We start from the raw sequence: 72,089 nt of genomic DNA, 5'->3' as shown, positions 1-72,089 counted from the left end.
TAGAAATAGGTTTTGGAATGAAGTAGTGTTAGTGAATGCTCAGGTGGACAGAGGCTACTCATAGAAATATAATTATACAGCACACCCGTGCCACGCCATACTATACACGTCTTTAACCTTATGCAAAAGGTTAAGTTGCAGTAAAATGAATGGTGTGTGTGCCACGCCAAACACAAGAACACTCCCCCATTGAAACTAATGGAGTTTGAGCTTATGCATTTTCCCCCATATGCCAGGGGTGGGGTGGGATCTGGAATGGATGCCTGCATATGGGGAGGGCCCACTGTACTACAGATACTATGTGTTATTTCTCCCTGTCTAGTACTGCAGCTATATAACAAAATTGTTCAACAGAACCAAGTCTGTATGGCAATTGACAGTTGACAATTTATTGTACTTATTTTATTTATTTTTAGTTGCTTAACACCAGCTTTCATAAATAAATATTATATTTACATTAATTGTATTTGTATTGCTTTTATTTTTTGAATTAATTTTTTTTTTAAAAAAATCAGATTCTATTATTTGAAAAATATAGAAGAGCAGAGGGAAAGGATTGTTTGGTCTATTTTAGGACCATTATGCAAAGCAATGTGTGTCAGTGGGGATCACACATGGGATCTAGGAGGCTTGGAGAAATCCATTATACTATTCATTAGAAAACATACAAATCTCACTGGGATCCTGTATGCCATCACTACCATGTTTTAAATTCCTCCTGTAATAAGGAGGCCTAGGAAAAAATGTCCTTTAAAAAAGAGTGCCCAGAGTCTCAAGAATGTGTGACTTACAACTGTTCTCAGTTTGTAGGGATGAATAAGGTCTTCCTCCTGAATGCACCATGATGAGAGGCCCACTAGAACTGTCTATGACTAGAGGCCTGCTTGCACAGCCATTCTGTAGGTTTCCTGGGTGCAGTGAATCAAATGCATGAGCCAGAACTTGGTCTGTCTTTCACTGCCCATCAGTGACTATTTACTAGGCCTAGTTCAGATATCATGGCTGTGCTATGGTTTTGTTACACTGTTTGCTTTTTTTCTGGATCCTATTGCCTTCTGTCCTACTACCACAACTGCCTCATGCTTCATTTGGTAGTTTTTAAAACATTTTTAAAACTAACCCACACTGGAGCTCTGCTATAGTGATCAGTGGGAAAAGTTTTGAAAAGAAAGAAAAACAAAAGGAATTGTGGAGTGGGGGAGGTGATAAGTTTGCTTGGAAATAGCAAGGGAGAGGAGGGCCAGGGGAAAAGGAGAGGTCACTGACACCACATGACTGCCAGTAATATTGACGTCCAACCAGTGACATTTTGCATCTGGGCACTTATGCTTTTTGGCAGCTCATTGACAGGTTTTCCCTGTCAATGAAAAGGGGTGTCCTAACTGCACTTGGAGGACATAGCAGCTATGGGTCAAAATAAAACAAACAAACAGCTTCATTTATATACCACTTCATACTGAATTAGCAGTATCTAAGCGATTTACAACTGTAAGTTAATTGCCCTCAACAAGCTGGGTACTCATTTAGCAACCTTGAAAGGATGCAAACCTGAGTCAATTTTGAGCCCTGGCTAGTATTGAACTGGTAACCTTATGGCTTTGTGTGAGTGGCTGCAGTACAGGCATTTAACCATTGCGCCACCACAGTCAGTGTTGGTGTGGTGTAATAAATATCACCAAAGCTGTTTTTTCCCCCCAGGTGTAATTGTAGCTTAAAAGCTGCATGTAGTAATCTCCTCTGTGAGCCCTGAATGGTCAATTCACCTCCAACTTGCGTGGGTACAGAGATGAATGCTTAGCAACATTCAGGCAGAGTGGGTGTGAAGAGGATGAATTAGAGACTAGAGAAGGGACAGAGAGTACTGAAAGCTGACTCTGAAGCACCTCAGAATACAGGATTTATGTCTCTGGGGATCTTGAGCTGTAGATTAGCTGCTTTCCCCCTAACCTCTCTGCTTGTATATATTACTAATAAGTCAAGCAATTACAATACAATAAGTGTTTAATGTTCTTTCCTCAACAAAAAATTCAGCCCAAGAGAACTTTTTCTCACCAACTGAAGACCATATAACAGTATTCTAAATCTTCACAATTAGATTTATCTCTTTAGCACTGTAGCTTCTCTGGGACTGTAGAGATCACTATAGTTTTGTGATTATACAGACTGGTAACTGGATCCAAAAGTTTCTCAACTTGGATATATATAACAAGAGAATATCTTTCTGAAATGATGATTTATATTTATTGCTTGCTCTAATACTAAACTCAGTGCCCATGTGCAGACAGAGTTGGAACCAAAACAGGGCTCCTGAAAAACAAAATAAACAAGCCCCAAACAGCAAAGTTAGGTTCATGGCTGGCTGAAGTCCTCCACTGACCATTTTCAAAAAAATATTTATGGTCACAGGGCCTCACCTGCAAGTTATGGTTTTTGTAGCAATTTTTCTATTCACTTGTGTCACAGTTCACATGTTGCACAATAAAAATGGCAATGTAGACATTGTCACTTTCCTTTGAACAAATGGAATTTCTGTAATGCAATAATAATTCACTGCATTTCTCTTTTCAGTATTCTGAATTTGTTCTTACCTTGAAAAACAGTTGAGTTTTCTTAGGAGTAGCTTCATTTTCATCTTCTGTATTTGTGCTTTGGGTTCTAAAGGAAAACAGACATTGTCTCCACATTGACAAGTGATAAAAGGGCATGTTTCTGAATACGGTTCCACACTCAGGTTTCTTTGAAAAATGGATCCAACTTTAAAGAAATCCACTTCAAATCTGGACACTGAAGTAACTGGAAGCACAAGATTAACTTTCCTTTGCAGCAAGGGAACAAGTATGTGGATCTCATCTCTGGAAGGTGGATCTTTCTTGCACTGTTTATTCCTGGGATGGGAAACAGGATGATCTGTTCTCTGTGTAGCAGTTCCTTTTTTAGTCCATGAAGCATTAATTCTTTGCTCCAGCTTTGTACCTAAGTCTTGGCTACATGTCTTGAAGTGTTGATCAAGATTGTAAAAAAAGTTTGTGCTCTAACTATAGGATTGCTGATGAAGCATCTAGAAAGATCTTTAAACTCCAGCTAGCTCTTGCAATCAAAGTAGTGTCAAGATACACTGTATAATTAACTGGGGTTTACATATAGCCCAGGACAGACAGGATTAGACAGAGGATGACACAGTTCTTTTTAGACCAGTGGTATTTGTCAATTGATTGGACAGATGGTGTTTAGCTAATCCTTCCAATTTAAATGAATATTCCATTTTAGCAGTAGAAGCAATCACTTTCACAGACTTCAGATGGATTGTTAGGAGGTCTTTGATCTTAGTTTGAATAACAAAGAACACATCTATCACTTTAAATAAGAACTGATTAACTGGTTGCATTCAACTTTCACATTTGTATTGCATATATTCATCATTTGTTGATGAATATAGAGCAGAATACAAAGTAAAAACTAGAGGTTAAATTGTTGTCACAGATTCATTCATTAAACCCTCTTAATGATATGGCCACTTCAGTCTGCCAGCAATACTTGCATAATTATATTTGTGACAAATTGTTGCCCTTTGGTTTCACTCTGTGCTTGCTTGGTGCAATTCAATTACTGCCGAGAGTCATTCACAGATTTCATGTTTCACACAGTAAAATCCCTGTTAATTCAGCTCTGGGGAATGAATTATTACATTTTGTGCATTATTATATATTGTACTGCATGAGAGCTAGCGAGGTGTTATGCAGGAAGACAACCAAATTAAGGGAGGAAAAGAGAGTACAACTAAATGTGACGCCACATTTAGCAGAAATTTGTGTGGGTGTGGGTGAGGTGTTATGCAGGAAGACAACCAAACTAAGGGGGGAAAAGAGGGTCCAACTAAATGTGACACCACATATACTGTGAATTTGTATCTCTTTAAAATGCTTTAATAGATGGTGGCAGTGAGGTGAAGCTCAGTGGGAGAAGAAAGGAGGGACCCCAGAATTTGTTAAAATTTCAATTTCAATTTTTTTTAATTTTTTAATTTTTTGAAGAAAGTATTATTTTAAAATTTTCTTTAAAAACATTACCTGTTAACCAAATCTTCACTATGTATATGTAAATACACTTAGATTATGCATATGATATTGCAATTTGAAGGTATAATTTTAATTTTACTAGTTGCTTATGTAACAATTATTAACATTACATTTAGCAGTATATGGGAATTATGCTTTACAAGTAACATTAGTGTAAAAAAGCATTACTAAGGATTTTATATGGTGGGAAATGGGAGGAGGTCACTGGGGGGATGACACCATAAATCCTGCACTAGGTGTCAGCAACCCTAGGGATGACACTGCTTTCCAGTAGGTTCATGATAATGCAAACTGCTGCATCCTGTCTTATCTCATGTGCACTTTCTCATTAATTAATTTTGCCATCTTAACTACACTGTAATGTTGCTTGATCACACATGACTGTTTTAGTTTTGAATTGTTGGAGGCCTTAAATCTGGGGGGGCTTTCTTGGATCAGGCCATAGTACAGGGCAAAGCTCCCAATTCTAATCCCAGTTCTAATCAGATGGGCAAAAAGCTAAATAAATACACTTTAAAAATGGCTTTTATGAATGGTGTCATATGTAGTTTAGCCCTATGTCTTTCCATTCAAATTGTTCAACTGGATCCCTGCTCTCTCATAAAAGCTACAGAATATCATCTTCCTGAACTTGGATGGGCATTGCATTTCAAAGGCAGGAGAGATCCTAAAAAGTACAACTTTCCCATAATTATCTCCTGCAAACAAAACATAATTCAACCAATCAAATGGTTAGACCAGTCTTCTTCAGCCCAATATCCTTGGAACTAGACACCATTTTCTATCATTCTCAGATTGCTGTCAGCACATCTGGAGGATATCAAATGGAGTAAAGCTACAGTAGACTGACACAAGTCAATTGACTAATACCACATAGGAGGGATTAATTTATTATAAGTATACATTTTTCTCTCCTTCTACCACCAATGTGTATGTGCCTGGCATGGATGCACATACAGAGGAGACCATGCATACAGGTTGAATTCTGAGTGCAGGGCAGCTCTACTATTAGGGAATCAGAGGCAATTGTCTCAAGCAGCAGGTTAGTGTGTTACAAAAGGATGAAACTATGGCGAGATACAAACCGCCGCTTTGCGGCGCTTCCCCGCCGCCACCGTTTGCTCCGCGCGGTAGCCGCAGCAGCCAAACCGCGCGGCTCCCGCGCGGAGCAAAAAAGAAGCTCCATTTCGGAGCTTCTTCTTGCGGCGCACTGATGACGTCGCAAAGCGCCGCCGGCGCATTCGCGATGTCATAGGCGCCGCGACACGTCTGGACGCTATGCGTCCAGTACGTAAAGATGGCGGCGCCCATGTAGAAGGGGCGCCGCCATCTTGTACGTATAGGATACGTACTAGGGTTAGGGGGGTGCGGAAGCACCGCCCCTTCCTAACCCTAGTACGTATCCTATACGTACTATATGGCGGTTTGTATCCCGCCTTTGTTTTTCTTGTAATTTCACTGCCATGGCTGAGGAACAATATTTGTGATATTTTCTGCTGGAGGCATCCAAATAATTTGACTGGCTTTGGGTACTATGTGCTTTTGATTCCTGGAGTGGGATGAGGTACAAAATGCCCAAAGATGTTCCTGTTGGAGGGCTTTGGTTTCCCCATCCAAAAAAACTTTAAGCAAGAAACCATTAAACAGGAAAGATTCATTGCCCAGGAGTTTATCAGACGAGGGGACTTGGAAGTATAATCCAATGGCAATCTGAATGCAATCATGGGGTTTAACGTTATTGTGTGATAACCCACTACACACAGATTCGGGCAATGGGAAGTCAGTCCGAATGCATTCATGTGGTTTCACATTATTGCGCGATAGACTGCCACACGCAAATTCAGGCAATGGCATTCTATTTTTGGGCAATGGAGAGACAGTTTGAATGCAATGCGTATTCATGTAATTGTGCAAAACTAGCAACTTTAAGTGAATGAGTTCTGGCCCCACTTTCTTTTCATTCAAATTTAAGAGAAATTCCTCCCGTTTGATAAACTACAAGCTTGTTTTCCTCTGATCCAAATATCAGAACTCCCATGACTTATAGCTGTTTCTAGAAAGAAAGTTGACAAGTTTCCATCCAGGAAACCAAAGCAAGTAGTCTCTTAACACATCAAACTTCTTCAGCCATAATAGCAAAACAAAACTTGAGTTTCAACCACATTTACCCTTGATTTAGGTTATGTTAAACAGAAATATCTGGTCACAGGGTTGATATTCTGATGCTGGACCTCCTATACTTCTTATTGAATAAGGCATAATTGCAGAGAAACAATGTTCCTTGCACACACTATATAATTGCAGAGAAACAATGTTCCTTGCACACACTATGGGGTGCATGTGAGATTTCTTTTTTGAATCTTGGGCCCTTCATTTGACACAAGTTTTATCTTCTTTCTAGAAACAGCTTAAATAATGGGAGCTCTGATATTTGGATCACAGGAAAACAAGCTTGTAAGGACTCCTGTGAAATAAGTCTCTCCTGTTTAAAAATTCCTTATTGAATGATGTGTAATCAGTGCATTCTGCAAAAAATGGTACATTAACAAAACAAAACAAAAAAACTCTGCACACCGAGTTTAGGCTTCATCTGAAAAATCAAAAATTCATTCCACTGAAGAAATAAGCTACTTGGAGATTTATGGAGTGCTAAAGCAAAAGCCTAGGAAACAAACCTAAACTAAGCTAAACAAACAAACCTCTCTTGGGCAGCCAATATCTTTGCATATAGGAGCATACTGAAGAAAGGGCCACGCTAATAAGATGGTTCTTTTTGTCTCATTAGCTTACTGGTTTGCCTCAAAATTTAGATTCTTAAGAGCTTCTCATCTAATAATTCTCCTAATGCTTTCCATTCAAGCTGTTATGATAAGATTTAATTACAAAAGAATTAAGCTGATTTTGTGATGCCTTTAAATTCTGCCTTGTATATACATGGATTTGAACTTTAGTTATATTTTTGATTTCTTTTTTAATGTCAAGTAAATTCTGTGAATTATGTGAATATATTGTATTATCTTGACCTTTTGCTTATTCTTTGCTTTCAGGGACTTCAATTCTATTTTTTTTCTAGCAGCTAATACTGTAGCAGAAATACAATAAAAACTTTAAAGGTCAAGCGGTACAAGTGTATCATAGAACTGCAACTTTCAGAAATATAAAAGTCTAATCTCGCCTTTACATTATAAGAAATGAAAGAGAAAAGAATGGTATTTTTTTAAATCACCAAAATGTTCTTTGGGATTTTTTTTTTAAAAAAAACAATAACAAAAGCACTCTTATCCCTTATATTTTATTGAATACTCACTTTTCCCCAACTCTGGCTTTGAATTCTTATTTATAAGAATAATATTATTTTTGAGTGCATAAAGTGTTCAGACTCACTGGAATTCTGGCATTAGTAATAAAATTAAGACCTATACTTCCGTATCCTTCTGCAACAAAAGAATACTGAGGCTGCATCTACACTATAGAATTAATGCACTTTGACACCACTTTAACTGCCATGGCTCAGTACAATGGAATTCTGGCATTTGTAGTTTTACAAAATATTTAGCATTCTCTTGACAGAGAGCTCTGGTTGCACAACAAACTACAAATCCCAGGATGGAGCCAGGACAGTTAAAGCAGCATCAACCTGAATTAATTTTGCAGTGCAGCCAGACACAACAGTTCTACAGGAGGAAAGCTGCGGCATTATTGGGTGCTATGGATGTCACTATCCATGGGGAGAGAGGCAAGCCTACTGCTTTGTTGGTCTGTAGCTTCCAGAATCCTGAAGCTACCATGGTCCCTGGCCATGCAAACTGATAGATCCTGGTAGTTGGAGTTTAAAAGTGACATGTCCATGAATGCTGAAGGCTTCTCCAGAAAGTATTTCCACCATTGCTGCATGAAAGAGGTGGTGAACATTTGACCTTCCATATGGTATGGACTACAAATCCTACAGTCTCTTACAGTTGACATCACTGGACTGGACTGATGGGAGAAGCAAGCCACAATAACTGAGGGGCAACATTCTCCAATCCCTGTTGTACTCCTTAAGGAGCTTTAAAAAGGGGAAATTCTATAATTGTGTTAGGAGAATTCTTGGATTCAATGAATCTGCAGCTTCCTTGTTCTAAGGACATGCACACAACCTCCCCCTTGCTAGGGTTGGCAGGTCGCAGGGCACCAGCTGGTCTAAAACAGATAGATAGATAGATAGATAGATAGATAGATAGATAGATAGATAGACAGATAGATAGACAGACAGACAGACAGACAGCTTAGGATGGGAGTGCTGTAGGTAGCTTTAAAGCTTATGTATCAATTTTTTCCCACTTCTTAGTTTACTGCCTCGGTTTGATGATATCTGTATGTGTTTTCTACTTGCTCTGTCCATCTGTACACTGTATTATAGACAATATTTGTTTAGTAGGTGGTAGAGAAAATCTACATTGCTTGTCAGATGTGTGTATGTACACAAACACAATATAGAAACTGCAATGCAAGGGGGGGGCACATCTGTAATATCACAAGTGTATGCCTCTGTAGTATCATAAGGGCCCCTACCCTGCCCTAGCTTTTGGCCCTGAAGTATTTGGGAATGGGAAGCATCTTCCCTGGAAGTACTCCTTTTTGGAGCTTTTGCAGAAAGATCCACCATCGTTGCTGTGCCAGACTCAGTTTTCCTTAGTATTCATTTCAAACATTCCAAAGGTCAAACAATGGCCTGATCCAGATTGCAGAAATAATCCAGCGTGACACCGCTTTATCTGTCCTGGCTAAATGCTAGTTTTGTGAGACATTTAGCCTTCCCTGTTGGAAAGCTCTAGTACCACAGTAAATTCCCAAGATTCCCCAGCACTGAGCCAGGTAGTTAAAGCAGTGTCAAACTGGATTATTTCTGCAGTGTTGATTGGACCAATATCATACCTAGCCCCAAACCCAACCTGACGTAGGCCACCATACTTCACTTCTCATATTAGTGTCAATGGAGTTTATCACACTGGGGCTGATTTCGACATTAAAGAGAGATTAAAGTGCATTTATAACATCCTGCAAATAATAATAATATTAACAACAACAACTTTTATTTATATTCCGCCTACTCCAGTTAGATTGAGGTGGCTTACAATCTTATACATAATAAAATAACAGTACTCAATAACCTCAAATTCTACCCTCCCCCTTAAAATAACAATTAAATCATGTATACATTAAAATATACTAAAATCAACAAAACGGAGGATCAGGTATGGACTAGCTGGACGATGGTCGATCATCGATTCAGTTCAGTGGCTGGCTGATATGCTATTCCAAAAGGCTATTGGAAGAGAAATAAAGCGAAAATGGCAAGTAATTGCGCAAATGATTATCACATGCAATGGCACAAATAAAGTGATATTGGGAATGCATTGTTGCTGAAATCCTGAAAGTAAAAAGATGCACGTTAATGCTTCTTTGTGACCACTTTAATTACAGGTTTTGTGCAACGTCATGTCAAATCGTTTCTCATAATTACCCAATTTTTCTGGGATATTCATGGGATGAACTCCCAATCTCCTTTGGTGATAAACCCATAGAATCATAGAGTTGGAAATGATCACAAGGGCCATCCAGTCCAACCCCCTGCCATGCAAGAAATCTAAATCAAAGCATCCCCGACAGATGGCCATCCAGCCTCTGTTTAAAGACCTCCAAGGAAGGAGACTGCACTACAATCTGAGGGAGTGTGTTCCACTGTTGAACAGCCCTTACTGTCAGGAAGTTCCTCCTAATGTTGAGGTGGAATCTCTTTTCCTGTAGCTTGTATCCATTCCTCCGGGTCCTGTTCTCTGGAGCAGCAGAAAACAAGCTAGCTCCCTCCTCAATATGACATCCCTTCAAATATTGAAAGGATGTGGAGGGTGGAAGTGGAAAAGCTGACCCCATTTTCTGCTCTGGCCCACAGAAGCTGTCAGTGTTTAGGAAGTGGCAGTTTCTTGGCCATGAAATTTCTTGCTTTAAAGGAAATAGGCAAAGCTTGGTGGCAATGACTTCCATGCAATGTAACAACCTGTAGAGATTTGCAACTGGCATGTGACAAGTGTGTAACAATGTTACATTTTAAAAGTAATATGATGAATCAGGTACAAAGTTAGTTTAGGTGAATGATAAATAATGTTTCCACATGAAGCTGTTTGCTACTACAGTTATACCAATCCTAGAGTGCGCTCTCCCTTACCAAAACAAAGAAAGAAAGCACTGAGTGACAGCAAAGTGTTACTTACAATACATTGTAACAAGCTACAAATTACTTTGAAAATTCTATAATATCCCCAAATATTTCCTTTACACACCAAACTTTGGAAATGGGGAGCTCTGCAAAATGCATAATCATTTCCTTTTCTTTACACTTACTGACTTCCTGTAAGCCTCATTCTACCAAAGAAAAATGAGAATGAAGAAAAGGTTATTCCAAACTTGAATAGTTATGTGACAAGATCTAGAATGCCAGTATAATTTCTTTTTATTAACCTCTATGATTTTATTTTTAAGGAGGGAAGACTCCATAGTATTGATTCAAAAATACCCTTGGGTGAAGCTACACTGTAGAAATAAGGCAATTTGATGCCACTTTAAGTGACGTAGGTCCATTATATGGAATCCTGAGATTTATAGTTTTACTAGGCTTTCAGCCTTCTCTCTCAATGGGGCTTCACAAAACTAGAAATCTCAGGATTCTTTAGGATGGCGCCATGGCAGTCTAAGTGGTGTCAAACTGCATTATTTCTGTGGTGCAGATGTAGCCTGTTTCCCTATAATATAAGTAGCTGTATTCTGTTTTTATTAGTGTTGTGAGCCACCTTGTGTCCCACGTTGGGACTTATTTCATTCCTTTCCAAACCACTACAATGTCCTTAAGCTTATTTTTTACCTAATCATATGTATTTATATGTTTGCTGAGAATTATCAGCCAGAGAGCTCTTGGGCCTTGCTAAACTACAAACCCCAGAATTCCACATAGGAATTAAAGTAGAACGATAGCACTATAACATTAGAAACACTGCACTACATTGTTATAGCTATGGGCTGCCTCCTGTGGTATTCTGGGGTTTGTAGTTTAGTGAGGTGATTTTAGAGCTCTCTGACTGAGAATTCTCAACACTCTTCCTTGAACTACAGATCCCAGGATTCCACAGGAGGCAGCCATAGCAATTAAAGTGGAATAATAGCACTATAACAGTGTAGTGCAGATTGTCCAATGGACAATACTGACTTGATGATAGTCATGGTAGCCTCTGCAAAAACAAATTGGTTTCAAAAACACTGCTTGAGGCTTTGGTTGAATCTGCACTGGAGAAATAATACAGCTGGACACCACTTTAACTGCCATGGCTCAGTGCATTGGGATGCATAGACTTCTGCCAAGACTCACTGTAATTCTGGACTACGCATTATTAATAAAACTAAGAATGGCACCTCCATACCCTTCTGCAGCAAAATAATACTGAGGCTGTGTCTATGGCCCTTATCAGATGAGTCTGGAACTGGGGGTCTTCTACACTGGGCGGTTCGAATTCACGTTATTTCGCACAATACCATCATACCTTGGAGCCCCTCCGAATTGGCAGGATTCAAATTGGCCAATACGCATTCGCGCGAAGTGCATTCAGTGCAGAATGTTTGGTCACACCGGTGCTCAACATGAGGATTGGCCGATTCGTATCGGCCCCCTCTCACATGCTCAGTGGTGCCCTCATGGGTTGCGACCTTAAAAACGCTTCCGGGGTGAAAGGGGAGGTCCCGTCATGACAGCCGGTAAACAGCGGAGAGCCAGCTCATGCACATTAACATCGCGAACAACGTGCCCTCTCTACATTCCTCTCTGTTTCCTGCTCTAGCATTCTGCTTGGTTTTTAACGTTTAACAGTACCTTCCCTTCAACAAATTAGCAATGCCCGGTTCTACGTGTGTGTGTGTGTGAGTGTGTGAATATGTATTCTGGGGGGGGGGGAACCATTCCAGCGGCTGTCAAAGAGGCTGGATGGCCATCTAAGTAAATGGGGATGCTTTTTTCCTCCTCACTCCTCCCGGCTGGGAGCCAGCATAAGCTGCATCCCAAGAAGGAACAGGCGCGGGGCCGCTAGAATCGCAGCGATCCCGCCGTTCCATCGGGCCCCCGCGCTCTTCCTTCTTGGGATACAGCTTATTGCTGGCTCCCAAGCCGGAGGAGGAGGAGGGGAGGCTGTCGGATAACCACGATTCCACGGCCCCCCGCGCCTCTTCTTCTTGGATGCAGCTTATGCTGGCTCCCAAGCCTGTAGGAGAGTGGGAGGAGGCCCTGAACCGACCCCCCCCTTCCCTGAACCGGCAGAGGAAAGACCACCAAGTAAAAATTGGAATTTGGGGTCTTGTGATGTGAATTCAGGACTGGGTGGTCACACCAGAGCCATTCGCAACTGAGATCGAACAGATCCCCAATCCAGTATACAGTGATACCCGGTTTACGAATGTAATTCGTTCCGCGGCGGCCGTTCGTAACCCGAAAAATTTCGCTAGCCGAAAAGCCATAGGCCGGCTAGGCGGCCGAAAGCCGCGATTTCGTGTGAAAAAGCGCCGAAAAGCACCAAAAAAATTTTTTCGTACGCCGAAAAAAAAAACGTACCCGAAACAGTTTTTTTCCTATTTATTTTTTTCATATCCCGGAAATTTCGTAAGGTGATTTCGTATCCCGGGGTACCACTGTTATGCAATCCCTTATCAGCGCACTGGCCAACACGCTCCAAAAAGAGGAGCCAGTACGCATTTCAGTTCGGCATTACTCTGCGCCATTGTGGGTTTTCACGGTGAGTTCGGATTGGGCCATTCGAATGCTGGTATGATGGTATTGTGCGAAATAACGTGAATTCGAACTGCCCAGTGCTGAAGAGCCCCAGTTCCAGACTCATCTGATAATGGCCTCAGGTACAGAATTAAAGCTGTTTGACACCACTTCAACTGCCATGGTTCAAATGCTGTGGAATTCTGGGATTTGTAGTTTTGTAAGACATTTAGCCTTCTCTCTCAAGAGACCTATGGTGCCACACAGGGTGACCAGGTGTCCTCCTTTTGCAGGACCTGTCCTCCATTTCAGCCTTCTGTCCAGGAGGAATTCCTGACGAGGAAGCATTAATTTATATTTCTAGGAGTGTTTTTTCCCAAAAGCTTTTCTTTATCTTCCTTGTATTGGTCAATGGTCGAATAAATTACAGATCCCAGGGTTTCACAGCATGCAGCTGTGGCAGTTAAATACAGTGTAATGCTGTGTTATTTCTGTAGTGAGGATCCCACCCTCAGAGACTGCTATGGTCCAAAACACACTGTAGAAATAATCCAGTTTGAGACCGCTTTAACTCCCCTGGCACAGTCATAGGGAATTCTGGGAACCGTAGTTTTATGAGCCATTTATCCTTCTCTATCAAAGAGCTCTGGTGCCACAATAAACTCCACTTCCAAAATTCCTTTGCATTGCATCCAGGGCAGTTAATGTAGTTTCAAACTGGATTATTTCTGCAGTGTGTTGTGGCCCTTACCTATCTATACTGGTTGAGTCTTAACTGAAATCCAAAATACTGCTAAATAACAAAATGTTTTTCATGGGTGGGTGAGATAATGACACTTCTGGGTTCTGACTGTTTGGTGCACACAACCTTTGCTTCATGTTCCAAATTATTGAAAATATCGTGCATAAAGTTCCCTTCAGTCACATATAAAGTGTGTGTGTGTGTGTGTATATGTATATGAGAAACACACATATATACACACACACATACATATATATGAAATATACATACAGACACATATATACATATATATAAATACACATACATATAAAGTAAGAATATATATATGAAACATATATATATATATACACACACACACACACACACACACACATATACATATATATGAAACATACATATAAAGTGAATAAATATATATATATGAGAAACATGAGGGCAGGGAACCGTCTAATTAAAAGATTGTATGTACAGCGCTGTGTAAATTTACAGCGCTTTATAAATAAAGGTTAATATATATATACACATATATATACATACATATAAAGTGTGTGTATATATATATATATACTGTATATATATGTGAAAGACACACACATATATTTACACACATACATACATATAAAGTATATTATATACATTCTATAAACATACATATAAAGTGTATATATATATATATATACACACACATATATATATATACATTCACATACAACATATATCTATATATATACACACATACATACAAACATACATATAAAGTGTGTGTGCGTGCGTGTGTGTGTGTATATATATATATATATATATATATATATGAAGCATACATTAGTTTTTGTGTTTAAACTTGGTTCCAGTCTCATTATGTATGTATATGGAAACAGAGGTATTCCAAAACACTGGTCCAAAAACACACTGCAGAGACAGTCCAGTCTGAGGCCCCTTTAACTGCCCTGTGACTCAAATGCTGGGGAATTCTGGGAACTGTGGTTGTGAGGCATTGTTCAGCCTTGTCAGAGAGAGAGAGAGAGAGAGCTCTGTGAGCCAGGGCTGTCAAAGGGGGCCTCCGACGGGGCTGTTTCTGCAGTGTGTGATTTGGGAGGAAGAAGAACTAGCGAAGGAAGTAGAGAGGCAGAAGGAGTAAAAGCGAGCCTTCTCGGCACCCGTAGCCCTAGACTTCCGGCGCTGTCAGCTGAGCGTGGTCACATGACCCTGAATCGCTGCTCAGTCTGGGTCAGAAGAAGGAGAAGGAAGAAGGCAAGGCCTGGAGCTTCTTCTGGGGTGGCTCTAGGCTTGGAGTCTGGCAGGTATTGGAGAATGGGCTGGAAAGAAGGGAGGGAGGGAAGGAAGGGTATATTTGCTGTTGTTGTTGTTGTGTGGCTTCAATTGGTTTCCCACTTATGGCCATCCTTATAGGGTTTTTCTTGTTAAGTTTCTTCAGAAGGGTTTTTGCCCTGGAGGCTGAGAGAGTGTGACTCGCCCAAAATCCTGGTCCTCCAGAGCCCTAGGTCCCAGCACACGCTGCAGAAATAATGCAGTTTGAGAGTGCGTTAACTGCCCCTGGGAATTGTAGTATATTGTGGCACCTGAGCTCTCTCTCTCTCTCTCTGACAGAGGAGGCTCAATGTCTCACAAAACTACAGTTCCCAGAATCCCCTAGCATTGAGCCAGGGCAGTTATAGCCGTCTCAAACTGGATTATTTTTGCAGTGTGTTTTGGACCGTAGTCCGACACTCAAACCACTGCGCCAGGATGGCTCTCTGAGGACTGTTGTTGTTGATGTTGTGTACCTTCAAATAAATTCTGACTTATAACAATCCTATCATGGTTCTTGGCAAGTTTCTTGAGAAGGGCGGATGCCGTGGCCATCCTCTGAGGCTGAGAGAGTGTGACTTGTCCAAGGGGTCACTCAATAGGTTTCCATGGCCGAGCCAGGATTAGCACCATGGTCTCCAGAGTTACAGTCCAATGCTCAACTTGTTACACTGTGCTGTCTCTCCTTGGAATATTTTTATCCCTCCTTTTATCAAGCGCTGGTTCTCAGGCTGTTCTCCTCTAAGCTTTGTGCAGAGGGATCTTGTAACACCTTTGAGACCAACTGAAAGAGAGAAGCTGGTATCATGAGCTTCCATAGACTTGCATTTACTTCTAAGCTTTGGTCATCATAGGGGTTCCCAATTTTTGTTGTAGTTGTTACTTTTAACAGCCGTTGTTAGTCCTGCCTTTTAAGAATTTTACTAATCTGTACTGTTGTCGGATTTAGGCTTGGGGTGCATACACACTGCAGAAATAAAGCAGTTTGACATGACTTTAACTGCCATGGACCCCCCTGGGAAGACTGTTCCACAATCCACAGCTGAGAAACCTCTGCCCCATCTCCCAATGGCAAGTAGCAATTCCCCCACTCTCTTTCTCATTCTTTGTTTTGGATATCCGCCTGTTCCACTTCAGATGGAAAAGAGATATGAAGAAAAGCCTCTGTAATGGTAATGGCTTCTATTTTTTAAAAAAGCAACAGCCATTATCATTAAAGAAGCTTTCCTTCATATCTCTTTTCCATCTGAAGTGGAACAGGCGGATATCCAAAACAAAACACTGCGGAATTAGTGTAGTTTGACACCACTTTAACTGTCGTGACTCTATCCTACAGATTCCTGGGATTTGTAGTTTAGTGAGGCACCAGAGCTCTAACAAACCAGGCTGTATATCTCAACATATTACATATTTGCTCCACAGAATGGAACCATGACAGTTAAAGGGGTGTCAAACTGCTTTATTTCAGCAGTCTGGATACATCTTAGGCCTCCATAGCACAAAAAAGGCCAAATAAGTAATATAAATGAACCAAGGTACAGATGATACTATTATCACCGGTAATGGCAATGGCAATGATAATAGTAATCCTGTTTAAAACCTTTTTGCTTGTTTTACTGGAGACTTTTGGTTTTCAAATTTGTCCATGGGATTGGTTGAATCTTGATTTTTGTAAGTTTTGATTATGTTCCCTGTTAAAATAAAATCTCAGTGTCATTAAAGTAGAGGTGAACTTACTTATGCCAGAAGGAGGAACAGTTGTGTAGTCTTTGAGGTGAGACTTATTGGCACCAAAGTAGTGCAGAAGGCAGCAGTAGGTGTCTCATCTAAAAACAGATAACTGTATGCTTCCACTTGAAGAAAGGCAAAGGTTGGTCTCATTTTTGTGTATGCTAAAACGGTCTTGAGGGAGCTTGAGCTGGTTATGTCAGGTAAAACCTGATAGTATTTATGAAAATTCTGTCCCAAACATGGTTTAATGAACACACTAAAAACTAGGGAGGTTGTTTTGGCATCAGTGAGTCAGACTAAACCAGAAGCTCCTTAAGGAAGGAGAAAAGAAAAACACTGAAGGTCATTGCTTCTGGTACATAGTGATATTAAACTGTGTATCTGTTGTTCCTTATATATAAATTGAGCTATACATTTTTACTGGAAAATGAGTCTTGCAGTGTTCAGTGATGTTTATTACTAGGAAGGGATTATAATGTGAAATTTACCCTTCAGTTGGAAAATGAAAATGGTTGGGGAGGGGGTCAGAAGGAAATGACAGTCAGCGGTCACAGGAAGCAGAACATAAAATCAAGCAGTAGTTCCTAGACACTAGAGCCAATTTTGCTTGAATATAATAAACTCTAACTTTATTCTGTCTGGAAATCTGGTGAGCTGCTGCTAGTCAAATTTAACAGTACACAACTAAGTGGGCCAGTGCTCAGTATAAGCCAGCTTCCTGTATTGGATTGTGCAAAGAAAGGGGAAATGTTCTTTCTATTTATGTTTCAGAAAATGCATGGCACCACTAATACATTGCTCCAAGTCAAGCTAGCTGAGTAAGGGAAGAGGGAGCAGAAACAGCATATTCTATAACCTAAAAATTCTAGTATTGAACTCTTCCAGTGCTACCAGGTTGAAAGATGTAATGCTGGTGTCTTATTACAGCCCTTTTCTTCGCTAGTCCTTTGGTATTACTTGTGTACTTTGCATTAGATCTTTCCCCTTGTAAAATAACTCTTACATGTAGTAAGTAACATGATTCTGGATTTGATGAATTAGAGATACTTGCTGTGTTTTTTGAAATGCAGAATTCTGATTCTGCCCGCAGGTAGTCCAATATGAGAGGGGTACATTGCTGAATTGAGGAAGTTTATTGTGTGAACTAAAACATACTTATGGCTAGATTTTCTGGTCTCAATCAAACTAAATTATTTTAATGAAAGCATATCAGCTGAAACATTTGTCACTTTTTATGTGAACTAATATTTCTTATCTTTTTTTCATAACAGAACTGTTAAATCAATATAAGAATGGATATCCGGGGTGCTGTAGATGCTGCTGTGCCCACCAATATCATTGCTGCCAAAGCTGCAGAGGTTCGGGCTAACAAAGTGAATTGGCAGTCATATCTCCAGTAAGTGATGAACTGGTCTCAAATTTTTTGAAGACGACCCCCACAACGGATGTGAAAAAGTGAACATATACCCATATATTTCATTAGTTGAAAACACACAGACAGATACAGGCTTTGGCTTTTTGCTTGAAATTTCCCTGGAAGCCAAGGTGATCAAAATGAGGCTGTTGTACATTGGCCCTATTATGAGAAGGCATTGCTCATTAGAAAAGAGAATAATGCTAGGAAAGATAGAGGACAGGAGAAAGAGTGGAAGATCACACTCCAGTTGGATAGACTCAATGAGCAAGGCCATGGATCTGAATTTGCAGGAACTAAGCAGAGCAGTAGAGAATAGGGGGTTGTGGAGCTGTCTCATCCACAGGGTCACCATGAGTTGGGGACAACTGGAAGGCCACGTAAGGCAAATACCGAGTAATCATCAGAAGACTGCTGATAAATGCAAAATTATAAGGAAATTAAGTGGCTTTTGCTCTGTCATGCGAAGAGAAGAAGGACTTTACTTCTTGCAAGGGAAATTTCTAATGAAGAGGAAAATTTGATCACAAGCTACTGTGTCATTGACTGATGGAAATAGTGCTTTTCAAAAATAGTATCCCTTTGCCTGACATACAAGACCTCTAATGAACAGCTGCTTTCTATCATAATATTAGAATTATATGTCTTTTACTTTGACTGAAAAGATATCAGAGTACAGTACTGATGAACCTAAAAAGGTGCCCCTTGTTGCCTAAAGCCTACAGGCTCATCAGCCTGTCCCTGTATGGCAAGGAATTTTGATCAATTGGTATGTTAAGCATCTAGAGGGCCAAAGGTTTCCCTCCTTGTCCTAAGTCTATAACACACCAACCCACCCAGTTAGTTAGTATTCTAAAATGGTTTTCCACATTGGCATATAGTGACTGTGAGGAAAAAAATACTGTATTGGAATTAATTTTTTAAAAATATTTTTAATTTTTTGGGCCGTTATAAACTTCCAAAGCAACATGCTAAGCAATTCTGAACCAGGGTGGAAACCATGTGGTCCTCTAAATGTTGCTGGACTGGAGGACTCATCATTCTCATCATTCCCCAAAAGCCAAATCCCCTCCCAAGCAGAAACCCGCCAAGCAAAGCCCCTCCTGGTTCCCACAGAAGTGAAAGCACATTCCCAGTTCTGAGCGCTCGGAGAGCCAGGCCCTCAAGGCCACCCGATAAGACACCTGGCCCTGCTATGCACTAACTATCACTATCTACTCTTCTACTGCAGCTGAAGCCCCATCATCCCACAACTGCTATACTACACTACAAAACACTATCTGGTAGAATACTAACAGGATTCTAACAGCTAGGTCCGCTACGTCTTTCAGTCCTGCATTATGTGGAGGGCTGCAAAATTTCCACCCTCTAAATCTTAAGAGAAGGTAAAGTAATAATCTTGACATTCAAAGTTAAAGGATTTCATCTTGGTTTACCTTTCCATAGTAATGTTACAAGTTAGATTAACAGAGGGGTTCGAGTGAAAAACAGCTGAAATGACGTAGTTACGAAGCATATGGTAGACCTCTACCAGTTTTGTACAATGAAAGCTGTACAAAACTTTTGACCTTCTAGATATTTGGATCCACAATCTCCACAGTCCCTTATGATTTACAATGCTGAGAGGAGCTTGTGTGAGTAGTACGCCAAAACATCTGGAGTTTAGTGTTTTCCCTTTTCCTTGGTTTTGAGTCTTCTTGAAGAAAAAATTTGGTTTTCCTTTTCAGCTTTGTCACTCCATTTAAGATGAGGTGGATTCCTGTATCCACAGAAGTAAATAGTATAGAAGACATGTTATGAGAATCCTAGATGTTTTGCCTTTTCCCATGGACAAATACGATAGGGGAAAAGTAATTAAATAGATGGTGTAGAGGAAAGAGATTTGAGATTCTTGAAGTTTTAGAAATATTTTTCACTCTACATGAGCTGTAAATTGAAACCTTGATTTACCCCTCTCTTCTTAGTCTTCATTAAGCATGTATATGTCTGAGCATTTGAGAGGCTATCTTTGTTTTGAATTCTGTATGAGTAGTTCTCATGGCAGCCACACAGGTACTCAATACTGTTGAAAAGGGCATGCGAAATGTAAAAATTAAAAGCTGCAGGTAATGTTGAGATGCCCCTTTTATTAACTGATTTATTGTAAAGATTTCTAATGGTCAATTTTTTGTGAAACTATTTTATGCCAAAATACAGTAGGTTGGCCCAGTTTGCATATGTCAACTGTTTTGTGGAAGACAATGGCTCCATCCATGCTGCATAAATAATCCAGTTTGACACCACTTTAACTGCCATGGCTCAATGCTATGGAATTCTGGAAAATGTAGTTTTGTGAGACATTTAGCTTTCTCCTATCAGAGTGCTTTGGTACCACAACAAACTACAGTTCCAAGAATTTCATAATATTGAGCCATGGCAATTAAAGTAGTGCCAAACTGGATTATTACTGCAGTGCTGAAGTAGCCAGTGAGTGCTTCCTTATCTGAAGTAGAAAATATATTGTTGTATATAAGGGGAAACATGTATTTTAGAAGAGGATCCCCCCTCCCCCATTTTTCTGCAGAAGCAGTAGTATGGCTGACTTTATTTGGGAGACCCCAGACTCACAGGCACAATATCAATTTAAAAGTAGAAAATGGATGCACCTTTGCAAGTCACTTTTATTTTTTTTAAAGGTTCTTATGTTCATTACTAATTTACTTAATAAAATGTATAATTGGCAGATGTCTCTGTTCATTGTATCTTATGTCCTTCTTGCTCATATGCACAAAGAGTTTGAATGAATCAAAAGAGGCACCTACTGGGATCTGGAGAAATGCATACGGGTAATTGCTCCTCTGAATGCAGGGATGCTTTGAGTGTGTGAATGTGTGCTTTGTGAATACCAAATCCCTAGGGTACATCACAAATCTCTTTTGAATGGGAGGACATTTTTTCCAAGGCATTCTGTGACAAAGTACTAGGATAGGATCTACTTAGCCAAGAAAAAAACAAAAAAAACTTGAGTGTTTCATGACTATCTCTTTTGATCCTGCCTTTGGGTAGTTGCCAAAAAAAGGTCTACATCACCATTTCCATCAGAAGATTGTGTCTGTTGGCAGCCCAGATTGGGTTTCACACAGTATATGTATCCAAATTTATTGAATATGTTTGGGAAGTTAAGTGATCATAGTAAGATAATATGTGGGCCACCTGGGTATTTAAAAAAGGGTGGATACAAATGGTTAAAATAAATAAATAAATAAATCTGGAAACATTAGAATAACTTTTGCTTTATGTTTTCTTTACCAGAGGGCAGATGATCTCAGCGGAAGACTGTGAATTTATTCAAAGGTTTGAACAGAAAAGGACCCCAGAAGAGAAACAGGAATTAATACAAAATGAAGGCAGTCAGGTAATCCAGTGTCTCTTGGAAACAGTCTTGTTTTCTCAGTGGCTTTTGTCTTAGTTTCTTGGTTTAAAGACACATGTTTCTCTCCTTCTGAATGCAATAGAGTTTTGCTGATGTTTGATAATTTGTAGTGGTATACTGATGCCATTTTAAGATTTATTTACTCATTCACAGGTTATAGAAACAAGCCTGATACTGCATTAAGCCTCATTACAGTATGGCCCTTTAAATGTGGGTGCAGGTTTGTTTTAACATGAAAAAGGACTGGCCACAGCAAGTTTTTTGTTGAGCACAAAACTGAAAAAAAAAATGGAGAACTGGCTGTTTTATTGTGGCATTAGTTGTGAATATATCATAAATAGCTACTTAACAGTGCTTAAGCAAGATTAATTTTTCCTTAATTTTCTGAGTTTTGATTTACAGCTAATTCATATATCTATTCATATGATGGCACTAGATAGATATCATTTCATAGATCCTGTTGCTGATGTTAGGGTGTTTGTTTTTTGCACAGTGGTTACTCTGCTTTTGTAATGCTCCCTGAAAATTTCCATACTATTCCAAAAATAGGGTTCAGCGGTTTCTTCTCTTTGTTGGCTTGTGATCAAGGGATTCAATCCAGGGGGTCTGTGGTTTACCAAATGATGCTAGACTCCCAACTTCCATCAGCCCTAGCTTAGCATAGCCGGTGGTAAGGAATGATGGTAGTTGGAGACCAAGAATAGTTGGAGAGTCACAACTCCCCCTCTCTGGTATAGAAGGGATGATGTGGTTATCCGTTCAGATTGGTAGTGCTGCCTAAAACTGGGTCAGACTAGAAAAGTATGATTGTAATTGATCTGTTTTAATCCAATGTTTCTTCAGTGTTCAGGAGCATTTGGGGTATTTGGGAAGAAAAAGATAGGGAGATCCTTCTGCAGGAGTGTTCATACACTAGGGTGCGGCTTCCAGAATCCACAGAGTTTTTGGGGGGAAGTATTTGTTTTTTTCCCCACCTAAAATGTCCTACATGCTCATTATAATTCTTTACCATGATTTGTATAACATGCAGTGACATTTGTACTGACTGGAGGATATCCCATTTTCCTGCTCTGATCTATAAAACTGAATCAGTTGAAATTTGGTCCTTTGCATCTGTGACCTTCCATCCACTGTGTATACATTAAATGCAACATGCCATTCTATATTCTGGAGTAAACAAGCTGTCATTGTCACAGTTTGGCAGCTTATGCCAGAGTCAGCTGAAAGTATTAGCCAAAATAAAAAAAAATATTGAGCACTGAAAGGACTGGAAAAACATAGATTTTCAGTGTCAGGTTGCAACAACATGGATTCAGTTTACAATGCAATGAAATTTAAGGCAGGAAAAAGCAGGATTCTGCTCTAGTTAATCCTATGGTAGCTGTGTGTGGTTGCTTATAACAGACAAGGTAAACATCAGCATCCTCTAGAGTCTTTCACTGAGCATGCATGAACTGTAAAAGGAGGAGAACAGATAAGCCTGCCTTACCAGCTTCCTCCAGTTTGTTTCTTTTGTTAAAAATAGAGAGAGATAATAGATTTATAAGTTTGCCATCAAAATGGAAATCATATGAAAGGTGGAGGTTGGTGGAAGAAAAATATTGTTCCTGGAAGCTTTGGAAGAAGCTTTCAAGTGGCCTTTAGGAAGCTGAAAATGTTTTTGCTTTTACAGAGCTTACTTGATCTTGTTTTATTGTTAGTTTTGGGTGAAAGGTATGCTGAAGCTTATTGAATTGCTGTTTTCTCATTCACTCTCTCCCCCCTCTCTCTTTTGTGTGGTATTGCAAACTATTCCTGTTCTTTCCGTGTCATTTCTGTCGCTGGTACCAAAGATTCTGTTTAAAGAAATAATGCCCAAAAGCAGATCTACTTTATTAACTGAGCTATACTTCTATTTCAATTTCTTGAATTTCATTTTGCTCCTAGTGTGCCAAAACTTTCATAAACTTGATGACTCATATCTCTAAGGAACAGACAGTTCAGTATATTCTAACCATGGTTGATGATATGCTGCAGGTAAGTTAATTAACGTTTTTATTAATCTTTAGAGCTCATTGATATATTGGGGGAAGCTTACTTCAGTGTGAGTGGCTTTCTACTTGGTTCACGACATATACATTGGCTTAAAAAGCTAGAGGCTGTTTCTCAAGTGACTCTTCTTGATTTGGATGGCACTAGTGTACTCACTTGACTGAAACAAATAGTGGTTGTGCAGCAGTGTCAGGGCTCTGCTAATTTTCCCCTTCACTCTGGAGAAGGTACTTGAAGAATACTTGACGAATACTCAGACTGAATTTATAAAGTTGAACCTATTATGGCTGAAACTGTTAATGCATGTTAGCTCTTTACACTTTTTTTAAATAAAAAAAGACACGCTTCTATTTTTATTCATATTTTTATGTTTCTTAAATAGTTATTATTCATTACTATTCTGTATCTAGCTGAGAATACTTTCTGTCATCTCATGATTAGAAACTATGAATACAGTTGGCCCTCTTTATCCACGGATATTTTTATCCATGGATTCAAGCTTCCACATCTTGAAAATATTCCAAAAAAGTATAAATTCCAAATAGCAAACCTTGATTTTCCACTTTATATAAGGGATGCCATTTTGATCTGCCAATATATTGAGAGCTGAATCCCTCTAGAGCAGGGGTAGGCAATCTTTTTGAGTCGGGGGCCGGGTTGCTGTCCCTCAGACAACTGGGGGACCGAAGCCAAAAAAGAAATAATTAAATAGTTTTTATAAAATTTAAATAAATAAATAAACCAGGACAAATGTAGGACAACATTTTCAAATGGTGGACACTTTGTAAAAAAAAAAAATGGAGGACACACACAAAAATTTGATTTTTTTAAAAAATGTTAATATAAATGCATGTTTCTGAGGCGTCTAGAGACAATTGCCCCCCTTATCCCTGCGCGCGAGAGGCCAAAGGCCCTGGCGGCATTCGGCGGCAGGACCGGGCTGGGGCTGGTTCCAAGGCCTCGCCGGGCCGCATCCGGCCTGCGGGCCGCAGGTTGCCTTCCCCTGCTCTAGAGAAAGCAAAAAACAAAAACCAAAAGACCCACTTTTTCTGATGCGTTCATAAAGATTGTCAGTAGTAACATCACATTTCTAAGTCTTATTCTAGTGCTCACACCATCCCTAAATAATACATTTTTATTATTGCTGGGTTTTTTTTTTGTTCATAATCAGTTTTAGCATATGGCTTGTGAAATCCTGTCTCATATTTTTGTCTTGCCTAGGTTAAACAAGCTAAGTTGTTTCAGTCTTTCATTTCAGTCTGTCATTTCACACTTTCATTATATATAATTTTCCAATATAAAAACATATTTTTGCTTTGTTCTTTTCTAGTTTCTGTTTGTCTAAATGTCATAATAATGGAACATTATGCATCAACAGCAGACTTGTAAATAGCAAATAGAGTGGGAGGTGTCCGGCATGGTTTACTTGTTTTCTTCTGTTGTTTTATTGCTGTATAAAGTTCTTATATTAGTTCTCAATGTAACTCATTTTCCCCCAATGCATTATCATCAGTTGTGACCTCAGTGTTGCTATATGATGGAAATAAGAAAAGGTCTTATGTTCATCATGGCGATGTTGTCTATTTTATTGAGATTATTCTGAAGTATAACACTTTTCTTCAATGCGTTTGCAGTCCCTCTCATTTTGGTTCTGTTCTATTGCAGGAGAATCACCAGCGTGTTAGCATTTTCTTTGACCTTGCGAAACGGGGCAAGAACACTGCATGGTCCTATTTTCTTCCCATGTTGAATCGACAGGATCTTTTCACTGTACATATGGTATGTTCAGTCAGTCAAAACCAGTAGATTTGAAAGGGAGCTGCAGACGTGTGAAGTAATTTGTGCTCTCAAATTTGAAAATCTTGCTGCCAATACTAGTCATTTCTGGCCTGTAATCATTCATCTGTGTGCACATTTTACTGTAATACTTACTGCTGTTTATTAGAACTTGAAGAAGAATGTCTTGTCAACTCTTCTTCATCTTAGGTTTGAGGATCCTTCTGAACAGTGTAGGATGTGATGTTGGTAACTGTAGGGGATGTAAGAGGAATTCTAGAAATCAGGTCCCACCTACATTTATCTTCATGTCTTTAGTCAAGTGTTAGCTGGTGTCTTATTGTCTTGCCTTTTCTTTTAGGCAGCCAGAATTATTGCCAAACTAGCAGCCTGGGGAAGAGAACTGATGGAAGGCAGTGATTTAAATTATTATTTCAACTGGATTAAAACGCAGCTTAGTTCACAGGTAAATATATAATCATCTAACATTATTGCTTTTCCTATTCTGTATCACTGTTACAACTAGGCTATTTATGTAATGTTGCACGTGTATAAAGGCTGTGTCTTCCCATATGAGCTTGCCTGGTTTCTGAGATCCTTCAAGAAACATTTTCTGTTGGTCTCGCCACTGTTGCAAGCACATTTGGTGAAAACACAGAAAAAGGCCTTCTCACTGACTGCTCCCAGTCTGTGGAACCTATCCTACCAGAAGTTAGGTTGCATCCCTTCACTCTGTTCTTCTGCAAGGAAATACTTTTTTAAAAAATTATACAGGCTTTTGGCCATGAACTGGTTGTTGTGAACATGCTTTGTTAGCTGGGGGAGAGGGTAGGTTGTTGCTGTACTCATTTCTCATTTCTTATGTTTTAAACACTTTTAAACTTATCTTAGTCCTGTGCTTTTTTAATAGGACAGATTAATTATTTCCTTATCATTTTGTACTATTATATTTGATTTTTAGATCTACTGGTATGCTGTTTTAATTTATTATGTAAGCTTCCTTGGATCCTGCTTTGGTAGAAAGAATTTAAGAAAGAAAGAAAGAAAGAAAGAAAGAAAGATAGATAGATAGATAGATAGATAGATAATAGCATTTCTTACTGTGAACCTTTAGAATGTAATGTTCTCCTTTTACACTAGAAACTGCGCAGTACTGGCAGTGCTAATGATCCGGGAACTGATGTAAGTATCTACTCATAATTTCATAGCTTTCCTGTTGAAATATTGTTCTAAATCCAGGCTAAGCAAGATCCAGGAAGTCAGCAGAACACATTTATCATGTTTTAAGTCCCATGGATCTTTCAACATAACAACATCACAATGTAGTTTGGTCTGTTCCAGAGCACTGTAACTTCTTGGGATGTGGCTTTTAAAGTTAGTGATATTTAAGTATATTTTCAAATGTGAACAGCAGAGCCTCTATACAGTGGAGCCTTGCCTTATGAGGGGATCCGTTCCGGACCCCCCCACACACATAAGGCAAATACCGTGTAAACTCGAGCCCCATTCAAGATAATGGGGCCTGTGTTTGTGGTGGTGTGGCGGGTGCACGCACACCTCAAACATGTGCACCATTCAATCTATTGCAGTATGGCTTCCACGTAAAGTGGCATGCCCGCGTATGGAGCGGATGTGCTGTACATGTCAAATAAAACTGTTTAATGAGCTTGGTCTCTTTCCTTTGGTTATGTCTGTCTGTCTGAAAGCTGGAGTTAGGTGCACAGGCTCCCTGTGAATGTGGAAAATAACAAATAACAAAAACACAATGGTTTTACCTGAGAGAACACCCCTCTAGGAATCTCTAGGTCCTCCAGTGCAACTATGTGGTCAACATCTGCCAGACATTGAGCATAGAATTGCACTGGAGGAGCTACAAATGACTAATGGAGTAGATTTTTGTGGGTTTTTCAGGCTATGTGGTCATATTCTAGGAGAGTTTATTCCTGAAGTTTCACCAGCATCTGTGGCTGGCATCTTCAGAGAATGGAATGTTCTCTTTAGGAATCTCTAGGTCTTTCAGTGTGACTTTTGGTTACAGTTGACCATAGAGTTGCGTTGAAGGACCTAGATATTCCTAGAGAGAACATATCAATGGTCCTCTTCAGACGGGCCTTTGTGCCACCCCCGTCACATGCTAGGGGTTGGCCGAGGGTGCACCGCCCATACTGGCCTCACCCCAGCACGTGAGGGGGGCGTCAAAATGGCAGCGCCCCATACACATGGGCACTGCCATTTTGATGCGACAGACACTTAGTGTCCGCACCTTCCGGCGTCATTGTGACACCACAGGTGCGCCACTGGTGCACTGCGGCGTCACAATCACATCACAAATAAAACCTGCTTTTTGCTGCACGAGGGAGCTATGCAGTTTGTCCGCTGTGGCTCCCTTGCGCAGCAAAACAAGGCGCGAATAGACCATCCTTTTTGGGTGGTCTGTGCCCCGCCATAAAAATCCCTGAATAATCAAATCCGCAAAGTCAAAGCCACAAATGTGGAGGGACGAGTATATTATTATTTTTGCATATGCTTAATGTCAATGTGGCTTCTACTAACTATTTTATCTTCATGCTTTTATATGTAGCTGTTGGTGATAAACAAGGTCACACACAATCCACGTGCCTGAGTGGGCAATTATATAATAATAATAATAATAATAATAATATAAATATGTTTATTCAGAAGTCTCTTTCAGTTCAGTGGGAGTCGATGAGTAGGCTTCAAATTGCAACTGTCCTAGTTTTATTGTGTTCTGCAGTGAAAGGAATGTGGGCTTTGACATGTGTCTTCATTTTTGCATTGTCAAAGTAGAGTAGGAACCATTTTGTTGTTGTTGTTGTTGTTGTATGCCTTCAAGTCATTTCTGATTTATCACAATCCTAAAATGAATCTATCATGGGGGTTTCTTGGCAATATTTGTTCAGAGTGGTTTGACTTTGCCTTCCTTTGAGGCTGAGAGAGTGTGATTTGCCCAAGTCACTGAGTGGAATTACATGGTCCAGCGGGGATTTGAACTTTGATCTCCAGAGTCATAGTCAAGTGCTCAAACCACCCTTTACCCAAGGTTAACTATGGATTGTACCTGTTTATATCAACAGAGGAACATCAAGTGCATACAAACTTGTGATTCTTATGCTTCTCCCCAGTACAGTTCAGACATAAAGTGATGTTAAAGAGAGATTCCCCCGGAAGAGAGGCTGAAAGTCTCATGCATTTTCTGATAGTATTCTTACCCCTGTATAGTTTGCTGTAAATGTCAAAAAGTAGAAGCTCTGCCATGGTTTCAGGGATAGTTAGCAATCCTGCTCAATCATCTAACACATCTAATAGAACAAATGTGGAGATTGGCTAGTGTGGTTACAACTTGTCAACAGCTTGTCATTGTCAGGATTCACTAATGACTTCATAAATCTGGACATTTCCCAGAGGCATGTGGCATTGCCAGATTCCCACAGGAGTACTGTCAGTCTTGACATTTTGGGTATGCACTATAATATAGCTACAATGAAATGGATGAGCTATGTATACAAACATATCATACTGTTTATTAAAGATTAGAGATTACATTGTGAGACCAAGAGAAAAATTGTAGGTTTCTGTTCATTTGTTTTTAAGTAGTGAATGGGTTGTGCCCATTCTCTCTGTTTTGTTTTTATGGGTGTCACAATTATACAATTGCTGCCACCCCCCTCCCCTCAAGTTGTTCTGTTCACCTTTCATGGATCAATATCCTGTTGTCCTCATGACAGGAAGGTATGAGAAAGCCCAATTGCAAGTTTAATTTTCTTATTCTGATGTTCCCTCTGTCAACTTCTCCAGAATGCACACTGGGTTATCATGAGCTAAAATGTAGCAAGCAAGTCTTCAGGTTTCAGGTAGTGTCCCTCTGACAAAATTGGCCCATGCAGGTGTTTAAAACTAAAAAATACAAGATTTATGTTCAAGGCTTCTCTTTAAATATAATCAATACTAAACTTGAAGTACATTTGTTGTTGTGGGCCTTCAAGTCATTTCTGACTTATGGGGACTGTAAGGAGATCCTATCATGGGGTTTTCTCAGCAAAATTTGTTCAGAGGGGATTTGCCTTTGTCTTTCTCTGACTCTTGAGATAGTGTGACTTTCCCAAGGTCACTCAGTGAGTTTCCATGACTGAGTAGGGATTTGAACCCTGTTCTCTAGAGTCATAGTCCAATGATCATGTTGTTAAGTCAGCCTGACTCATGACAACCCTATGGATGAGACATCACCAGGATCCTCCAGTTCTCTGCTTAGGTCATGCAAATTCAAGCCGGTGACCTCCCTGATTGAATCTATACATCTGATGTGCAATCTTTCATTCTTTCTACTCCTTTCTACCTTCCCTAGCATTATTGTCATTTCTAGTGAGTCATGCCTTCTCATGATCTGGCCAAAGTACAACACCCTCAGTTTCATTACCTTGACTTCCAGGGAGGGTTCAAGCATAATCTGTTCTAGGAGCCATTTGTTTGTCTTTTTGGCTGTCCATGGAATCCTCAGCATTCTTCTCAAGCACTACATCTCAAATGAGTTTATTTTCTTTCTCTTGGCATTCTTTACTGTCCAAGTCTCACATCTGTACATGGTGATGGAGAATATAATGGCTTAGATGATTCTAAGTTTGGTGCTCAGTTGTATGTTTTTACACTTTAGGTTCTTGTCTGTTTCTTTCACGGCTGTCCTTCCCATTCCTAGTCTTCTTATTTCTTGACTGCAGTCTCCGTTCTGAACGGTGCTTGATTCAAGGTACAGGAAATCTTTATTTCAATGTCCTCATTATCTAGGTTGAATTTATGTAGATCCTCTGTGGTCATTATGTTGGTTTTCTTTATGTTCATCAGTAAACCTGCCTTTGCACTTTCTTCCTTGACCTTCCTTAGTAATTGTCCTAAGTCTATGACATTTTCCACATACTCTGGTGTAATCTACATATTTTAAGACTGTTCATATTCCTACATCCTCTCTTCACTTTTCCTTCTTCTGAGTCCAAACCTGCTCTTCGTATGATATTTTCTGTGTACAAGTTGGACAGGTAGGGTAATAGAATGCACCCTTGCCTGACCCCTTTTCCACTTGGGAACCATTCTGTTCCTCCACATTCTGTTCTATCCATATCTCTTGCCCTAAATAGAGATTTCTCATCAGGATTAACAAATGTAGTGTCACTTTCATGTCTTCAAGAGCATTCCATAGCTTTTCATACTGTATTTACTCATGTATAAGTCTAGAAATTTAAGTCAAAAAATTGACCCCAAAAAACTTACTTGACTTATCCACAGGTCAGTATAAATACTGTATCTTAACTCTATTGAAAAGAAGGAAACATCTCCTGATGAAAAGCAAGAGTATAATATGTGAAGCACTGACCCCCCTCTACTCTCTCATCCATCCAGTCTTAAGAGTAAGCACATAGAGTTCATTGTATAAGTTCTTTGACATTGTTTTGCTTTGCTTCATCCTTTAGATCCTTTGCTATATGCCCCTAAGTTTTACCCTCGACTTAGCCACGGGTCATAGCAAAGTCCATAATTTTGGCCCCAAAACTTGCCCTTGACTTATACATGAGATTGACTTATAGTCGAGTATATATGGTAATTTATTCTATACAGTCAAAGGCTGTATAGTGCTATAGTGTATAAAGTACATGCTGATTTTTTTTTGGAATTCCTTAGTATGTTCCATTAGCCATCATATGTTTGCAATGTGGTCCCTACTGCCTTTTCCTGTTCTGAACACTGCGTGTACTTCTTGGGCTTCTCTCTCCATATATGATTGGAGTCTGCTACATAATTTTAAACCTAATTTTGCTTGTGTAGGAAATTAATGCTATGGTCCTGTCATTGCCACAGTATTTTGTGTCTGCTTTTTTGTGTATTGAGATGTATATTGATCATTTCCAGTCGGTTGGTCACCATTTTGTTTTCCATATTTGTTGGAAAATTGTAATTAACACTAGAGTTGATTCTGTATTCTGCATTGTAGCAATTCTATTAGAAGATCATCTGTTCCTGGCGATTTATTCTTCCCAATATCTCTTATTTCAGTTTCCACATCTTTCTAGGATTTGGGGTTCATCTTCATATAGTTTTTCATTCCATGTGTCATTCATTTTTTCCCTTGCTCTCTGTGTGTTCTTTCCATTATCTTTTTGTTTCTTTTTAATTTTGTAGTATGTTGCTCTTTTGATCATATAGCATCCCTTGGTTTGAACTTCCCATTGAGTTTCTGGAACTTGAGGAAGACATCTCTTGTTCTTCCTTTTTTTGGTTGTTGCCTTCTGTTTCTATGCATTGGTTATTATAGTAGTTTCCTTTATCCTTGAGCACTAGTTGTTGAACCAATGTATTAATGGTTCTGATTTTGTTCCTGTCTCTCTTTTCTTTTGCTTCTCTTCTTTCCTTTACTGCTTGGCACATTTCCTCTGTTATCCTCGGTTCTTTTCTTTCTTTTTGGCCATTGTTAATGTCTTTCTGCATACTTCCTTGACCATAATTCTTCTGGTTCCTGGTCAATTATGCTTAATAGTGCACATCTATTTCTTACATTGCTCTTACTTTGTTCTTACAACAAATTCTGTTGGTATATTGTTTAGATCATATTTTGGTATGGTGATTGTTTTTCTTTTCTTCTTCAATTTTATTCTAATTTTTGATGTAAGTGATCATAAATATAAATAAATATAAATATTTTATAAGTATAAATAGCAATAGCCAGTACATTTATATACTGCTTATCAGTGCACTTAAACATCCCCTAAGCGGTTTACAATGTGTAAGCTCATTTTAGCGACCTATGGAAGGATTGCAAGGCTGAGTTGTCCCTGAGCCCCTGGCTGGTATTAAACTCACAACCTTGTGGCTTGTGAGTGAGTGATAGCAGTACTGGCATTTAATCACTGTGCCACTAGGCTTCTATAACTATGAACTATAAATGATCATACTTAATCACTACCTGTCCACAAGAATTGTTTTTCTACTGTTTATCTTCAGCCCTCTCTTCAGAATATTTTCAGGATTTTGATAGGCTGAACCCAGGAGAGGCTGGATATATATGATTTTAGGATACTGATGTTGAAAACACAATTTTGTAGTTAATCTGTTGTAAACTGTCTTGGAAGTCATAGTGGTGTGAGAGGTAACAGGTAAATACTTTTAATTTTGATTATGCCCCTTTCCCAGCAATGCAAATCACATCCTGCTGTGTGTAAATAGGTTGAAATGCTCTAGTTCAGTTCTCAAATTGGTGTTTTCATGGAAGTACAAACATTGATACTGTAGGTTTCTGGCTTTTTGTATTCTTTTCCGTGTTAGATTTCATGGGTGCCTTTCGACAGTTTAGGGACGTCTGTGAAAGCAGTATATAAATATTAAACAGTGCAATCCTGTAATTACCCTGAAGCTGACATGGTTGCAATCATGGGCAAATAATCACAAACAAAAAGTATTTTAAAAGTTTCCTAGACAAATCATCATTACAAATAAACAGGCTCTGTGGCTCTTTAAATGCAAGTCAACTTGCTTTTTATTGATGTTTCATTTCTCCTATTAATGTTTCCATTAGGGCAGGATATGCTTGGAAATGTTGTTCCAGGATAAGTTTTGAAAAGTTTGGCCTTGACTTGTACACTGACTATCTGGTGTATTTTTTCATTAAGTGTCTAATTGACATACCTGAGGAAGGAGGAGACAACTGTAGAGAACAGAGAGAATATTGTTAATTACATCACATCCTTAAAGAAAGAGTTGAGTTTTTTTTCTGCTGTTGTATGCTAGGAGCCATAGCCTTCTCATGCTGAAGTATTAACGAGTTAGCTAACTGATGCTTAATTTCATCATTTGCTGAATAAGAATCTAAGGGCCTTAACTATACCGTGTTCCTATCAACATTCTTTTTGCACTGAAAGCTGGATAGAGCCTTGGAGAAGATGCAGGTACTGATTATTTTTATTGCAGTGAAGAATGTGTAGAATATGGAAACTTCCTAATTGTTCTTACCTGTTCAGGTTCAACACTTTGGCCAGAGAAGAATTTTTGTATTGTTATGAGTGTCATACTTTTCTTTCATGTAGAGTTCACAATATGTCCAGTGTGTCGCAGGATGCTTGCAGTTGATGCTCAGAGTAAATGAATACCGTTTTGCATGGGTAGAATCAGATGGAGTAAACTGGTGAGTTTTTGTGGAGAGAAGGTAAACTTTTAATATATGCATGATATTAGCTTGGTATATAATTATTGGTGATTATATAGCATGCTATATTTTGATGAACCTATTCTTGTTGATATTTCAAAGACCTAAAACAGAGTCATACTCATTCCCAAGATAACTCTGCATACAGTATCTCACAGAGGAGATTAGAACTCTCACCATCCTACCCAAACAATTCCCTATACCCATGAGAGAAAGTAAGAACTATTTGGCTGCAAAGTATATGCAGCATAGGTAGGTAAAGTGTGCCCTCCAAGCACCTCCACTTATTCCAAACATTTGGGGGTAAAAAAAAAGCCATTTAAAAGGTATCCTGTAGAGCGTAGAGAGGGTTTTCCATGTTTTTTTTCTTCCTGGCATTTTCTAGGCTGAAGGGAGGTAAGAAAATCAGAACAGAGAGCTAATTCCTGTTGCTTCATTTGGAACTAAAGTATTTTTGGGAGGAGGAGAGGGGACATGGTGATATTGCTCATCTATCCTGTAGGGGGCAGGAGAGGCATTTTAAAGTCTAATGGCTGACATCTTGTTTAGTGAGTTTGATGGTGTATGAACAACTAACCATTGTCAGTCTTTTTTGGGCAAGATGAGGTTGGAATTCTCTACTGATATCATGCAATGACCAAAATCTCCTCAGGACTCACCTTTTATCTGCTTTAGTCCCCACTCCATGGCCATTTTGTGGTTAGTGAAAAGCAAGGGGTGTTATTGGAGAAGTGTCCCTATAGCCAGATTCAGAATGCTGACAAGACCTCTGGAGAGGCTGCAACAGCTAAAAGGTGAGTCATGGAACCATCTAATTAAAATAAATAATAATTGTATCCTGCTCTGAGAGCCTTTGTGGCTGAAGAGCGGGGTATAAATACAATAAAATAAATAATAAAAATCATAGTAAGAGAGACGTAACTTGATTCTGTCTGAAGAATTTTTATAGTTCTGATTATTCTTTCTAGTGTCAGACTGAGGTAGAAACCTGGGAATCATTTAGTTCTGTTTCTTTAGACTATGGTCCAAAACATACTGCAGAAATAATCCAGTTTGAGACTGCTTTAGCTGCCCTGGAATGTGCTAGAGAATCCTGGGAATTGTAGTTTATTGTGGCACCACAGCTCTCTGAAAGAGAAGGCTAAATGTTTTGCAAAACTACAGCTACAGTTCCCAGAATTCCCGAACACTGAGTCAGGACAGTTAAAGTGGGCTCAAATTGGATTATTTCTGCAATATGTCTTGGACCTAAGTGCTAAGATCAGTTAAGCATTCAACCGTACTCTGCATGTACCATCGCAAAATTGTGGCACCTTATTGTCTGTCATTCTTTCTGAAAGCTTCAGACTTTCTAAGAGTTCCCATTAGAATACTGAATTGTAGTTGTTTTGGCTTTGTTTATTGCCTGTCTACCTGCCAATACATAAAATATGAAAGCCCTTTCTTTTACAAATGGAACATGTCTGATGTGAACACAATCTGAGTAAATTGATACTTGGAACTGAAGTGCTTCCAAATGGCCATCCAAAATTATAGTCACTTTGTGCAGCATTTTAGTCTTTCTTAAGATTTTTTTTCTTGGTTTTAGTAGCAGGTGATTTCAAAAGATTGCAGACACTTAGGATCACAAATTGAGGGTGTTCAGCTTCTCTTTAATTGTATATTTCATGTGCTTTTCTTCCCCTCCAGCATTATGGGAGTTCTGAGTAACAAATGTGGATTCCAGCTTCAGTATCAGATGATTTTCTCTATTTGGCTGTTGGCATTCAGTCCTCAGATGTGTGAACACTTGCGGCGTTATAATATTGTTCCGGTCCTCTCTGACATCCTTCAGGAATCTGTAAAAGAGAAAGTAACCAGGATAATTCTCGCAGCTTTTCGGGTAAGTGACATACATAGTCTGGAACAAAGGACAGTGTTACCATAAATCTAGAGACAAAATGTGATGCAGACTCTATGGCATAGTTTGGCTTTGCATAGCTGTTTACTTTGGAGCAGTGTGTGAGCTTCATCAGCACTTTGGGAGAAGGGATGTAGGAAGAAGCAGTTTTGATGTGAGGCAGAATGCAACTGCAACATTAACATTAAAAACCACAGGGAAGGCAAGGGAAGAGTGCCCTGAATTGAGACTTACATTTCAGAGGTACATTGTATGAGTTGAATGGCTGTTGCTGGCTTTTTAACTCTCAGAAAGTTATCAGGCCACTTCTAATCAGGGTATTTATTGTCAGGGATGATGGGAGTTGTAACTCTTCACCTCTGGCTCTAACTCACCACCTTGTTATGCACCGGCGCTGACCAGTTTTGGCCAGTGGTTAAAGCTTTGCTCTAAAGCAGCAGAGTTTCAGAGAATAGGCTGAAGACCCTGACAAACTCTCCAAGCCTTCTCACTCGTGCTCCACAGAAGTCTTCACACTTCTTCAGGTTCCAGTTGGCTCTTGTATCTTCACTCAAGACACTAGACAACTCAGTAGTCTTATATAAAAGATCTACTTTATTCTCCTATATACAATAACTATATGCCCTCACAATCTCTACAATCTCCAATACTACTCCATAACTACCCACCAACTATCCACAACTACCCACAAAATACATTGGGAATCAAAGCAATTATTATAGTCATTGTAAAACACCACCCACTCTTGTCAGTTTCCACCCAGTGGGCGTGTACATCCATTTGATTGGTTTTCATAGTTCAGCCCATAATTAATGATTTCATCATTTCACCTTGTCCACTTAACAATTCTCAGGTGCTTTCAATTATATCCTCTACATTTCTGTCCTTGGCATTTAGGACTTGCTAATTACATTAGCTTTTACACCTGTGTGGCTTCTTAATTGCTTTTGCTTAGTCATACTGACTCTCACATACATGTTTTATTTCTATCACTGTATGTCCCATGTTGCATTTTCCTTAACATTTATATGGTTAAAGAAATTCAAATTGGACAACACTGACTGAAAAAAAAAAGAGAGGATTGGCAATATTCCATGAAAGCTTATTGGTGGAGAATATCTGACCAAGGGAAGGTTTTAGAGTGTTGAGCCCACAAGCATGTATAAGTCATGGTGTTGACTGGGATTCAAGCTGTGGAGACATGAGGAGGACACTGAGCAGCAGAAGAGGCCAGGAAGAATGGGAATGAAGGTGGTTTCAAGCAGTGAGAACTTTCTCAGCTTTCTCCAGCAATATCAATGGTGGGACTAGAACTGAAATCATGGGAGAAGAGAAGGTTTAGAAGAATCTACAACAAAGAGATGGCAAGGAAGACTCCACTTTCAGTAGTCTTCAAGATAGCCGAGAACTTGACAACGAGAGTAGACTATATGTTTTGCTCCACACCAAGACACGCCTACCCAACCTGTCATTACATGCATTGCGGTAGAGAATGTACCAGTAGTGAGGAAAAGGCTAGTTTATAAAAGTGATCTGTGACACTTTAATGGTAGTGACAGGTCTGTTTAGTGTGGACCAATTAGAAGGGCTTTAACTCTCCACTTCCTGCTGTAGTCTTGGTTTAAAGTCTTCCAATTCCATTTCACAGTCCCAATCCAGTTCTGAGTGGAGTTGCTCTACTCTCTCTGCTAGTTAAAGAAAAAACAGTAACACAGTCTCAAGTCACATGATAAATATCATACTTAGTTTGATTCTAGTTATGCTGGACTCCAATTTGGGAAGACCCAATGTTTTTACTTTAATATTGCCAATCAGAATGTTGTCAAACAGCAGTGTGAACATAGTTCTTGGTGCTTGAAACAGTAGTTGGCTTGTGCTAAAGGTAATATATGAGAGGAGGTTTCACCCAATTAAACCCTACCATCCTGCCTACTCCTTCCTCTGTTCATGTAGCTTTTGTGGGCATGAAAGGAACTGGACCAGGGAGCGATCTCAGTGCTGTGCAGTTCTTGTAACTTAATTTTATAAGGTTAATTGCTACCATTCTTAAGGCACCTTAATTTTATAAGGTTAATTGCTACCATTCTTACTCATAGCTTAACTAAACTTTATAGATTTAAGCTAAATATAATTCTTTTTTGGCAGTATAGTTCCCTAACACCCATATGCTTCTAGCAGCTTGTTAGATTATTTTCAGAAGAGTATGTGAAATTAGGATGATAGCTCAGCAGTCCTTAGCAAGCTGTGTTATTTTCTTGATACAGAATTGTAAAGAATTCTGATAAGAGTTGATGGGAAATGACAGTGTAGTTATGTTAATGGATATTAAAATATATGTATTAAGAGGGGTAGTACAAATAGGATGCAAACTTTTTTTTTTAATGATAGTGGTTTCCTTTGTTAATTCTTTACTTTCCAGAATTTTCTAGAGAAGTCTACTGAAAGGGAAACCCGCCAGGAGTATGCCCTTGCCATGATCCAATGCAAAGTTCTAAAGCAGCTGGAGAATTTGGAACAACAAAAATATGATGATGAAGACATAAGTGAGGACATAAAGTTTCTGTTGGATAAACTTGGAGAGAGTGTCCAGGACCTCAGGTGAATTTTATATTTTGATTTTTTCCAATAAATAAATAAAAAATCAAAGCAGTGTTTGAAGTATGTAAAGGGTATGCCAACCACTTGTTACAGTTGGCCCTCCGTATCAGCAAAGGGTTCAGCTCCAGACCCCCTGCCCAGTTGATACCAAATAACACAGGACCTCAAGTCCCATTAGTGTCAATTGATGTGATGTGCATCTGGCTGCCTTGGCATGGCTGTGTGAACATGTTACAATTGATACTAATGGGGCAGAGCCATCCGCGGATGTTCTAGTCCTTGGATGACTAGCCCGCCGATACGGAGGGCCAGATGTATTGGGACGATAACTTAGCTGATGATCATACTCCCATATGCTGCAATTTTTGAACACTTTGAAAGAAATAATAGTGCGAGTCTCTAGGATCAAAAGGGCTATTTAATAACACATCACATGACTATACAGTTCCTGCCTCTGGGAGTCCCCCCTCATAATCCAAGAAATCATGAGGAATACACAGTAGTAGCTGTCACTTGTCATCACAAATAGACTTCTTAGACCTCTATATCAGGAGCTACTGTGTAGTTCACAGTAATGTTTTTGTTCACAAAAAGCAGTGCACCAGTGTTGTAAAAGCTGGAGTTAGAAGGCATTTGAAAATACCTAAAGCTGAACTTCTGAATTTGGACATGCACCTAACTGTTGTAGTTGCAGGATGTTATATAGAGTTACAAGATTCCAGTATTTAAAAAACACCAATTTTCTAAAGCAAACTACAAGGCCTTGGAGGGGAGGACTTTTCCTAGGGCCTCAGCACATGCTAGCCAGAATAGTAAAGTTTACTCCCTTATAACAATCTCTCATATGAAGGTGCTAAACTAAATCTGACTCTGTTGGATAATGGTTCCACTTTTAAAAAATTACAAGCTGTCAACAGTGGACAAAAGACTGTCTATTTTTTACCATCTTCTTCCCTCTCAATGATATCCGTATTTTACAATAAGCTGTTGTCCAGCTTATTAAAGGAATGTAACTAATGACTATCATGCTGGTGGAAGAGGAAAAGGTGGTAAATCTACAGACTTCCAGATGCTGATAAATATTACATTTATCTTTTGCCATTTTCAGGCCAGGAGAGGATGATAAGAGTTGGAGCCCAATAGCATGTGGAGGGCTATATGCAGCCCAGCCTTTAGTAAGATGTTTCTTTTCTGTATTGGGTAGGATGAATACACTTATAGTAACACATATATTTAGTGTTTGAATCTGAGATTCTGGGATTGGATAGAATTTGTGTCCTGACATTCACTAGGGTATGATTGGCCAGGAATATAAAATATCCAGAATAAGTCTGTTGACTTAGTGGAAATTTGGACAGGGGATTGAACTAGGTAAAATGCTTTTAATATCTATGGGGCTGACACTGGGGTATGTATTACAGATGCCTATCTGTAATACATATTTCAATGTCAGTCCTATAGACTGGAGTTATTGATTCCCTAAAATTAAGATTTGCCGTTTTAAAACTGGAGGCAAATGATGCCAGCCTGGCCAGAACTTAGATGAACCTCATGCAACTAAATAGGCTGTTAGTAAACTTTGGATGTAAATATTTTAATAAATGCTTATAGTTATGGTTGTAAGTGGCACTTACAATTTTTACAGTAACCTTTACAAAGCTGCTTAACTGCAGCAGAAGCTTTAAATGGAATCTTTCCCTTACTTTAAATGTACAAAAACTAAATATCACCTTGCTGTTTGCATTAGTCATACCATATATTGTTCTTGAGCTCAGGATATGTTTTTCAGTCTCATCCTCTGTTTATTCTGCAGTTCATTTGATGAGTATAGTTCTGAGCTTAAATCTGGAAGACTAGAATGGAGTCCTGTTCACAAATCTGAGAAATTCTGGCGAGAAAATGCTGTAAGATTAAATGAAAAAAACTATGAACTATTGAAGTAAGTTGTTCTGATTTCCTTACTCTCTCTATTTTTAAATTTTTTTAAATGTTGTATTGCTTACAATGAGCAAAGTATGGTTTAGAATATATACAAGGTGAAGGGACAATATTTTCATTTTTTTAAAAATGCTTTATTTGAAAAGATGGTCTAGGATCTAAAGAAAAATGCTCAAGCTTGTAGAACTATTTAGGTGTGCCTGTTGCCATATTTGATGTCTTCCATTGAACAATATATTTCCGTGCTGTATCACTGATTACTTTGAAACTCAGATTATTTTTAGAATAAGCCTCCCAAATGCTGGACTATAATTTCCATGATTTCTGGCCGCTGGGTATCCTAGCTGGACTGGTGGGAATTGAAGTCCAACATCATCTGAAGGTATGTTGGACTTGAATTCATCAAATCAAGGTTTTCAAAATAGCAATATGGGACAGTTGAAATTCATCATGTGGAGGGTTTGACAGTCAAGAAGTAGCTATTAGCAAGTTTGCATTCCATCTAAATACCAAAAAATTATTTGTCTGTAAAATTAACATATTATCCATATTTATAAATTACATGATGCACACCTTTCTGTCTTTATGAAGCCTCCCCACAAATTACAGAAATGTTTTCCTCTCATTCAGTCTATATGAAAGGAAAAGCTTTGCAATCCTCAAATAGGGAGCATCCCTTATAATAAAGGGCACTTGTTACCTCCATAAGAGACACCTAGCATCCCTGTCTGTAGGGAGGAAGGTTGCCCAGCGTGCTGGAGCTGAACTTGCAGAAACACAGGTGAGTGAAGCTGTGATGAAATTATCACACAGAAATTTTAATCCAGTAGCAGAATATACCTGTAACATCTCAGCGGGGCATAAATACCTGTTCATTGAAGAGTTATTATTTGCCTATTCAGAGCTGTGTCTTATTCATTCAGAATCAGATATTGAATGAATTTGATCCATGATATATTAATTTTTTTTTAGTGTTTACAGTGTATCCAGAACTGACTGTAAATAAGCTGTACAAATCAAAGTGCTTAGGTGACTGTGAAGCAAATAGCCTTGTTGGTTTGACTTTATTCATATTAGAAGTAACCTAATCAAGAGTATCATGTGTTAAAATGAAACACAAATAATGGAAATATATATGTGAAAAGCAGTAGTTTCCCCTTCCCCACTCCTCCCCTCTAGGGCATATTTTTTAAATTGTGCACAATGTTAAAATTTAGTAGGTAATGTACTGTATTAAGAATTTATTGTTGACATATTTGCGAAGTATGAGCTGGACATGAGTTAGCAATAGAAGACTTAATACATATCTACATATAAGCGGACCTTATTGAATTATTATTTGTCTCAGGTAAATATGTGTAAGATTGCATCCTTTTATCTCTCAAAATTTCATTATATTGGATTATACTAAGTGGATCTAAAAAAGTTGTACATTTCCACACATCGTTACATTGTAGAAGTGACTTGTACTGTAGTGACTAACCAGTTAATTCCAGTTTTGAAAAAAAGGTCTTCCTAGTCTTAAAACAGCTCAGGGACCAGCAAGGGAGACATAGTGAAGTGGCCTCTCATACCATAAAGATCATGGGGGAAATTCTTCAGTAGAAAGAAAAAATGGAGTAGCCTGAGGGGGTATGGCCTCTCAGGTCTGATAGAGGGCTTCTGTGACCCCCAGACCTCTGGAGGTTGCTCACTTTGATCTAATGGATCATGATATCAGTCAAGCTCTGCTTTGGATTTTTTGTGACACACATACTTTGTAAATTGTGATAAACTTAGTTCTGAAATCCTCCACACACACACACACACACACACACACACAAAGAGAGAGAGTGAGCCTTTCCCTTATGTGGGGGAAATGTGTATGCTCGAGCCCCATTGAAAACATGCGGTGCACTGTGCGCGCCACAGGTACAGACGCCATTGTTTTCCCCATGGCGTGGCTTTAGCGTAAGCTGAAAGCTGTGCATGGCACACCCACATATGGTGTGGGCACACTGTATATCAATATGAACAGACTACGTTTGCAAACCTGCTTCTGCTTTCATGAGAACAAGTTCATTAGACTGAGTTTTTCCTGTGTAAGCATGCATATGATTGTGTTGTGAAATGAAAATTCTCTGTGTTGATTCAAATAGTTCATCTCTTCATCAGCATTTCTAGGTGCTGAGTTGTTTTATTTGGAATAACCATTTAAATCAGTGCTATTCGAAAGTAGACCAGTGCTAGTTTGTGATCCATTGGCTGCTGCTCAATGGCAGGTTTTTAGGAAAGAATGAAACATAATGGGCATAATTTGAGGCTGATTCTTGGTACATTGAGTAAAAAAGCCTTTCTGTCTGCGACTGCTGAACAAAATATAAGTTTTTAACTTTTTATTTACAATCCTTTTACAGAATTTTGACAAAACTTCTGGAGGTATCAGATGACCCTCAGGTGTTGGCTGTAGCAGCTCATGATGTGGGAGAATATGTCCGACACTATCCTCGAGGGAAACGGTATGGAAGCATCTGCACCTTGACTTGGCCTCAGGTTTGAATGCCAGGGCCATTGCTTATGTTATGTGACTGAGATAAGTATGGACTAGCTGAAGGCCCAGAAGTATCATCTACAGTTACTGTCCAACATACCATATGCTTCTAAACTAGAAGGTCTTAAATGGTATATTAAGAAGTTAACTAAGGATTCAGGTGTATGTCATCAGCAATCCTACTGTTCTGTTGGATTTTTTTAAATGCTGATTTTTAAAAGAATTTAAAATGTTATCTTCATGTAGGAACACAAAACATAGGTCCTGTGCAGAATATTTAGTCAAAGGAGGCAGTATGGCAACTTTTGTTTGCTGCTGTTGAGTCCTTATTGTTGTGCTTTTTTAAAAAATGCCCATGACATACACTGTTTTTTAAATCTTTAAAACATTGCTATTCTAGATCTTCCTTCTAGGCACAACAGTAATACCATGCTGGTTGTGTCATTCTGTATCACTTGTCTTTTCACAGACTGAGCAGTATCACCATTTTTTAGACTCTTAAAATATGCTAGTTGCTTATGATTTCTGAAAGAACATATTTTCCCACATGAGCCTGCTCATGTTTTAAGATAATTTGGAAGGACCAGGTGAAAAACCCAGGAGGTTTCTTACCTGGTCCTACCACCCTCAGGAATGTTGGATGAATATGTGAGAGAGGGTCTTGTTGTTGGCTCCCTCTGGGCTATGGCATTTCCTCCTGCCTGTGGACAAAGACCTTTCTGTTCAGCTGGGTTCTTATGCACTGACAGGCTCTTGAGGATGGGTCTTTTAACTATATGCGCTGTACATTTTTTTACCGATGCGCTTTATACATTTCTTGTAACTTTGTTGTGTTTTAACACGATGGATCCTGTATAGTGTAAAGAGATGCAGAAATGCTAATGGGAAGTTAAGGTGGTAAACTTCCTCCTTGTGCTTTCAACAGTTATTTGCATTCCCCTTAGAGGGGAGTGCCTTACAGTATCTTCAGAAGAATGAAAGAGGATGGGAAGATAAAATGAGTAGGAGAAGAGGGATTTGGTAAATTGGATGATGTAAGGAGAAGGTTTGTGAGAAGAAGAAGAAGAGAAGATGAAAAGAAGAAAGAAAAGGGTCATGATAAGTGTGATTAAGATGATTGAAGAAAAAAAATAAGAGAAGATACAACTACATTTTAAACACTAAAGATTAAAATAGACAGAGACTCAGCTAGTTCGCACATGACTTGTTTTATTATAGGATATATGTAAACAAACAGTAAATGTAAGAATGGATGTTTTTATGTTTTTTTAATTAATAAAATTCTTACATTTTTTTTTTAAAAAAAGCACACACCCATGCCACAACTTCTCTTCTACAGTAATTCTTTTCTCCTTCTCTCTTTTAGCGTAATTGAACAGCTTGGTGGAAAACAGCTTGTCATGAACCACATGCATCATGAAGATCAGCAGGTTCGCTACAATGCCTTACTTGCTGTGCAGAAGCTGATGGTTCACAACTGGTACGTGGTGGCTAACTTATACTTAAATGTTGACAGGATGACTTCTTATTGTGATTTACAAAGTACATGTCATTAATGCTTACATGTCTCTTAGCCAGGGGTAGGCAATCTTTTTGAGCCGGGGGCCGGGTTGCTGTCCCTCAGACAACTGGGGGGCCGAAGCCAAAAAAGAAAGAATTAAATAATTTTAATAAAATTTAAATAAATAAATAAACCAGGACAAATGTAGGACAACATTTTCAAATGGTGGACACTTTTTTAAAAAAAATGGAGGACACACACAAAAATTTGATTTTTTAAAAAAAATGTTAATATAAATGCATGTTTCTGAGGCGTCTATAGACAATTGCCCCCCTTATCCCTGCGCGCGAGAGGCCAAAGGCCCTGGCGGCAATCGGAGTTGGTTGCCTACTCCTGCTTTTAGCTATGTGGAAGAAAAGGAGCGTTGACGGTTGTAGAGAATTGGCCCTCTGCCACCAGGCAAATGATTTTTGGAGTCCTTGTTAAGATCATGGCAAAATGTTAACAGCTGTCCAGTGTAGCTATGAGGGGATAAATGCATCACGCTTGTGTACTTTGACTTTCTTTCTTTGGTTCTGCGCAATGTAACTCTTGGGAATCTATCTCCATTGGCTTTGGCCTGTGGTTATGCTCTCCAACCCTTCTTCTAGTGATCATCTGTGAACTTACACAACCCATCCACCTTCCCTCTCTTACTATGCGCAGCTTTCTTGGTTGTGAGCTGCTCTGATGGACTTGGAATTAAGTTTACTGTGAATTTACTTTCACATATGTAGTAAGTTTGAATTATCCCTCACATATGTGTGGGATAATTAAACCAGTAAAACAGTCTCAAGTCACATTCTGGCCATTTTGTTTTGGTGTTGTCGCTTCAATTCTTTTGTTGCGTTGATGTGATATGTACCATAGACATGACCCTGACATGGCATCAATCCACATCTTTGTTACCCCATAGATCTGACATGAGTGGCTGCTGTTAAAATTACAATTTTTACTTGTGTACAAGTCCACCTCATGTATAGGTTGCGGGAAGGTTTCAGGGTAAAAATCATGGATTTTGATATGACCCAAGGTTAAAATTTAGGGGGCTGTAACAAAGGATGGAAAGGGGAAACACCAGTTCTGTTCCTCCTTCTTCTCTGGACCACACCTGGCCACTTTACACCACTTTCCAGGTGATGAAGAAGAGGTTTGAAAATTGGATTGGGAGGAAAGGAAGTGGAGTTAAATGGAGTGTTTCTTTGATGAGAAGAGGAGGCTTTAAAATTGCATTGGGAAGAGAAAGAAGTGGAATTAAAAGGGTTGTTTCTTTGATGGGAAGAGAAGGCTTTAAAATCGGATTAGGAAGGGAAAGAAGTGGACTTAAATGGGATGTTTCTTTGATGGGAAGAGAAAGTTTTAAAATCGGATCGGGAAGCTCTTTTACACACACCACACAAACTCCTGCCTCCAGGCATGATAATTTTTTTGACTTACAGTAGAGTATATATGGTACCAATGCAGCAGCTTAATGACACTGAGTGAGGCCTAAAGTTCTGCACCTCATAAAAACATTGTTTTGCTTTGATCTATGGGGAAACATCCTCAGCATACTTGCTGTATCTTGTCCTCAGCCATAACTTGCAGTTATACTTTATGCCCTGATCTCATTCCCTGGATCTCCTGCAAAGAAGCAATTTTGTTAAAATTACTAATTTGGTCTTTTGCAGAAAGAAGGAAAAAAGCCTCCATGAAATAGCAGTTTAATCAATAATGACTATTTTCTGTGATTCAGGAAGCTTATCTTCTTCATGCACCATCTCTTTATACACTTATACTTTATAAGATCTATAAGCCACCAGGCAAGGGGGCAGGGGGACATGTATTTATCCTTACTGGCATGCAGTTTGCTATCGTATGCTATTACCACCATTCTGTTCCGGGGGGGGGGGGGGGGGAGATAAAGGTGGGATTCTACAATGTTATTGTTGAAGATGTTTAATTCACTATTCCCATTACCTGTCAGTTATAATTACACAGTATTGGATTGTGCATACTCTGGAAGTTTATTGTGTCCTCCTTCCTGTAGAGGAGAACAAATTTACCTTGTACCCTTTCAAAGGTTGGTTTCTGCAAAGTCTCTGTAAACTTTCCATAGCTTTTCAGAAGCTATGCACTCCTGTGTAGCTGAAAATGCAAGGAATGGTAGGTTGAAGGCTGACTGCTCATCCAAATGTCAGTAAGCAAATTGGATAGAACAATTGAAATGTATTAAGTAAAAGTCAACTCTTATCCATAATCTCACCTTAATACAGGAACTCTATTGATCTTCCCTCAAGAGCTGACTTGAAGAATCAGTATGGTAGAATTGTCAAGCTGTGAAAATGTGATTCTTAGTGTCAGAATCCATATGCATGATTCAGTCATGTTGGCATGATGATATGATGATATCAGGGGATTAAAATATGAGGACATGGTGATATGGTGATTTAACACTGTATAATATGTTAGTTATTGAGAAGGGGATATCAGTTATGTTAAATCCAAGCCTGGGAAACAAACAGGAGGAACAGATAGCTAGTGGCAGAAAGGAGTTGTAGTTTTATGACCCCAATCTTCCTGCCATGGATCTGAGCTGTGAAACAGGGATGATCTTCTTCTTTTTATAATTTTTAACTGCATGTTTTAAATTATTTCTAACTGCCATTTCATTTCACTTTATTGTTGACCTTTTGTATGTTTTAACCCCCCTGAACACATCAAATCACATTTGATCCTTGAGCTAAAATCCTGGTGGGTACTTGGAAGGGAGACTACCAGGGAATACTAGTTTTGTCGATGTTAATTGCTGTCAATTTCAACTTATGGCAACCCTATGAATGAGAGACCTCCAAGTCTTCTGGCACTATTTCTTGCTTAATTTGTATTGTCTCATTATTGAAAAAGGGTTTACTGTGCCTCCTTCTGAGCAGTAATAACAAGTGTTAGCTACAGTGCCACTGTCATTATTTCTGAAATATCCTCTGGCAGTGCCACCCCCCACTACTAATGTTGTCTGGTAGCTGTTTGGCACATTTAGTTTGTCTCCCTGCCAAAAGTCTTTCTGATAAGAGAGACCCTATCTGCAGCACTGCTGCTGTCAGCAAAGTCTCTTGTCTCACAGGAGCACATGATCACACTACCACAAAAAAGTAGTGCCATTGGTGCAGGAATATACTAGTTGTGTGTAGGCTATATTTTAGAAGAAGGCAATGGCAAACCAACTCTTGAGTGTTCCTTGCCTAAGAAAAGGCTACTGCATCTATGGGATTGTCACAAATCAACAGGTGACTTGAAGACATGCCCACACACATTTTAACTGTTGCATTTTCCTCTATGAGTAGCTGTCAGTCCCAGTTCAGTGGGAAAGTTAGAGTATTAATATAGCACTGGTTTTTATTGTTATTGATTAGAAAAGACAATATAGAAGTAACCTCTCAATAGCCTCAAACCTTTCCCTTTCCATGTATCAGTCCTTTCACTGAACATCAGCCTCAAAAATTGTAATTAAATCTTCTGCCACCTCATTAACTCTTGCCTGTGGCCCACTTTTTTTTAAAAAAGCAATCACCAAATTTTGAAGCATTTTATAAACTGACCATTATTCCAATAGCTTTTCAGCCATTGCTTTTTACCATCTCCCTTTTGGAGTCTGAATCTCTCATGGATGACTCCACGTTTCATTCAACGTTGTGAAAAATGGCAATATAAAAGGCACAGAACACTGTGATTACCTCTCTGTCAGTAAGTTTCCTGCCGTGACTTGCATCTGTTCTCTGGCGATTGGCAAGATCATCAACTCATCTTTAACTTAATAACTTACATTTTGTAGCAGTTGATAGTTCCATAAATAGCACTTCCTACACAGTGAGATAAGTATAGTGGTACAGCCAAGCTTGGTAGAGTTTTCATCTTGATCTCTAAACTTAGTGACTGAAAAGACAAAATGCACAGTAACTATATATTTAGCTAGGTTTCTTTTTTAAAAAAAGTCTTAGTTTAAAACGGAATTAAGATTCTGAGGCAACTAAAGTTACCATTGATGATCAAGAAACTTTTACTGTATCAACAATCTCACAAACATCTGCTTTCCAGTTGGGAATTATCATTACAACCATGTGAAGCGGCATATAATATTTTAATGTTTGAAGTTAATATTATGTATTATTAATATTCACAAAAATCCATTTGTGAATTCCATTATGCAGAACTGTATTTCCCATGTGGAAACTGTAATTTCCTATTTCCGGGATTTAATTCTGAGATTTTGCTATCAGCTTCTTTTTTAATTTTTTGTTTTTCAGTCTTAGCATCTCAGGATATCATGCAGCTAAATTGGGGTGGTATTTATTTGCTGATGACTGTAATTTCTTTTCTGATTTCTTTAGTAGAGAAAATTGTGCTTTAAATTTTACTTGACACTGAATCTAGTTAGGGTTCAGTCAGTCAGAGTTTGTTTCAGCTTCTTAAAAGTGTGTATAAAGCATAAAAATGCAAAGGTTTTTCAAAACAAGCTGCTTTCTAAAATGTTCTTATTCAAAGAAAGTGTATGTGATTATGAAAGCAAATGAAGTTTCAAGTTGAATTTTAACTGCTGAGAAAATAGATTCAGTTTGGAAAGGCAGCTTCAGTTTAGTACTGTAGCACAAATTGAAAAATAACCAGAATTGCAGACTTTTTTAAAAAAAGTGCAGCTGAGCAATGAGCTAAAGACAACTACTTTAATTCACTGCCCAAAGACAGGATTCTGGCCTGCCTGAAAGAACGTGTGGTCTCTGTATTAGAGACTGCCTATTAAAGAGATTGTGCTGGAGACTCCATGGTTACCTCTTGGTTTAGATTAGGTAAGGTGCAGCCTCAACTCCATTTTTCAGCCCCTGAACTTCCCAAAATGTCCCCTAAATCCTCAGGCCAATTTCCCCCCTTTTTTCTCAACAAATTTGATCTGAAAACACAACGTTAAAAACAGATTCTAAAAAAACTACACAAAATGCTGTAGTTTTACTTTAATGTCTGATACTTCCGAAACCCACAACCACGCAAAACCCAAAGAAAATTGGCCAAAACAAGAAGTGATGTCTTATCACTTCTAATTTCAGACCAGTATAGCCTATTGAAGTGGCCCTGACCCTGGTACAGTTGCCCAGCAATGGTTTAGAATAGATTATGGCTGTTGCCCATATTTTGACAAGCTTTATAACATGTGATGGATAGTACAGTACCCACAATGGTTGCTTCTCCTTACCTTTTTTATACCATGAACATATTCTGTATGTGGTTTTTATCAGTGCGATAAATGATTTTCCTTGTCTATCTCAAGTTCTGTGCTTGCACTGCCAGCCTTTCCATATTAAATAGTCCTTGCACAGTCATCTCCAAAAATATCGTGAGAATTCATTTTACATGTGTGGACGGGGCCTGGGGGCCGGCCTGGGGAAGTCCTCCTGTTGGCTCCATTTGTTGGCCTTCGGGCAGAAACAAAACTAGGCAAAGACACACTGTAGTTGCTTGCCAACTGATAACTTTACTTTCCAACACAAACTTGTAAACAAAAACTTCGAAACTCCTCCTTTTCAATATTAAACTTCCCCGTACGGAGATATACCAGTTACTTCACTGGCTTCTGTGTAGGGTGTCTTGGTCTTGACCCGCCGGCGTCTAGAACTCGCCCTCGTCGGCGTTTCCTCCCCTCCACGGTCTGTATGCTCTCTCAGCCTGTTCTGCTAGTTTCCGATTGTCCTGGGGCTCGGTCTTCCTTGTCTTTGAGGCCTGGCTCTGTTCTCCCACCACGACCCCTCTTCTTCTTGCCGCCCGATAGCGTTTCTCCCTATCTCTGGGTTGTATACTAATAATAATGATGATGATGATGATGATTTATTTATAGCCCGCCCAATCACAAGGAATCCGGGTGGGTTACAACAATAAAAATAAAGAGAATAAAATAAAATACAAACATAAATAAAATATAGGCCTGTTACAGACAGCCAAAATAAAGCTGCTTCACAGTGGAGTATCGTGTTCATGATGCATGCGCCTAAGAGTCAGAAGTCTCACCAAAGCCACGCTCCAGCCCTAAGGACTGGAGCGTGGCTTTGGTGTGGTGTCGGGACCTTAGGACGCATGCATCATTGAAACACCATACCTCCTCTGTGACTCGAAGCAGCTTTATTTTGGCTGGTCGTAACGGCCCTGTAAATAAAACAGAGCAACAGGAGTAAGTAAACTTCAGTTAGGCCTGATGGAAATCGGTCTGTCTTTTTCCTCCCTCCTACGTCTGATGAGACAGTTGGGCAGAGGGAGGGCTCTCTTTTTGAGGCCAGAATATATTCAATTTAATTTAATTTAATTTCTTCTCATTAATTTAAGAGAAGAATTGGTGGACAAGTGGCCGTAAGTCACAGTAAATGGGGAGAGGAACTAGGTAGGGAAGGCCTGCCGGAAAAGATCCGTCTTAAGAGCCTTCTAAAGGCTGTAAGAGTAGAAAGTCGCGGATCTCCTTCGGCAGGTCATCCCATAGCTCGGAGCTGCGATGGAAAAGGCCCTCTGAGTGACTGAAGTTGCCAGATTATTGGCTGAAGAAGATTCTTCCTCAAGGACCTTAGAGTGTGGGACGGACAGTACGGAAGAAGGTGTTCCCTTAAGTATGGCTCCCCGTGGGCAACCCCTTCCCAACGAGGACTGGCTGGGCACTCTACTTGGTGAGGGCCTACTCGATTCGAACAGAGGGAGAGGTACGCGGGGGGTTGAGGGTTCCTTCACCTGGGTGCACATGGTTTCGCTTTCCCCTGGCCCGCGTCCTCTCCACATCTCCGTCTTCCACGTAGCCTCCTCCCCCATCCGCCTCTCCCTCCTCCTTAAGGACCCTTTCCAACCCGCCTCCTCTTTCTCCCCGAGGGCCTCACCCCTCTTCCGCTCCCAGCTGTTCCCACTCTGCCTGTCTCTCTCCTCCCCCTCCTCTGGGCCTTCTGGCCTGCCTCCTTCTTCTCTCGCCTGCTCACCCTCCACACTCTCTGTACCCCCTTACAACATGGTTCTCATCTGGCTTAAATTATATCTGATTGTGAAGTTTCTGCTGTACACTAATGTGACTAAAACCCCTTTAACTCCATTTTTATCAGTGTTTCATGTATTTTACGAGTAGAATTAAAGGGAAGGACTACTTGCAGATAATGCCATATGGTAAAAGGGTAGTACATTTTAATTTCTTCACCTCAGTAGTTTTCCTTTCAAATTTATTTAATATATTTTTAGGTTGTCTTATCTATTGGATGTGTTTGGTTTGTTGCATTTTGTAACTTTCAGAGAGACCATCACTTGAAAGCACTAGACCAGTGATGGTGAACCTTTCAGAACGAGTGTCCAAACGCAACCCAGACCCACTTATTTATTGCAAAGTGCCACGTCCCTCTGGCTTTCTAGTAAGAAACTCTGGCAAACACGTGCTAGGGGCGATAGCATGTGTGCCCACAGAGAGGGCTCAGAGTGCCACCTCTGGCATGCGTGCCATAGGTTCGCCCTCACTGCACTAGACTCTTACTAGCTGGACCAGAGTGGAAAGGATGAGGCCAGAATACTGTGGTGATAATGTAAGACTTTGGAATAAGAGAGAATAGGACACTGGTGATGCAGTGGTTAATGCCTGTACTGCAGCCACTCAATCAAAACATAAGGTTGTGAGTTCAATACCAGCGAAAGGGCTCAGCTCGACTCAGGCTTGCATCTTTCCAAGGTTGCTAAAATAAGTACCCAGATTGTTGGGGGCAATTAGCTTACAGTTGTTAAACTGCTTAGACACTGTTAGTTCAGCAGAAGTGGTATATAAATGACGGTTTTGTTTTGTTTTTTATAAGTTTAATAACATAGTAAAGCAAGGATAGAGAAATAAACTTGGAAAAGATTGTAGTGGAGAAGTGATGACCTAGAATTGCCCAATAATTGTTTGCAACCTTGATTGTTGATGACTGCTGTCTCAACACCAGAACAATGTCGTAGAAGCTCAGATGACTAAGTTGTATTGTAGCAAAGCCACCACACAAGAATCAGTCCTACTAGAGTAGACTGGTAGAATCAACACGGAGAATATCTAAATATGGCTTATTATTAATTGGCTGAGACACTGGGTCTCCTCTAGCTGGTATAGCAATTGGTTTTAGGTCATTGTCTCAAAATTGTCTCGAAATATGAAACATCTCAGGTATGCTGATGCGGATCATTGTGGAGTGTTAGCCTTAGCACCTGTTGAATTTTAATCATTTATTGAACTCAGGTGACCATGGTGAGTAGTGATACCGAGCTACACAATGCTGAACAAATAGAAGAGCTTTGTTTTGGAATGTCAGATAAGTTGCTGAAAAAACCATAACATAGTTAAAGATAGAGAGTGAGCTGAAAGTTGGGGCTCTAGCTGAGTAGTATACTTTGTATATAGAAGAGCCTGGATTCAAGTCCAAGCATCCGGATAATAAAGGACTCCTGCCTAAAACCCTTGAGAGCTAGTGCTAGATACCATAGACCAACCTTGTGAACCTGGTATCATCAAAAGGTTTTAGAGTAAAACTTCCACTAGTGCTTCCCCACATTATCAATGGGTTTAGATTATAGGAGTTCCAGTCCAGCCAACCGGCACTTAGTGTGATATGTACAAAAACCTAAACACATCATAACAATAACCCCAATTAAAACACTTTGCTAGTATAATCTTCCTTGGTTACTGTTCAGATTGTGTTGTTTTGACTTTTATAGTTCAAACTTGAGGCATTTTTCAAAATTGACATGACTGTGAACTGCTAAAATTTAACTGACAAGCAGGAAAATAAATACTTGTTTTGGAAATGGTATTCAAGACAGATTTCTTTCTTGAAAATTCATTTCAGCAGCTTTTTATAATCCCTCTCTTCTTCTCCCTCCCCATTGTGGTCTTTCAGGGAGTATCTTGGAAAGCAGCTACAGTCTGAGCAGCCTCAAACAGCCACAGCACGAAGCTGAGAAACTACTTTCCTTTGGCGGGAGTAACTGGGATAACCGGAGCTATCCTGAAGTACAAATAAGAAAAATAATGTGGTCACAATTCCCTCACAACCTCTCCTGCTATTGTGTAGATTTTGTTTGAAATATTCTTCCAGTATTGTTGCCTGGAGTAAATCTTATTGTATGGTAAACTGTTTCTGACAGTTTGCTAGCTTCAGTCCTTCTGTATTGCAAAAATCTAAGAAATATAGCTAATATGTGCTGCCTTTATTTTATGTATTTATTGTCTCCTGGGGGAAAAAGGGGTGGGGAAGCATTAAAATATAATCATTCCATATCATTAAGTGACTGTCTTGCTTGCTTTTTATCCTCTGAAATTAATTTTATTTACTTTGGAAAACTGATTTCATAAAAGCTGTGTGAAGTTAATAAAAGCTCATTTCCTCAACTTCCCTGGTCAGTATAAGATCTGCAGAATTATTATATATTATTAGTAAATTTACAAACAAGAATATCCAGTAGAATATCGTGGATTATTCCTACACGTACGATACAACTTTACACATATCTTCCCAAAAGTGAGTTTCAGTTGAAACATATGTCTGGGTAAGAGAGTAAGTAGGACTGAGGAGACATTTAGCCTTCTCTGTCAGAGAGTTCTGGTGCCACAATAAACAGCAATTCCCTGGATTCCCTAACACTGAGTTAGGGAGGTTAAAGTGGTCTCAAACTGGATTATTTCTACAGTGTGATTTTGGGCCATAAAATTGAACACTTAAGGTCAGGATTGTCCAAACCTTTGTATTCCCCATCACCACATAGAATGTGAGAGCTTGACAGGGAAGAAAGGTGACCACAGGCCGGAGTCTGAAGGATCTGAGCACAGTGGTTGAGGTTAGTGGGGCCTTGGAGATGTCTCATATAGGGGGTCACCAGAAGTCAAAGTTGACTCAAGGGCAGCTAGCAACAAGTGGGTGTAGAAGTACTGCCATAGTTACTTAATGTTCATTGCAAGAATGTGATTAATTTTTAAAAAAAGAAAAGAAGGAAAGAGGTTTGTAGCTTGGTTTCTATAATGCCAAACTGCTGGCATAGTAGTCCATAGCAGTCTAAGCAGTTTGACAGTCTCTGTGTCCATGCAGGGAAGTATCCTTGACATTCTTGTTCAAGCAGAAGAACAGCAGTGGTGGCAAAGAGAGGAGGAGGTAGCCACATGCCATCCTTTGGAGGCCTGCTCTGAGCAGCCTTAAGTTTATAAGCCTGGTTTCAAGGAGTCCTCAGAGCCAAGACATTGTGGAAGTGGTTGCCTGGAAGAGGGCCCCTTGGACCCAGGAATTCAAGAAATAGGTGTCTCACAACCATTCTCTGGAGGGCAGCATCCCCCCACTTATCACTGCTGCTTTCTTTTCTTTGTTGTCATCTCTTCCTCCTCATAATTATGCACATAGAGCTTTACATTTGGCCATGTCTTCTAGTTCAGGCTTAATCTATTTCTGCTTTATCTGTATAATATTTCACATTGTTTTCTGATTTCCTAACTCTGCTATGTGTACAAAATGTATGTTTCTGTGACATAATTTACATACTTTGAGGTTGTCTTCATTCTTTGACGTTTCAACAGAGTAATTCAAGCAATTACAAGCCCTCCTACATTGAACCAAGTTTGATACCAAGATAGGCAAGAAAGCATCTTACAAAGACTAAAAACAGATAAAACACACACAAAACCATCTGTGAAAATTCATATAAAGAATTCAGTTAACTGCAGAGGATCTTAAGAAAAATAATGAAATGAAAGACAGGGTGATTCAAGTAAAATCAATGCAAGGAAAAGTAGGAAGAATTGTAAAAAAAATTGTAAATGTTTGATAATTTGTATTGTATTGTAGAATAATATGAATGTCATGAAACAAATATATACAGTCAGCCCTCTATATCCCTGGTTTCAACTTTCCACGGCTTGGCAATATTACAAAAGTATATAAATTTCCAAAAAGTTAACCTTGATTTTACCGTTTTATAAAACGGACAACTTTTTACCCCATTGTATGTAATGGGACTTGAGTGTCTACGGATTTTGATATCCATGAAGGGGGGGGGGAGCTGGAGCCAAACTCCAGAGAATACCAAGGGCCCACTGCAATAAAAAAATACACAAAAAGCTGTTAATGAAATTAAATGATCCATAGATTTAAAACAATTTAAACCAAATCCATAAAATCTTGACAGGTTATGTAGGCTTTCAGCTTTCAAAATGGCTTATATAAGTCATGTGTAGATAATGCCTATGTTTAGATTAACATAGGATAATTACCATTCAAAATTAAGGGGGGAAGTTGAAAAACAGGTGTATAGTTGAATATTAAAAAAGTAATGACCACAAATGATTTATGTAACTTAAAAACTGATGGTGAAAACGTTGAGATAATTAATCATTAATCAAAATGAAGACTGCAGTAAAAAAAAATACTAGAAAACTAATCTGGAAGGACAGCTGTGAAGGAACCAGGTAAGATCCTCAAGTGTAAAAATGTTTCTATAGTATTTCCAAATTTTTTTCCCCCCGGTATCAAATTTATTTATGTAGAATAAAGTATTACACACAAAAGAGGAAGCAGAAAAGAAAACATAAAATGTACATACCTTAAAAAACTTTCACAACATATACAAATAAACAGATATATATTTACACACAATAATAGATATTGTTATGCTTCTAGCTCTACTTCCTTTACAATTGGGTACTCCCACATCTTGTAAAATAATTGTTTACTCCTGAGACATCATTTTATTCTAAAAGTATTCCCATGGTAATATTTAAATTACCGAGTATTATCCAAGTATTAACTTTTAATTTAACTAAATGTTCCACCCTTATCTTCAAATATTTCAAGACAACTCCATTCCATTTCTAAGTTTTCCTTTGATTTTCCCCTTAGGTAAGGCAGATACAGTAATATATCTATATTTCTAGCTTCATATACTTTAATCAACCATTCTTCGATAGATGGAGTAATTGTAGTTTTCCAAACTTGAGCAAAAAGGATCCTTGCACGTGAAACCATATATAAAATAATTCTATTGTATTTTACCATCTTTATATTATGGATCATATTTAGTAAAAATACATTTGGTTTAAAAGGAATAATTATACTAAGAATGTTTTGGATAGCTCCGTGAATCATTTGCCAGAATTCTTCAGCTTTAGCACATGTCCACCACATATGAAAGAAGTATTTCCAAATTTCTGTGATAACTGGACTGTGAAGAAAGTTGACAGGAAGGTCAAGTCATTTGAAATGTGCTGCTGGAGAGTTTTGCAGATGCCACTTCAAACCACCCCCACCCCACCAAATAAATGGCTCCAACAGTAAATAAACTCTTACTAAAAACCAAAATGACTGAATAGGCCATTGTACTCTGGACAACTCATGGGACAAGACTGGGGGAGACAATCTTGGGAGTCAGTAGAAAAAGGAAAACTACACCACAAATGGCTTGATTCAGTAAAGGAAGCTGTATCCATGAATCTGTGACTTGAGCAGGGCAACTGATGACACAGGCTCTTAAATGTCTTGTTCATAGTGGTCACCGTTAATTAAAGTCAGCTTCGTAGTAAGTAACAACAAAACAAGTAGATGTTGGGAGCAGGGCAGAGGAGACAATCTTGGGCCCTCTTAGATAGGATACCCATTCACACATGAACCAACCCATGTTGTATATGTTAATGTTCTTAGACCTGGATGATCAGGAGAGTTTAGACAGGAAATGATCTATGGTTCCACTGACTTAAAACAGATAGCCTTTCGCACATGATCAGCCCTACTACTGAAATAAATCAGACTGTACATTTCTGCCCTGGATAAACAATGCTGGACTCTTCTTGGCTGCTTCTTAATAGGAGAAGTGGGGAAAGCACTCTTAGAATGATTTCACTTTGCTTGGAACTGCCTATTGTTAAAATGACATCATTGGCAGTATTTAAAAAAGTAGTCCTTTTCAGCAAGCCTACATAAAATACCTCTTTCAGATAAACTACTGAAGTAAAATGATTCCTCTCTGTGTTTTTCAATCCCTTAACTACTGTTTAAATTATAATGAAGTCAAATAAAGTTTATGGATATTGTATCATTTTTTTTTTAAAAAATAACTCTCCATCTAAATTTCATTCCTCCCAAAGTATGTTCAAGGTTAATCAATTTCAAGTGTGCAGTCTTGGCTAAATTAGAGCAAAGTGGAGCAACAACATGTATACCTGTTTAATAGTTGTCTGGTACTGAAGGGAAGAATGAGAGACCCCTACCAAAAATCAGGGAAATCAAAGCTAAGTTCAAACCAAGGGCAGGGATGCTTCACAGGGAGAAAGGGGGGGGGGGGGGGGAGAGACATAATACAGGAACAAGGAAAAAAAAATCCACCGAACAGTGATACCGTTATTGGCCAACCGAAATGCACAATATACTTGTTGCAAGCTTTTGAAACTTCACTGGCTTCTTCATCAGGAAAGATGTTACATACCAAACAGGAGAAAAAATTAGTTAAGATGGTATGGGAAGGGTATCTCTAGCAGGCTAGCCCCTCCTCCTCTGACCATGCGGCAATTGGGCAAAGTCCATTTGCATATCAACAAGGAGTCCTCTTTTGCAATCCAATATGTCCCCATTCCTCTGAGGCCACAGGCCTCTTTGTAGGCAGAGAACAATGGATTCCTCAAGATGTCTTCCATGTTTTTGCATCAGGAACATTTTGGTGGCTGTTGAGGTAAAACAACACCAAATTACCTTCAACCAAAGTAAAACATTTTTTCTTCTCAAATTTGGACCAGATTGGTATGTTTTACCTCAAGAGAAGAAGGAGGGGAAGACCGCAGATGTCTGATCCACAGGGTTGCTATGGGTTGTAATTGACTTGAGGGCAGCTAACAACAACAACTGAAACTAAAAACACATTTACAATGGTTGGATAGAACCATTATTGGCTGGTGACCAGAAACAATCTATTAATTTGTTATTTCATCTTGCACACATTCATTCCATGGTTGTACAGCAGGAATGGACAACTTGTTGCTCTCCACATGTTGGGACTGTAATTCCCATCAAGCCTAGCAAATGTAACCAGTGATGAGGGATCATGGGAATTACAATCCATGTATTACCTACTCCTTTTGTATAGAGATAGAGCTTAAGAAAATGCCTTCATCTTTGGCTTGAGAGCAGATAGGTGGCCAGTGTGCAAACTCCTTTTCACCTTTTCATGTCCAATTTAAAGCAGGCTTAAATGAACAGGTTTACCCAGAAATTGTATCTTGGTCTTGATTCTAAACAAAAGACCCTTAAAATATGTGCAGCAGTTTAAATGGATTAGTTGTCACAAGTGATCTTGTCTGCACATGCTATCAGACTATGGAAGGAGAGTGAGACATAGGGAGAGGATTTATGAGGAGTGATGAAAGCATATGGAGATTGTTTGGATAAGACAAAGTTTTCAAATGACAGAAGAAGGGCAGCAGACAGACAGCTATTGATGCATATTCTTTAAGCCTTGAGCCTTACTTATTGGAGGGAAGTGACATATGAACAATATGATAATACCTAACTATAGCGTGACTAATTAAGTATTTACTGAGAGAGTCCAGTACCTCAGGCAGAACAACACAGGGAAGAAAATGTGCAAAACTTCAAAGGATTTAAAGTCACTTAGATGTGGCACAAACATAATAATGATATAGCTGTCCTTAACAATTGTTAGCTTACGGCTTCTAAAAAAAACAACAACAACAGATGGAATGGGGACTTTGCAGGTAGCCATAATTTTCAGATTCCAGTACACACAGTTCATATTTCCTTGTGTTGGGTACTTGGCAGATTTGAGAACACTATAGTTGTTTCCATGAGGTCATACCCTAACACATTTATACAGTGTCTTATCTACTTCCATGTTATCACTTTTGCCAAAGATGGATGTCTGAGCCATGTAACAAGTGCTGCCACGGTCAAGGTGGGGTTCTGTTTGTTGGCTTCCAAAATAGGAGACCAACATGTTTTGCACTCATCTCATGGTGCCAAGCCTTGTCACCAGCAAGCTAAGACCTTTTTGTTTGGACAGGTGTTTAAAACAGAAAGCTTTTAAATAACGTCCTGGGTGTGGTGAATTGTTTTAATGTGTATGGGTTTTAAATGCTTTTATGTTTTTAATTACATTCTATTTTTAAACAAATGATCTTTCCACCTTCATGCTTCATGTTCTGCGGTCACCTTCTCGGAGTGGAACATATAGAATTGTGGTTTTAGAATCCAAAGGGTTTTTTCCTCATTTATGACAACACTTCTGAAAGACTTTGGACGGACCTTGTACTGCCCAAGTTTGAATCTTTCTTAACCACTATCTCATACTTTAGTGCACAGGTGGCATGTATGTGGTCCTCATGATGGACTGCAAATCCCATCAGTTTCAAGGAGCATGTCATCTGCCAGATATTTGGGCTACAGTTCCCATAATCTTGATAAGACAGATGGGGTTTACAGTCTAACTGATCTGTATGATCAAATATGTCCTTCTAATGTTCAAACTTATCAACAGTAAGAGATAGTATATTCAATCTGTTTCATGAGCTCTAGTAAAAACATTAGCAGATTTCTCAAAGGACAGCAACACAATATTATCAGGGGTTGGACTGCTAATGTCAGGGAACAGATTGCATACTCTTTCTCCTTCTGCTCATAGTCTGAATCCAAGCCTTAATGAAGAACTTTACAAATTTACCTACTATCCTCTTCTATTTTACATAAGTGGAATCCAGACTATTTTGACAAACATGCAGATGTGAGGAAAGCTTAGACAATAGCCAATTTTTAAAACTTTCCACTGGGTATATATTTATAAACCAATTTCCACTTGGAGCAGATGTCTGGTATTTGATGTGTTAAGTCCACATTATGGTGCATCCACCCAGTTCCCTACTGAAATATTGACTTAATTTGCTCAGTTTGACTGCCTCCTCTATTGATATATTTTGCAGCATCAAAATGCAATGTCCACTTAAACAAGACTTTCAGTAAGTAATTTATTTATTTTCCTCTGTGATTCTAACCATTTCTTTTATTATGGTGCCTTCTGGTTCCTTCTTACTTCCTTTGCTTTTGCACTGTCTATTTACTTGTGATAACCAGAGACCTTTCACCCAGGGTGGATTTAGCTCATTAGTGCAAAGCTTTAATGACTGTGCATCATCTTAGAATTACAAAAAATGAAAATGTATAAAGTACCAAGGATGTTTCCTAATACCATACTAAGAAAATAGCTAATTCCATCTACCTAAACATTGCACCTACCCAATTGATTTTATTCCAGTTGCCTTAAGGTAGTTTCCTGAAGTAAAGATGCCACTGAATTTATTTGGTTGTTTGCATGGTTGATTTAAGAGTTTTGTGCCATGCTCTGCCCATAGCTAAGAGAGAGAATGATCAGGGAGGAAAAAGAGGTTGGTGACTGATAAAAAAGGAAGTTCTGGAACTTACCGCAGCTTAAATTCAGGACAGTTTTTCCTGTTTCCATGTAGGCTCACTTCACAGGCTGTAACAAAGGACTCTGGATTTCTAACCAGCTACCATGTTTGGATTAGAAGGTGTCATTCTCCTCCGACTTCATGACATATTCCTTTTAAGGGAAGTCTAAAAAATAAAAATAAAATAAAAGGTCAAGTATAATGAAGTAATGCTTTTAAATGAAGGAAAAAAATTGGTTTATTTATAAAGTGTAAGAAGAATTATTGCTAATATACTTATTCAATTCTGACAAAATAAAAGAAAATGCTGGGAAAATAAAATAACATCCTGAAAATCTCACTATCTATTTTATGTTGGCTGTGTTCCAATGCCATAAGTGTTATCACACTAACCCATAAAACAGATCCTGGTGCGTACTAGAAGTATGTGGATAACAGCTCCCAGTATTCCTGCTTCTTTACCTGCTGTTTTTTAATGTCACCTGATGGAGCTTGAAATCCAAGGCTTCTGGAGGTTACCAGACAGAGGAAGGTTACTATGGAATGTGCTTCTCCTCCCCCCCCCCCGAAAAAATGCTGCAAGGAGAGACAGTAAACTAAAATTACGACATGATGGACCTATAGCAAACACAATTATACTCCAAATTGCTGTATTTTCTTCAGTACAAACTGCTGTACTGAAGAAATTCAGCTTCTCATACTTGTTTCAGCAATTGACAGAACTTCCCACTGGCAATTGATGTACTTCTGTGGTTTAGCTTCAAATGCCAGAAGATAATGCCTGACATCAAGGATACAAAAAACTTCATAATAATAAAATCTTGTGGAAGAAATGAATACAGATTAGTCACAGTCTTTCTGCAGTTCACCTGCCATTTCATATTCATTATAGCTAATAAAACATTTTCAAATATCATATTCCATCATGTATTAGTTTAGGCATTTTGCCTTTTATGGTTTTAACCTTTAGCAACATTGTCATATAACGGAGCAGGACCAGTGCAAAGCTTGACTCTTCCACGCATCACAGGTCTAAATGATCCATTTGAACTATTGGAAGAATATAGTGTTAAATGGATGAAGTCTGAGTAAAAGCTGTTTGGAGGAGTCAGCCCCTTTGGGCATAGTGGGTCTAATTTTTTAGTTAACATGGATAGGGTTATTGTCCTAGAATTTAAATATAATAAAGAAACATATTACACACTGGACCCCAGATCCAGTGCAGAATGTTTAGATTATATTCAGTATTCTGTTGATACTCAAACAAAATCTAATCCATATAAATAACAATAATGGCTGATTGTTGACCATTTCCTTTCTTATGGAAATGTTACTAATAGTATAAGATGGTTATTTATTTATTTAGATGCCCTATATATGGGATCTTGAGGCAGCATGCAATATGAACATTTAAAAGCATTTCCAGACTAAAATCACAAATAATTCAAGCATGTTTTTTTTAAAAAAATCCCATACCAAATGAGACAACAGTTAAAACAACAGTAACAGCTACCATGATTTAAAATGATATACACATACATTTTAAGGTAAATTAGTTCCTAAAGGCTTTAATAAACAACATATTTTGACTTGGTACAGGAAAGAAAACAACATTGGTATTAGTTGGACTTCCAAGGGAAGGTATTCCACAATTGGGATGCCACAATTGAGCAAAAACAAACTGGGACATGTTGGTTGCATGATAATTTCTCCCTTTGCTATGACATGCCTACACAGATTGTGTTGCAATCAAAAATAAAAGCTGTTTAGAGGGTTTCACATCTCTAAACAGCTTTTCCTCAGACTTTATCCATTTAAATTGCATAATTTATGTCCACCTGCATATGATTCCAGAGTAATATAATCACAGATTAAATATACTTGTTTCTGGAATGGCCCAGGGTTTATTTAAAAGTATATCGTAACAAACAGCATCATGATGACCAAGGAACTATCAAAACAAGTCTGGGAAAGAGTTATGCAGAAGATCCAATCAAGGTTGGGGTAAAAAACCCCAAAAACTATCCCAAAATGCGAATATTTCTCAGAGCAGTATTAAATGCATTATTATAAAATGGAAAGAATGTGGCTCAGCTGCTAGAGAAGGTTTTCTGCCAAAAATGTAATGACTTGAGTTTTCGCCAGCAGCAACCAAACAAGAGGACAATGATAACTCAAAAGAAGGCACTAAGATGGGGGGTGGGGGGGAATCATCCATGTATCACTTAGAATCTCCATAGCTGTTATGGAAAAGAGATGAAAAGAACGTCTTTGCTGAAAGAAATGCACATCAAATATCATTTTGCATTTGGAAAAAAAAGGCATATGAGAGATACAGCAACCTGCAACCATGTTGCTAAAGATTCTCTCTTCTGATGAGACCAAAATTTATTTTCCCAGCCCTGCTGTAAAATGTTATGTGTAGTGCAAAGTTAACAGTGCTCACTGCCCTGTTTCAGTCTGCAAGAAAACTGGGGCAGAGGTTCACCTTCCACCAGGACATGATCCTAAACACAGCCTAAGTAATGCTTCCATGAATTCAAATTACAAAGGGAATGTTTTAGAAAAGCCTAGTCAAAGCCCAGACCTCAATCCAATGGAGATTTTGTGATGAGTGTTTAAAGTTACTTTAATGGCCCTTATCCAACCTGGAAAAACTGAAGCAATTTTGCCAAGAAGGACAGACTAATACCTTTCATGAGCTTTCCTGTGCCTAAGGTGGACATCAGGAAACTTGGCAGTAGCCAGGAAACTGAACATTAATCGACTTGCTTGCTAGAAGATAACAGAGGAATATGAGTAAACAGATATAGGTTGGATAGTATGTGTTGAAGTTTGTGCTTATTTCCTTTGGGAAGAATGTGAACATGAAAACTTACAGTCACACTTTAAAAAGCATATAAAAGAATTATTTCATGTTTTATTTATTCATTTATACCCAATATTTTCCTTACAGGAAACAACATGCTTAAAACATCCCAGTGCTTACAGATATTGTCTGCTGTTGAAACACTGATGAAACCCTATAATTAAGCTAGAATAAAGCAGCAGAGACTGAAATGTTCCTTATGGGTCCTTTGATCTTAGGAAGTTTCACCATTCTTATGCAAATATAACTTTCTAGGGGATGAGGGAGAAGAGAGCTCTTCAGTGCCCATTCACATTTCCTTAATATTCATCTTATGGTAGCGGTTTGCAGCTGTGTAAAAGTAAACATAGTTTATACTACCTCTCTTGTATTATTGTAATCTATTTCCCTTTGTCAGAAGTCAGAGCTGAAGAGGGGTTTTTTAATTTTAAAAAAATCATGTAGAAATCAAAGCCAGATTGTTCCCATTGCTTTGTCAAAGATGCTGCCAGATGCTACAACTGCTATATACATTTTCCCTCTTTGTCATTAATTACACAGTTTGCAAAGTCAATTCTGTTTTTCCTCAGTCATAGAGAGAAGCATTGATTCAAGGACTGCTGCTATGAATTCCATTACAAGCAGTGGGATACAATCCAGAGCTAGACTCATGTTTTCAACTGCCCAGGTACTAACAGCATGTATATTAACTGCATTTGATTTGTAAGAGCCAGGATACCCAAAGGCAAACCACTCTAATTTGATCCCAGGCTCCTGAAAGTGAAATAACAGCTGCATGGCTGATAAAGAAGGCTGCTGTGTTTATCTGGGGGAAAAAATCCAGAAGAGCCTCTGGAAAACCTATTGATACAGCGTTGGCACCAACAGTGATTTTTTTCAAAAATCTAGAGAGCACTGGGCCAGAAAAAGTAAGTATAGAGAAAATTAATGGGCAACCAGAGGTAGCTCATTTTCTCAGCACAGGTTGGCAATGGAATTTCTGTGAATATATTTGAGATGTGAATCTTCTTCACATTTGTATCCTCTGAGGAACAGCTAATTCATTACATTTTCCCTCTACCTCCAGCCTGGCATCTGAGGGGGAATAGCAATGCAGCCACTAACATTCGAGGTGGGGGAAGTGACATGGACTAACTTCTCCTAGTTCATACACTGTGTCTGGCTTCTATTCAGAGGTTCTCCCATTCTGTCACTATAACTTTATGGCAAGGATGCAAAAGAATCCTGCCTGATACCCTGGAAAACAGTTGTCAATAGAAATAGAAAGAATATTGTTATTTGTTGTGGACTGCCCTTGAGTCGACTTTGATTTATGGCAACCCTGTGTATGAGATATCTCTAAGACTTCCTGTCCTCTACAGCTTGCAAATTCAAGCCCATGACCTCTCTGATAGAGTCTATCCATCTTGTGTATGGCCTTCTTCTCTTTCTACTATCTTCAACCTTTCCTGGCATTATTGTCATGCCTTCTCATGATGTGGCCAAAGTTCCACAGCCTCAATTTTCAGGGAGAGTTCAGGCTTTATTGGCTAAAGTACCCATTTGTTTGTCTTCTTTGCCATCCATGATACCCTCAGAACTAATTATCAGCACTCAGCCCTCATTTCCTCATTATCTAGCTTGAATTTATTTAGATCCTCTGTGGTTATTATTTTTGTTTTCTTTATGCTTTTCAAAAATCTGTTTGCTTGCTAGAAGATAATAGAGGAATATGAATAAACAGATATAGGTTGAATAGTATGTCAAGATGCTTCTGAATTCTCGATGAACCCTGCTTGGTAGAATAACACCAGCTATGAGGTTTTTTGAACCTTATGAAGTTCCTTATGAATTTGAAGCACAAAACCTTAATGGAAAGAGGGTTTACAAATAGGTTTTATAAACAGACAATGTATTTCCTGTGCAGGAAGCAGTGGATTTTGTGCAGAAAACAGTGTTTTTTGTACATGAAATCTGCTTTCACTGTGTGTGTGTGTGTGTGTGTGTGTGTGTAATATTTTCTGCACACACTCCCAAATGTATATTTCTGAGATCCTGAAGTGTGCACTGGGCTCAAAGATTATGTAGTGAAGTGACAGGAATCATGAGGAAATTATTTAGTATTGCCTGCAAGAATGAGAAATATATGCCTAGCTGTCAGTCAGCTATTACAGAGCAAGCTGGACAAATAGTCCAACAGAGTATAAGGTAGCCTTTTGTATTTCATTGTCAAATCCCAGCGGGGACTAGGTGAGAAACCAAAAGAGAGGCACTGAAAAAGAGCAGGACAACTTATCCACAAAAGAAAGGCGTTATAAATTAATTGTATTCCATTTCGAGTCTCCCTTGAGCACAGTAGCAGAGTCTGAATGTCATTGATACCACTTTCATAGGAGCTCTGAAGGCACTGAAGGCTAGCTGAAAGTGAAAAGTAATCACTACCTTTTAATCATTGTCACTTAATAATTAGTCACAGTTATAGCTAGACACTGTTCAACACAAGTGACATTAGCATTTTCTACAATTATTAATGCACGCAAGAAAAGTTGTTCAGATAAATAGCCAGGCTGGTGGGGAAAGGTATGATGGCCACTAGAAAGATTATAGACATAAGGAACCTCTATATACTATAGGATGGAAAAAAGAATCTTTTGCAAGCCATGCTGCTTGCAAAAATCCGATGTCTAATATAGGATCACTTTGAATTGTGTCAAGAGTAATATGCAAAGGAATAAATTTATGTAAGATCACTTGCTCACCTCTGCCCCCTTTGAACTCCTTTGAGATGTAGGGACTGAGATAAAAAGGTGGTTCCACCCAAACCAGATAAAAATCACACTCATCAAATGGGAGACAGTAGAGGGGAGGGCAAGAAAGTCACCTACCTCTATCTATGACATTTTTGGAATCTTGAGACTGGAATTGCACACAGACATGCATCACCTTTCAGCGTAAGGAAGACAGAAAAACTGTAATAGAATTTGACATAGGGGAAACTAAAGTAGACAAAACCACCTCTGAGGAAGACAAGTCAACATTTCACAAGAAATAAAAGCAAAACAGCTTTTGAAATTATGTACATAAAGTTATCCTGCCCTTTCCCCTGTGCAACTGAACTTTTAGAAGTAGTCTTATGGGTATGAAATACATATTTGCAGTTAACTGTGTTAATAAACTGGGAACCAGCCTAAAGCTTTTGAAAGGTCATAGGCCTGGAATCAAAAGGGGGGGGGGTAGCAGCATGGAATTTGATTGATAGGATTCTCTTGGATGTGCCATACTTGATCTGAGGAGTCCATTTCCAGAATTTAGAGGAAGGACCATGGCCCAGTGGTAGAGTGCTTTTAAAGCACCATGCATGCTTTCAAAAGGTTCCAGATCCAATTGCTGGTAACACCAGTTCAGTGTTAAATAGCCGTTTTCTTATCTAGACACTATGATATATCTGACCTGGATATTAAACTGAATTTGAAAAATGGTATCCAAGGTTTTAGCTCCTTTAAGGTTCATAATAAAACAGAGTGGATTCAAGCCCCAATTCTGCCACTAATGTTTAAATTTTTAAATGGATTGAGTAGTGGGTGACAAATATCCTGAGATACTGAAGAGCTGTTTCATTAATGACTGATCCAAGGTATAGGTAGAGGAGATTTGAGTATTCCATCTATGGAATTAGAGCAAGACTGTGAAAACCTATGCCACAACTTCTTTCACTCAGTTAATTGCAAAGGTGTTACAAAATCTCTGCATATTAATATTTGTATGTGTATCTTTGATCATTCATTGAATTTTGGACTGATAATTCCTAAGGGGACTGAACTAAATAAGAGTTTTGGTGGTCCAATTTGTCTGATCATTTTGGGGGGTAATGGTGGTGGCTCAGTTCCTTGTAAGACTCAGCCTAGTCTTACAAGGAACTAAAGGAGCCAAGTGAAACTGTCATGGCTGGGAGGTAAATATGTTACTGTTAATGGGAAAGCTGAAGACATGTGGGGGAGTAGGCAACTGCAGGTGAGAGCAAAAGGTAGGTATGCTGAAAGACTATAGCGGGTTACACACTGCCATTTAGTACATAATGAATACGTACTAGGGTTAGGAAGGGGCGGTGCTTCCGCACCCCCTAACCCTAGTACGTATTCTGTACGTACAATATGGCGGCGGCCGTTCCACACGGCGGCTACCATATTTACGTATCGGACGCTATGCGTCCGCACATGTTGTGGCGTCTATGACGTCGTGAGTCCACCCCTGGCGCCTCGCGACGTCATAGAGGCGCCGCTTAAAGAAGCTCCATTTTGGAGCTTCTTTTTCGGTGCGTGCGGGAGCTGCGCGGTGTGGCTGCTGCGGCTCCCGCACGGAGCAAATGGTGGCGGCAGACCGCCGGTCTGTAACCCGCCTTAGTTTGCTTCTTCTGTAACTGTGAGGAAAGCTAAAAATAAAATGATGGTACATAATGATATTCTGAAACAGAAAGGTTATTTTAATATGCATACATCACATTTTGCCCATTTCAGAACATGTTACTGTAGCGTTTGGAACATTTGACTTACCTTTATTATAAGAAGAACAGAAACTGTTTCTCATTTTGTCATACATTTCACAGCACATTTAATTGGGATTGAAATATGGGAGCTACCTACCGGAATTGTGCTTGACTGATTTGTCAAGCACTATTGATTGGCAACAGCTCTCAACGGTAGATACTGTACTTTCTCAGGAATACATCTCTTGGTAGATTCCAAGGGTAGATACACTAGATTCTTTCTCAGACCCACCTGAATATGCCATGATGCCAAGCATTAACTCAGAGACCTTCGGCATGCTTTGTCACCTAAACTTGTATATTGGATGGGCAACTTTCTTGTAGATGAAGGTCAATCTCCTACTAGACCACATCAATGCATTCCAGTTGTTTAGCTTGATTTTCAGTCATTTCTGGTTTCTTGTTTACTTTATTTTGGGGCAATATTTGTCATTTTCAGTCACTTTTTTTAACTGAAGGGATTATGGGAGAAAGTAAAACCGAACTAATGGAATTTGATGTGTGCCAATTTGGGTAACTGGAGGACAATTGTTCACTCTCAAAATATTTTTAAATTTTTAAAGGGATCTTGTATTTGAGATATTGTGGGGGGGGGGGTGAGACCACATGGAGCCCATAGGTTGTATTTTCTGTACTTCTGAAGTACATAAAACCCACCGTATTTATTTATTTTAATACAATTCACTTTGGACATTTTATTTCACAAGATTGCAGCCACTCTTGGCTGGATCCCACATAGCTTGCCAAAACACAGTATCCAGGGGGAATTCAACAGATTTCTAAACCCACTTTCTGCACATATCCTGCAGAGGTATGGCTTAAAGCTACCAATCAACCAATATATACAGCAACAGACTGTAGGAATGCACTGTTATCAGTTATATTGCCCTTAAATCCATCAGCACCTAAAAAAACACATTTATCTGTTCTAACAGTTACTGACTGCTTTTTTGTCTCATTAATTTTCAGACCAGCATAATCTATCATGTGTACCATTATATTACTTTGATTTTTCTCCTTAACTCATCTTATTCTGTCTCCTTGTGACATTTGCCAATACATGCACAGAAGATAAACATGAAGTGCAGAGAGAATTAATATGAAATCTGGTACCTTATTGGAATCTGACTTGCAATGGGATTCAAAGAAACTGCTGGTACAGATCAGCACTAAAAGCTGCCTTGTGGGCAGCATGGGGGTGTGGTGTATGCATGATGCACACCCTGATGGTGCCCTGACACCTGCTGGAAGCCACCTGCCTGCCCACACATGGGCAGGCTTCATGGTGCTCTGGCAGCATGGTGGCAGAAAGGGTGGCTTTTTTCCACCCCAAAAAGGAGTGGCATTTTGCAGCTCCTTTTTAGGGCAGAAAAACACCGGATTGGGGCTGTGGCGTGTGGTTGCTGTGGCCCCGATCTGGCAATCAAAGGTGCAGTGTCAAGCCACCCCTTTAGGGCTGCCTGTATCATTCTTGTTTCTTACCTTTTAAACGAGTCAAATTACCTTATGGTAATTGTGCAATACTGTGATATAATTACATATGTGGCTAGCAGCACCCTGTACCCACAAACTGAACTAAAAATAAAATAAAATAAAGAGTTTGCATTGTAGTGAACACTTGAAAGTTGTGGCATTGTGGAACCATGAGACAGAAAGGGTCATCAGTGTGATTAGTCCTAAGCACCCAAATGTTAACAAATCATCCTAGAAATACAGTGGAATAGAGCCCAAAGAACTTGACTTGAATTGCATATTGACAAGACTAGGTATAATATTAATATAATGCCCACTAACGCTGCATCTGCACTGCAGAATTAATGCAGTATCACACAGCTTTAACTGTCATGGCTCCACCCTATGGAATCCTAGGATTTGTAATTTTTTGAGACACCAAGCTCTCTGACAGAGAAGGCTAAATATCTCACAAAACTACCAATCCCAGAATTCCGTAGCATGGCAGTTAAAGCATGTCAAACTGCATTGTTTCTAATGCAGATGCAGCCTAAGTTGGCTGCTGCTCTAGTAGCCTTGTTTTCGTTGGCTATTGTGTAATGTGGCTGTTTCTTCACACAGAATACAATACTTCATTATTACTATTAGTAATTATCATTACAATATTCATTTGCAAAGTGGTTTTGTGTTACCTTTTTCAGAAAAAAGTTCTTAAATCTACAGAGTTAAATGCAAAGTTGATTTAAAAGAAAAAGAAAAATCTAATCAAATAGGGCTTTTTAGTCTCAGAAATAATTGTGTTAAACCTCATTAACTTGGGAGATTGCTATCACCTAGATTATGTCTAATGTTTTAATTAAAATGTATGTGATGCAATCACTCTGTGCATTCAGAATGATTCACATCATTCAAACAACTAATCATTGTCTTATTTCTTCCAATAATAATAATGAAGTTACCAATTCATCATCACATTTGCTTTATTTAAGAAGACACATTCATTTATTGAAATCATGGTTGAATCCTAAAATGATAATTTGCTAAAACATTGCATAAAAATGAAATGCTAAGGCATATCTAGCATTTAAAAAATATTTGTTTGCATTTAACATCCACTGATACATACTTCTATATATTAGAATATTCCGTGAATGCTTCTGTGTTAAAAGTGTTATGCCTGATCAGTGTTGTGCGTCAATATCATCATTAATATTTCAAAAATGTGACGAGAATACAATTGCATGGACTGTGTATTGGAAGCATAAGAATTTTATAGCTCTTTCAGAACCAACAAGTAATACCCTGCAGTTTTCTTACTAACTAGGGCAGTAAAATTCTGAATACACCGTAGTAAAAGTTAAGATTGAAACAACATGGAGGCATCTGGCTAACATCTCCAATGGTTTTTTCTTTCTTTCTCCTGTTTAGTTTGTAACATCTTGCCTGATGAAGATGCCCATGAAGCTTTGAAAGCTTGCAACAAAGTTTGGTTGGCTAATAAAAGTATCACTGATGGATTTTTGTTTGCATTTGTTAAATGGCCAACACAGCTACCCCTGCATGTTTTCTTTATAAAAGAAGCATAACTGTAGCTATTCTTACTCAGCTGACACAAATGGAAATACTGCCGGAAGCAATTCTGCTTCCCTTTTCTATTTTACTTCCTGCTTCTGGAATCCTAGTTGATTTGATGACCACAATGCCTGTTCAGGCACTATGAGGACCAAAAAGTTGTCTAAATACAGACTGTGACACACTAATAGACTGATCTGTACGCCACATGTCAGCTACATGTTATGCCCTGTTTTGAACTGAGCTGACACAACTGGTCTTGGAGCTGGTGTTGGAAACTCCCAGACTTCTTGTTCTGGGAGATTTCAATATCCCCCTCGAGTCCAGTTCTTCAGATCTTATAGGGGCGGCTCAGGTGTTCATGTGTGCCATGACCAACATGGGCCTATCCCAAATTGTCTTTGGGCTGACGCATTGTGCCAGTCATACTCTTGATACAGTTTTCTGTTCGGAATGGGAACATCCGTGGGCGGAAGTAACTCAAACTTCCCCCTTGTCATGGACGGATCATTTCCTGGTGAAGGTGAAGGTTGGGCTGAAGGCCATTACCTATACCCCCCCCCCCCGGGGTGGTGGACCTATCAGAATGGTCCGCCCTTGAAGGTTAATGGAACCCAAAAGGTTCCAGGAAGCCCTAGAGAGTGCAATGGCTGGTAACATCGGCGATTTTGTCGAAGCCTTAGTGAATACCTGGAATAATGATCTTACAAAGGCTATTGACACAATTGCTCCCAAGCGTCCTTTTCAGCCCGCTTCAAATAGAAACCCTTGGTATACAGAAGATCTTAGAAAGATGAAGCGGGCTGCACAACGACTAGAGTGTCACTGGCAAAAGACTCGACTCTTATCTGACAAGACACGTCATAGGACTTTTCTCAAAAGCAATGGCAATAAATGCAGCAAAGAAATCTTACTTTTCTGCATCTATTGCATCTGCAAAATCTCGTCTGGCAGAGCTTTTCAAGGTGGTTAAGAAGTTAACTCAGACTCCTTCCACCTTGAATCCATTACTCCAGCCTACGGAGGCCTGCTGTGACTCTTTCAATGACTTTGTTGCAGAAAAAATCTCTTGGATAAGGGCGGACTTAGACGCCAGCCTTAATACAGAAACAACAAGAGAGGTATCCAGTGACTCTGTTAATGAGGTTCATTTGGATCAATTTCAGTCTCTGAGTACCAATGATGTAGACAAGCTGCTTGGAAAGGTTAAAAAGACCACTTGTCCTCTCGACCCCTG

The 72,089-nt window shown here is 39.0% G+C and overlaps 1 protein-coding gene across 3 annotated transcripts; it reads left to right on the top strand.

The window, feature by feature from the left end:
• The first annotated feature begins 14,767 nt into the window (after nt 1–14,767).
• ATP6V1H (ATPase H+ transporting V1 subunit H) lies at nt 14,768–53,381 on the top strand. 3 transcript variants are annotated; one of them, XM_042464092.1, is made up of 14 exons: nt 14,768–14,907; nt 17,917–18,041; nt 21,351–21,453; nt 23,398–23,487; nt 25,168–25,281; nt 25,640–25,744; nt 26,419–26,460; nt 33,363–33,460; nt 35,171–35,363; nt 37,801–37,979; nt 39,793–39,918; nt 42,314–42,415; nt 43,814–43,927; nt 52,891–53,381. In XM_042464092.1, the coding sequence occupies exons 2-14, from the start codon at nt 17,938–17,940 to the stop codon at nt 52,949–52,951; spliced, it is 1,431 nt and encodes a 476-aa protein (XP_042320026.1). In that variant the 5' UTR covers nt 14,768–14,907; nt 17,917–17,937; the 3' UTR covers nt 52,952–53,381. The 3 variants fall into 3 exon arrangements, with proteins under 3 accessions (XP_042320026.1, XP_042320028.1, XP_042320027.1); XM_042464093.1 differs by lacking the exon at nt 14,768–14,907 and adding an exon at nt 15,870–15,985; XM_042464094.1 differs by lacking the exons at nt 42,314–42,415; nt 43,814–43,927; nt 52,891–53,381 and adding an exon at nt 40,548–42,295.
• Nucleotides 53,382–72,089: the final 18,708 nt, after the last annotated feature.

This window comes from Sceloporus undulatus, chromosome 4 (assembly GCF_019175285.1).
Source record: "Sceloporus undulatus isolate JIND9_A2432 ecotype Alabama chromosome 4, SceUnd_v1.1, whole genome shotgun sequence".
Classification (NCBI taxonomy): domain Eukaryota; kingdom Metazoa; phylum Chordata; class Lepidosauria; order Squamata; family Phrynosomatidae; genus Sceloporus; species Sceloporus undulatus.
Note: the sequence above shows the minus strand (reverse complement) of the source record. Positions and strands in the feature narration are given on the sequence as shown.

Excerpts from the sequence above, each read along its gene's own strand:
- ATP6V1H (XM_042464092.1), top strand. The coding sequence starts at position 17,938 with ATGGATATCCGGGGTGCTGTAGATGCTGCTGTGCCCACCAATATCATT. Across the intron at positions 25,745-26,418 it reads AAACGCAGCTTAGTTCACAG|AAACTGCGCAGTACTGGCAG; the intron begins GTAAATATATAA and ends CTTTTACACTAG. Across the intron at positions 43,928-52,890 it reads AAGCTGATGGTTCACAACTG|GGAGTATCTTGGAAAGCAGC; the intron begins GTACGTGGTGGC and ends GTGGTCTTTCAG.